Below are 72,089 nucleotides of genomic sequence, written 5' to 3'. Positions count from 1 at the left end.
CTTTGGAGTGTAGATTCCATTCTGAGCAAAAATCCATCGAAGTTCATCTGGGGCGTCTGAGAGTCTGACAGAAGAGTTAAGGAGGTCATTCCTGTACGAATCCCATTCCTCCAGCCATTCTTCATCCAGTTGAAGATCTATTCCTTGCATCCACCCTTGGTTCCAAATAGAAGTAGTCCGGGGGTCGGCCACCTGGTTTAATGTGAGGAGACCTTTCTCTTTTAACACCGCAACCAATCCCTGAGATAGGGTGAAACGCTCTGAACAGCCAATCCAAGGATCTCTTCCTAACCTTATTTGAGTGCCATCGCCCACGCTCCAAGCCAAACCCTTTTCAATGATGTTGACAGAGGAAGCCACAGCTTTCCAGACCACCGATGAGTGTTTGCTGGCCTTTGATGGCAATCTGATCCAGTCTGTCAAAGATAGGGGGTCGATATATTTTCTCTTTGTAACAGAAGTCCACAAATTGTCGAAAGAGATTAACCTCCAAGCAAGCTTCGTTGCTAGAGATTGAGAGAATCATTGCAGGTTTTTGATCCCCCATCCTCCCCACTCTTTGGGGTGAGCCACTTTATCCCAGGCGATCCAGGGAGTAACCTTTTCTGACTTGGAACCAGCCCAGAGAAACCTGCTGCAAACTTTATCGATTTGGGAAAGGACTCCTTTAGGAACCCATGTCAAACTAGCCCAGAAGACAGACACAGCCATGAGCACTGATTTTATTAGCACAAGCCTTCCCGCCCTGGAAAGCCATCTGAAGCTCCAGTGTTTTAGCTTTGATTCGATTTTGGCAAGAATCCAGGTCCAATCTTTGTTTCTGTAGTTGTCCGGTTTGAGGAGAAATCCCAAGTATTTAAAAGTGTTCTCTAGCGCTTTGACATCGAAAATTAATACCATCTTCACGCTGTGCACCATATCTTCGGACAAACCTGAACACGTTAGAGAGGATTTCTTCTCATTTATACAAAGTCCAGTCGCCTTCAGGAAAAGGTCCATGATCCTTTTGAGCGTCTTACAGTCCTCCAGACTGCCATTACAAAACAGAATTATGTCGTCCACGAATAAAAGGTGGGTAACCCAGAGATTTGCAGCTGCTTCAATGCCTTTGAGGGTTCCTTGTCTTTTAGCATCATGGATCATTAGGCTGATGCCCTCTGCAGCTAATAAGAACAAAAGTGGAGAGAGCGGACAGCCTTGACGCAATCCGCGTTCAGGGTTGAAAAAATTGGAAGCCGCTCCATTAATTAAAACAGCTATGGAAGAGGAAGAAACACAACTCATAATCCATTTCACAAAGTCATACCTGAATCCCAAGTGAGTTAGCAGAAGTCTGAGAAACAGCCAGCTTATTCTGTCAAAAGCCTTTGACAAATCTATTTTCACAACAACTCCTTTCTTTTTCCCGATTTTGAGACTATGGAGAGTTTCTTGAGCAACTCCAACCGCTTCATGGATCTGTCTTCCGTCGAGAAAGCCGAATTGCTCAGGGGATATGTTTAGGGAGAGGAAGGGTTTTAATCTGGAAGCAATGACTTTAGCTATGATTTTGTAAACACAGGTGCACAAGGATATGGGTCTGAAATCTGCAAAGGAGCCTGGGAGGTCAGATTTAGGAATAAGAGCGAGAAAAGTGGAATTGAAGGGATGGAAAATTGATCCCGTACACCTTGACTCTTCTACAACTGCCACAAGCTCATCCATCCAGCCATCCGGGCCAGGGCTTTTGTCCTTTTGCATGGAATTGAGAATGTGCTCAACCTCTTCCTTAGAAACAGGGGCCATGAGGGAATCATTTCCTTCTTCCTCTATGAACCTAGGGAAGAACTGAGCAACTCGAATGAATTCAGCGATAGTTGCTTCCTCTGGTTGTTTAAAGAGATTCTTAAAATAGGAGTTCCCTAGAGAAGCTAGCTCTTCGAAAGAGCGAGCCTTATCCCCATTGGCTTTTTTCATTTCCCATATGGTGTTGGAATTTTTCCTACCTTCTGCATAGTTTTGGAAAAACTTGGTGTTTTCGTCCCCCGCCTGCAACCAGATCGCTCTACTTTTTAAGCGCCAGCTTTCTTCCCTGCTCTGAAGAATCCGCTTCCTTTCCAATTCCAAATCTTTGAGTCTGGCCCGAGACTCTTCAGTTCTATAACCAATACCTCCTGAATCTTCAAGAAGGGCTATTTCCGCATTGACATTTTCCAGAGATTTTTCTTCATTTAGTTTCTTCTGGTGAGCCCAAGTCTTGGAGGCGGCCTTCATCCTTGTGAGATTTTCCATGAAAGCCTTGCCACGACCTTCATCTTCGCTGAGGTTATCCTTAATCCAGGTGCTGTGGAAGAGATTGATATAGGATGCATCCATAAGCCAGGAAGCATTAAATTTGAACGGAGTGCCCGGTTTTGGGAAGGCACCCTTCACCTCGAGGAAAACAGGGAGATGATCCGAGAGACCTCCGTCTCCAACCCAGTGTCTAAAAGCCTGAAGCTTTTCGGACAATGAATCACACATTAGGAATCTGTCGAGCTTCTTCCCAACCCAATCATCTTCTATTCTTCGGTTTCTCCACGAAGGACGCATCTTAAGTGGAGTGACATCCACCAAAGGAGAGGAGGCCAGCTTGTTTATGAAGAAATCCGTGAGAGGGTCAGCACGGGCTCTGACCCCCCAGGACTCTGTCGTCCCCAGAGAAAAGTTGAGGTCTCCACCGATTACAAGATTTGGGTGCGATATGAACGACTTAGCAAAAAAGGGGTTCCAAAATTTCTCCCGCTCTGCAACAGGACCATAGACATTGATTATGAGGAAAGGAATGCATAGCTCGCTTGAGAAGAGTTCCATAGCCAGAACATTTTCCCATCCCCACGAAGAGATCTCTCTAAGAACCTTCGAATTGAAACCCAATGCCACCCCTCCTGAGTGGCCATTAGCATCAATGACATTAAAACTCGAGTCAGGGAGAATCTTCTTGAGATAGCCTGTGACTTCTTCCCCTTTCCCCAAAGTTTCTTGAAGTAAAATAATGTCTGGTTTGTTGGACCTGACCATTTCCTTCAGAGCTAGCTTTTTGGGTTGGCTAGCTAGACCCCTACAGTTGTAAGATAAAATGATCATCGAAAACTTGTAGAGGGTGTCCGCTTTGCTCTAAGCACCCCTGGAATAGATAACTGCTTCCCATCTGCAATGTCTAAGACTGCCTTCAACTGAGCCTTCGACATATCGGTTTTTCTTCCTCTTTTGGTCCTCAGTCCAGAATTCTCCATATCCAGCTCCAATCCACTTATAGCAAGCCCTTTTCCTTTTCTATTAGCCAAAGGTCTGAGGTTGTATGGGGGGTCAGGACTTCGAATAGAAGGAGGGGCAGAGCAGACAGTCTCTAAGGGAGAAGAGGACGGCTGCATGGGGGAAGGGATGGTCATAATAATGCTGTCAGAGGAGATTGGCCCCTTCCTCAGGACCATCCATTCATTCGAAAGCTGTCTCATAGGACCAGCGACATCAGTACAAGGCATAGATGGAGCAAAAGAGAGACATACAGAGGAGGGAGGGGAAAGAATCAAACTCGCATGATCCTCACCTACCATTTCAGAGATTTGTGAGGGTCCCCAGGAGTACCTCTGGCAAGAGTTGTAGTCCTTTGTTGCTGACCCCGTATGATCCTGGAAATCTATCTTTCTTTCCTCCATGACCAATCCCAGAGAAGATGTCGGGGGCTCACTTTCCGTTGTCAGAGCCTCAGCTTCCTAAGGAATCGCCTTCTGATTTGTCTTCTGGGTGTTTCTGCTTCTCCTTTGTCCTCTGCGCCGACGGTATCCAAGCGGACATTCCCAGGCCAGATGACCATATTGATGACATCGGTGGCATCTGAAGGGGAGATTTTCATAGTCCAAGACCTGAACGAACTCCAGACCACGACACTTTAGATTCATAGCATCCGCCAGACCCCCCCTGGGGTTTAGACTAACTAGAATGCGGGCCACTCCCCATTCATGCGTTCGGAGGTATGATCTATCGATGTCGAGAAATTTCCCCAGAGTGTTGCCAATAGAGGTGAAGGTAGAATCGGTCCAGAATTGCATAGGGAGGCCTGGAAGTTTAACCTAGACTGGGGACTCCACCTCTTTTTCTTTCTGGGTGTCAAACAGGGGCGTCCATCTTTTGAAGAGGATAGGTCTCTTACCGAAACTCCAGCTTTTCCCCATAACCCAGTCAGCATGCTCCTTTTGTTCGAATCTAACACAAAACCAACCTCTATCCAAGTTTTTAATTTGTTCTGGTTGTCCCGGGCCTCTTTCCATTCCAACTGAGTCCATTCTTTTATGTAACCTACCGAGAACTTTCTTCCTCAGACTCTACCAACTAGTAAAGTTTCTGAGGCTTCCATAGCCTGGTCGATGAGGATGTCCACTCCAAACACACAGCTAGGACGTTCCTTCTTCATTTTGATGGGATTGATCTTTTTACTTTTTCCATCCCCACCGACCTTCCTGGCTTCTCCCGTTTCTGTCTCCTTACTGACAGGGTTGACTGCCTTGTCTGCCTCATTCAGCTCGGGATTATTTGCGACATTGTCTCTGTTTTCTTTTTCTTCCTCCTCAGCCGGCCTCTTTGTCCCAGCCCCTGGAATAAGAGGTGAACTTCTCCCTAAATCCTCTTTTCCGATATCTGACAGCTCCCTTCCCTTTTCTTTATTAGAGGTGTCTTTGGTCGTGATGTCAGCCGGGACTTCCAATGCAGGATTTATGGCAGAGACCTGTTCCTGACCTCCTGACTTCAACCTCCCTACTCCCATCGCCTTGTCAGGGGACCGATGGAGCTTTGTTTTATTCGGGAAGAAATGTGACAGGTTTTTCTCAGAGACTTCAAGACCCCAACAGGCAAGAAGGTCTTCTGGTGCTGGGTCTATATCGACGGTCTCAAACTCCAGGGCCATCTCGCGATGAGCACCGCTGCCTGGGTCCACCATTAATATCCAAAACTGAGAACTATCATAGATTTTTCAATATACGGTCCTACATGCTTACTTCAAAGACCAGCTTTCCGCCTCCCTGGGCGCGTTGCTTCCTTCTTGCAAACAGTGCTAACACTGCCAGAGGAAACTTTGTTTGTCTACATGCACAGACGCACAGCGTTGGGACTTTACTGAGCTAATCTATCTCCGCAGATAAAACCTGTCCTCGGCTTCCATGGCCGCATTTGAAATTCTCCCGCTGCTAGGGTTTAGTTGTAGAGTGCCCTCTTTTTCCTCGAGATTTGATGCTATGTTACAGTAGTGCTCCAGCCTCAATTTCTACGTTGTTCCTTCTCATAATTTCGTGCCCATAATTCTCAGAATTCGCGCAATTATCTCCTAAAAATTCGTGCAACCCTTAGCCTCAAAATTTATGCCTCTCTCTACCTCAATTTTCGTACTCCTCTATGGCTATCGTGCTCCTCGATTTTTGTGCTTGTGTAGATGCCTCATTTTCCTATAAATTCGAGCTCTCCTCCTCAAGATGCAAACTCTCCTTGAATTTATCCTCTCCTCTTCTCCTCTTCTTCTCTCAAGTGTGAAGTGAAGAAGGAAACTCCCTTTTCTCCTTTTGTTTTTTGGAAAAAAATTAATCCCTAACCCTAGGGTTCAATGGTTGAACTTTAATTCCCAAATCTCAAGATGTGTGGTTGAGATCACTTTTCCAAAATGACCCCCCTCATGCATTGGCCACATTACTTAAAATCCTCCTAGTACCTTTTTCAAGTTGTATACATTTTTTATTTTCTCATAAAGTGATTTTCTCAATTCACTTTAATATTAGAAAAGTGAACTATGTACTTTACACATAAAATCACTTTATAAAGTGCAAGTGACTTTAATATTAGAGAAAATACTTGGTAAACCACTTTTAAGTATCTCTTCCACCCATGACATTAATATAACTCATAAATGTCACCAAGTCAAAAGTCATTAATGTGTCTACTAGGCTAAAAGGGATAAATGCCTTGTAACACCTTTCCTTCGTATTATTTTCAACACTGACTTCTTCAAATATTCATGGGGTCAATAGAACTCATGGCCATGTGAACAAGCATAGTTGGAGTCGAGCATGGGTGGAGTTAATCTGATCAAGGGGCACTAATGTCTCCTCTAGGTTGAACCATGGCTGATGATGAGTCTTGGTATTACAAGAAGAATGTTGCAAATCCTAGAGATATTGGCTTTGATTTATCAATATGGAATTTGTACAAACTTAAGAGGTGAAAATGCTATATGCACAGTAAGGAAGATTCTACTTAAGCTGCTTTGAAACAATGAATTAAACTAAAATGTGCAGAGACCATTTTTCAAAATTCCAAAGAAGGGAAACTATTGAAATTAACTTTGCAAGCAAAGAGAAAATTGAAGCATTACTTGTCCTACTACATAAAAGAAACACTAGTTTATTTGCGTTTAAAGAAATTCTAGAAAATAAATCCTAAACTGTTTTTTAGAAGATAAATAATAGGAAAGTAAGTCTAAGCTAGTTGCATGAAAGTAGTGACTCTAATCTATCTTGCAATATATCAAATATATACTATTGCAATCAAGGTACACTCTACCTTATTTTCAAACACCATCAGATGCTCAAAAGTGATCAATGCAAAATATTTTATGCTACTTAACTCATAAACAAAACAGTGAACCCTAGTTGCAGAAGTAGAACTACAATGATGAAATGAAGATATACAAAGGGGGTTTGGTCTTCTCAAGTTTTTTTTCAAGGCTTAGAGGACGTTATGGAGTGATGAGAAGAATAAAATAAGCTTTATAGGGAAATTTAGGTGTGCTATGATGAATTATGTGAAATGCTACAAGATTGCTACATGATTGCTATAGGATGCCCTGTATTGCTAAACGATTTCATTCAAGAGCGATCTAAGGGTTCTAGAAGTGGTATGATGGTGGGAGATGGTTGTAGGAAGTTTTAAAAAAGTGTAAGGGACCTTTCCAAGTTTAGATATACTAAGTAGCCCATATTTCACGAGGGAAAAGGAAAACTAACAATCTCTTGTAGCTCTGTAATGTAATTTTTGTGTGTAGATACTTTGGAGAAACAAATGAAAATGGGAGGAAGAGCTTTGGAGGAGATAGTATTTATGCATGGAAAATGATGTTAATCTCCCCTATGAACCAATATATCTCTCATGCATACAAAATGATCATTTAACTAGCAATGACAACATGATTAAAGCACTGCTAAAATACTAATTGCAAAAAACAAAAATACATGGGAAAGGATGAGTTGAATTTGAACTAGAGTCTGTCTTATTTCATAAGAGAAAGACTATAACTTTTTTGTTCTTGTACAAATAGGGTATACAACCAAGATTCTCAATAAATCTTATTTATAAACCTGTAGTGACCTGAATATTAGGAGACAAGATCTGAGAACATGAAGAGAAGAAGAAAACATAGAGAACACACAAAGAAACCTTTTATTAAAATAAGGGAAAATGTGTTACAGCTACATTGTGTGGACCCCTATGTCCTTTTATAAAGTGAGGCCCAAATTTATAGCCTTTTGAGTTATAATACATGGATAATTACCATGGTTCGATACCATGGGTAAATACCATGGGAAACTATAATGGGTAACCACCATGGGAAAATAACATGGGTAACTACCATGGATAAATACCATGGGAAAATAACATGGGTAACTACCATGGATAAATACCATGGGAAAATAACATGGGTAACTACCATGGGTGGATGAGACTTTCCATTCATATCATTCCTCCCTCCTTAGGAAGTAATGGTCTCATTTGCATAGAGTCCCCTCCTGAGAAGCTTTTGTTGAAGAGAAGGTTTTGTGTGGTAAACCCATAACCACGGGTTTGTGGATGATGTCTAACCATGGGTTTGTCCATGACCCATAACCATGATGCACGAAGATCCAAAGATATAGATACCCTGTAATGTTGATGAGCCCACAGTGATACTGACACTGTGCAACCTAGAAAATGGACTTCAATGGCAAGGGTTTTGTGTGGTTGACCCATAATATTGGGTTTTTGGGTGACCCATAACCATGATGAACAAGGGTCTAAGGATAGAGGTACCCCGTAATGATTGTGGGCCAACTGTGAGACTAACAGTGAATGGCCTAGAAAATGAACCTTGAGATAGTTTGCTAGTGGAAATGAGGTGGATTATCTTTGTAAATTCTCACTATCCAATGAGGTGTTGTAAATACTTCCTTCATGTACTCAAGTTTCACATTTATGATTCCCATTGTTGTGATTTGATAATCCCACCATGACATTACGTTGGCATCAAGAGGGGTGTTTTGTCACAGCCAAAAGTACTCTCCAAGACAACTAGCAAAGATATCCAAATCACCATGGGCACCCATAGCACAACTAGAAATACAAAGCTCCAACATGCTTGCTTTGAGTTGTAAATAGAGAATGTATGAAGAAGTTTGATGCCGAAAGGATACCAAATTTTGTTGGTGAGCTTAAGGAGAATGATTCAAATGAACGTGCCATGCTAGTGACTTTTGAGCTTGACATCCCACAAGTACCATGTACTTCTTGTATATAATTTATGTTGTTTCCATTGTCATCATAAATATCCAAGCTGAAACAAAAAGAGAAAGTAAGACCATCATCAAGAAGACCAATCTATAAAAATGAGCACCAATTAAATGTTTCCACTTTATCATAATAGTGTTTGGGGGACACTTATGATTGTTGCATATTGATCTAAAGGATATATTCCAACTTAATGGACATATCTTGAAGATTAATATGATATTGATGGGTAAACATAACATATTCATTGAGGAGATTGTTGAAAAACTGCTATGTTTTCTCGAAGTGTGGTGCCATCTTGGGTAGATGTCATCAACCAATGGCTTTATGTGTTAGGTCCCTATACTACTAGTGTAACACATATTTTTATTAGTGCAACGCCCTTATTATATTGTTGTGCCCATGTAGTGCCCACATTGTTATTATTGTGCCCCATAGTAACCCACTATTGTTATTGTTGTGCCCTTACATTATTATTGTTATGTCGGCGCTGATTATATTATGACCCCTTAGACTCTTATATATAGAAAGGAAGTATTGTCATTTGTATCATCCAATAATTGTTCATTTGTGTAATGTAAAGGAGGTTTCCCTCTCGAAGAGGCTGATTTCTAAGTTGTTGATCTATATTTTCTATCTTTTTGTGAGTTGGTTTCATAACATTTGGTATCAGAGGATTGGATTCTAGGGTTTCACTGCTCCAAAACAGGCCATCATGAAATTTTCGCTATAACTTTTTTTTTCTGTGATGTTTCAGAAGCTAAATGGAAAACCCATTTGATCCGAAATCACGATGATCCTCGGATCTGAATTTCAAATCCTTTCTCACTATATTTTTGAATATATAATTTGAAGAAGTTAGGGTTTTTGCAAACTCCAGAATTCCATCTCAAACAGGTCATTGTGGCATGTTTGCTATAAGTGTTTTTCTACGAAGGTTCCGACACTAAAATTAAAACACATTTGAGTTGATATCTTAATTAAGCTTGGGCCCGAATGTCAGATCTTGTTTCGCGACATCTTTTGAAATATGGTCCACGACATTTAGGGTTTTTGTAGGCTCCCGAATTACATCCCAAACAGGTGATCTTGGGAAAATTGTCATAACTTTCTCTTTGAGTATCAGATTGAAATTTCGTAAGAATTTATAAAAAGAGGATGCACGGCAGTTTTCTGAACATTGTTTTCAGGTCCGAAGGTTGAAATAGTGACACGTGGAACTTCGTACAAGTTCACTCTACTAAAAAAAGTGTATAATCAGGTCATCTTGGGAGATTGGACATAACACTTTCTTGGAGAATCCAATTTCAATTAGATTAGTGGCGTTGGAAAGAGGACTTAGAGGGCTACCACAGTTCAAAATTTTAGACCTTGGAGATCTAAAAATGGAGAGATATATCAAATTCAATATCAAGCTCCTACAAAGTGAAAAGAAGGTGTGTAGTTTTTTTTTAATTTTGCATAAGTCTGGTTTGAAAAATTAGTTTGAAGGAATTCAAAGGGCATAGTGAAGAATAATTATCATTAATTGATGCCTCGAAGAAATAAAATGGAAACAAATAGTAAGAAACCTGAAATCTCTAGCATGATTCATGAAGAAGAGGAAGAAATGCAACATGATATATCAAAATTACAAGACCAAGTGCAACAAATTTCACTCTCACAAAAAGTAACAGAAGCTAAGATGGATGGTTAAAAGAAAGGCGTGGAAGATAAGATGGATGCTTTAAAGAAAGGCATGGAAGATAAGATGGATGGTTTAATGAAACACGTGGAAGCTAAGATAGATGGTATGAAAGACAACATTGAAGATTGGAAGAAGGACATGGAAGGTTGGAAGGAAGGTTTGACAAAGTTGCTACAAGAAAGGCTTCCTAATGGTGAAAAGGTAGTAGAGCAAACTCAGAATGAGAACAAAATAAATTTTAATCATGATTCAAAGAATGAAAACATTGAAGATTTGAAGAAATATGTGGAAGGTTTGACAAAGTTGCTACAAGAAAGGCTTCCTAATGGCGAAAAGGTAATAGAGAAAAATCATGATGAGAACAAAATAAATGTTAATCATGATTTCGTAGAATCTAACGGTGGATCAAAGACCCACCATGTTCCAAAGATCGATATGAGGAAGTTTGATGGAAAGGATCTCGTAACATGGATACAACGGATGGAGCAATATTTCGATCTCCATAATGTGAAAAACACGTATTGAAACTTTAAATTTGGAACCAAATCAGTTTGTATGGTATCAATGAATTTGCTCTCTTAAAAAAATTGTCACTTGGGCAATTTTTACGAAATAAATGATAGCACATTACGAGGATACAAAAAGCAACACTTTCTTCAGCCAATTGATAAATTTCAAACAAAAGGGTTCAATGGCAGAGCACATTAAGGACTTCCAAAAATTGAATATAATGGTAAAAGATATTCCAGAGAAGCAGGGGATTGATGTATTCATAGGGACTTTAAAGGATAATATTCACCATGAGGTTCGTCTTTGGGGACCTGATTCATTGGAGAATGCATTCAGCTTGGAAAGAAAAATGGAAAGCAAAATTATGGCAACAAGGAAGCCTACCACTCACAACTATAAAGATGGAAGTGTTGTTTCCTCTAGCCTTCCACAACCTACAAGGTTGACACCACAACAATTGCAAGAAAAGAGAGAAAAAGGGCTTTGTTACAGTTGTGATAGAAAATACACTAAAGGTCATAAGTGTGCTGAGAATAAATTATTTTACATATATTGTGAAGAGGAGGAAGAAAAGGAATAAGAAACATCAAAAGAAGAGGATATACACTATGAAAAAACCCTAGAGAAAGAAGAAATGAATCCAACCATATCTTGTAATGCATTGGCCATAATTACGACTCCTCAAACAATCAAGATAGAAGGACATATCAAGAAGAAAAAGGTAATAGTGTTTATTGACTCAGGCAGTACCCATAATTTTATTCATTGTAAGATAGCCAAGGAATTGAATTGCTTCCTATATCCAGTACTAGAGTGTCAAGTGATGGTTGCAAGTGGAGGAACCATAAATTTCTCTGGAAAGTGCCATAATATCAAGCTATCCATGGGAGAATATGTATTGAATAGCCCAATGCTTTCCATTCCAATGGGTGGTGTTGATGCTGTACTAAGAGTCCAATAGCAACAATTCTTGGGTACAATAGCTTTTAATTTTCAAGAACTTTTCATGAATTTTTTTTTTATTTTTTTTTTCAGAAGGAAAGGAAGTTGAATTAAGGGGTATCGCACAGAAACTGACAAAGATAATTAGCTCTAATGGAATGACAAAGCTTCTAAAGAAAGAACAACGAGGCGTAATTACACAATTATGTTCGCTAGAGGTTCCCACATCGAAATCATCTATTTCTTCAGATCTCAAAAAAGTCTTGGACAATCATTCCAAGGTATTTGAGACTCCCAAAGGCCTCCCACCTATTTGTGATCATGATCATGCTATTCATTTGATTCCAGGAAGTGTTCCTCCAAACATCAAACCTTACCTAATGGGAAGACACTTCAAGGTAAAAGTGGATCATGATAGTATTAAATACTTTTTAGAACAAATATTATCTTCAAAAGAACAAGAAAAATGGGTCACAAAGATGTTGGGCTATGACTTTGAAATCATCTACAAAAAAGGGAAGCAAAATGTTGTTGCAGATGCACTCTCAAGAATGGATGATAATGTGGAAGCATTGTTTTGTGCCATTTTATTATCCAACTAGATTGGATAAACAAAGCAAAGGATGAATGGAAAAATGATGAAGAAGTGTGGGAACTCATTCAAAAGTTGTAGAAGATCCCAGTTCAAACAATATTGCCAGAACTTGACGAAGAACGAAAAATAATATTAGAACCCGAAGCAATCATAGAAAAAAGAAATCGATAGCTAAAAAATAGATCAGTTTCAAAGTATCTCATCTAATGGAAGAACTTACCCGTTGAAGATTCCACATGGGAGGATGAGAATTTTATACAGAAGCATCCATAACTACTCAAGCGTTGAGGACAACACTTTTTGAAGGAGAGGGGCATGTTAGGTCCTTATACTACTAGTGTAACCCATTATTGTTTTTAGTGCAACCCATTTATTATATTGTTATGCCCATGCAGTCCCTATATTATTATTATTGTGACACATAGACGCCCACTATTTTTATTGTTGTGCCCTTGCATTATTATTGTTATGTCAGCTCTGATTATATTATGACCCCTTAGACTCCTATATATAGAAAGGAGGTATTGTCATTTGTATCATCCAAGAATGGTTCATTTTTGTAATGTAAAGGAGGTTTCCCCCTCGAAGAGGTTGATTTCTAAGTCGTTGACCTATATTTTCTATCTTTTTGTGAGCTGGTTTCATAACATTATGAGACTTAATTGTGCTCTATGTGCGTGTAAAGTAGCTTGTTTTTTTCCTACCCTTTGGAGAGTCTTGTCTGCATGATTTTGATTCCAAAAAAACACAAACTTTCATTCATCGCTTCCATATATACTTGGAAATGGAGGTACTCCCTCGCCCCTATAACCAACCTGAAATGCATGTTTACTTTTTGTTATCTCTTCGATATCTTAAAATGGGAAAATCACCTTCATTTTCTTTGAAAAAAACATTTGAGCGAAAAAAAATGTGTCATGTTGAAACATACATTCACCCATGATATAACAATGATATTTCTAATGTATATGAGTAGGTGTTCAACCACTTCAGCTGGTGGCAGATCAATTTTTTTTGCAGAGGCCCAGGTTTTTGGTGGGCTACAATGGTCCCTTTTTTATCCACAACCATCCTTCGTCATGCCACAACTCCTGCAAACCCATTGAGACTCATTAAACAACTGAAACCACTTTGTACTTGTCTGCAAGAAAACCTAGTATGATGAAGTTTATAGTGAGTGCCAAACTGCCATAGTTTTACTCTCATCTTCAATTGTGAGTGTCACTAAGCCAAGAAATGTACTTTTATAGATGATATCCTAATCATCGATTATTACATTAATCTGCATAAGAAGCTCTTCAACGTAAAATAAAATTCTTCTTCCCTTATTGGATTCCTTGAGCCAGGAACCATGGAACTAAAAAGATTTCCTGAGCCACAAGTAATGGTAGCATAAGGATTTGATGTGCTTGTTATTTTTGCACCAATTAGATTTTTTTTTTTTTCAATTCCAACAATTATAGTTTTATTACATACACAAATGAGTTGCACAATTACTCTTTGGTTGACACGATTTCATTGAAATAGAGGAGCAAAGATGATTTCGGATGAGAATATTTATTGCAGATTCTAGAAAACCTTGATGAGCTCCAATATAATGGTAGGTTGCAGACGCCCCATTGTCATAGGCTGGCCATAACCAGAAGGGCATTGAAATAGTGGTTGGCTAGGATCAGATCATGCAGCCCAACAATAACACTTTATGGTTCCAACATAATAGGGATTGACTTATCAGGAAAATCCCATGCTTAGTTGCAACTACAATGTTAACTATAACAAAATACTCTGCTTCTTCCTAGGTGACATCCATATTTTCTATATAAATCTACACCATTGGCATGTATGATTATATATATATATATATATATATATATAGAGAGAGAGAGAGAGAGAGAGAGAGAGAGAGAGAGAGAGAGAAACTTTCCATCTGCAAACATGGTAAAACAGGTTCTTAAGATCACTTTCTTCATCATTGTGTGGATCATTGTTGCTCTAACATTTCAGATGGTTGCAGAATGCGGTGATATTTTTGGGAGTATAAAGGATGATGATTCACTTTGTACATTGGTGGAGAGCTACACAGACTGCCCAATCTATAAAATATGATTCTATCATTACAAAGACAAAAATGTTTGCTACCTTGGCTAGGTAGTGATAATGTGGCAGGTGGTGATACCGTTGATCTCATTCAAGGAGCAGTGGAAGAAATCGTAGGTCAGGCGGTCAAGGGAAGTAATGCATAACCTTTTCTTGGTGATTTCTATGGCCTTAAGTGGGATGAGCCACCCACTCCCCGCCGTGAAGCTATGAATGAAAACCTTCATGCCCCTTTATTCCTGCAGAAATTCCTTGTGCACATCAAAAGTATTCTCGTGTTCATCTAGGGGGTGTTGTTACGTCCTATGCATAGAAATATGCACATCTACTAATAGAGTAGGGTTTGAATACTTTGGCTCAGCACAAGTCATTGTGCACCATAACCTAGAAACCCTTAACAATGTCGAGGTTATTAAACTGAACGTTGTTCACATCGAGAATCAATTTAACTGGCACCACCAGAGAAAAAAGGTGTAATTTTTCTTAGCAATGGCCTGTACTCAGATGGTCGTCATGAACCCAACCAGATTGGATACCGTTGATTTGAATCTTGGGAGCCAGGATCTAAGAACACGAAGAGAATAAGAAATAGTGGCTAGAAGTTATAGCATACCTCTCCCTCAACAATTCTCCTTTTCCCTTCATAGATTTATCCTCTTTTAAGAAGGCTTCAAGCAGTTTTGGTATTTTTTCTTTGTTAAGTTATGGTATGTTCTATGCTTATAACAGTTTACTTCTTTTCCTTTTTATATTTCAAAGATTAGCAATCACACGTACATAAAGTAAAGTGCAGATAGAACGTTAAACGATCGACAGAAAACAAGCCAAGACAAGAGACACAAGATGTGGCGGCTAGCCAGGGACAAACCCCACAATGTGTGGGGAAACCCTTTGATAAAATCTTCTTTTATCTTCAATAATTCAACAAAGGGAAATAGTACAATAAATCTAATTCATATCAGCAGTAGCAAACCCTAGATCAGCAGCATCAGCATTAGCGGCTTCATTATCAAACTAGGGCATACCATATCTCACAAACCGACCGTCGGATTGACTTCATTCCACCACCAAAAGTTGCGGCTTTAAGAGGAGGTTCAGATGAACCTACAGTGCAGTTCAGATGAGGAGATCTTCTAGGCCACGCAAGTCAATCTTTACTTCTGCAGTTGCAGCTTCAGTTTCAGCAGTTTCCAGCTTCAAACTAGGGCAGTTGATATCTTGCAAACCATTCATCGGATTGACTTCATTCCACCACCAAAAGTTGCGGCTTTCAGAGGAGGTTCAGATGAACCTACAACACAGTTCCAAAGAGGAGATCTTCTATGCCACGCAAGTCAATCTTTACTTCTGCAGTTGCAGCTTCAAATTCAACAACTTCTGGCTTCACATGTGTGAGAGAGAGACCCATTTCAGCGCAGTAGAGAAGAGTCATTTCTGCGCAGTAGAGAGAGAGAGAGATGTGATGAGATGAGTGAGTCCAAATGAGGAAAAGTCCTCTTATATTTATACACAACGTTGGTGGGTGAATAGATGCGACTGTTGGGCTTCTGAGCCTACATGAGTTGTAGGTCGGCTTGATAATAATTCCATAATCAAAATAAATTCATATCTCCATGAATGCTTATCAGAATCGGATGATCTTTATATCAATCCTACTCCTCTCGACGAGAGGAATCTAACAAAAATATTATCAGCCATGAATAAGATGACCCACATGAAGTTTTGCCTTGGTTGCCAATTTTAACATTCTTTAGTCTTAAAATGATTAGTTTCTTTAGTTTTTCTAATCAAAGTTGATTAGATAAATAAGAGGAGAAAATTTTAAAGGTTGTTAAAATAATTAAATTAAGACTAGACTCTAATAGGTGGGACCCTCTATAATCCATTCGATCAAGTTTCCTCTTTATTTTATCATAAATAGTCATTATGTGTCATTTATCTATTGAACTTTTTCATTTCAAATCAAATTGTTGGTTGTAACATATAACGCAAATAAGAATTAACCATCACAAATAAACAACCACTACATATAATGCATCATTAAAGTAGTCATCACTTAAACTAGAAAAAAAATGACTCCTTATACCTCCATGCTCCTTACTACTCCATAAAACTCATATCCATGCGGTACCACAAAATACAAAGCATAATATGCACATAAATATAACCATTCTCCTCAAATTAATAAGTTGTCAAAATGATAAGCATAGTATCTGGTGATCAGTTTAGACGGATAACCTCACCTCATAAACATATTAACACAACTGCAAGCTAAGTAAGGTAACTTGTACTGTACCATAACTAAAGTGCATAAAAAAGAACCCTGATCATTTCCTTTGCCCATGAGAAGGAGATGATTCTGCGTATTGCTCCTCTTGTTGTGGGTGTGAAGTGGCTGAGTGAGATGGTGTGTGAGAAGAACCATAGGATGAGGCTTATGTGTTTTGTTCTTGTTCACAAGTAACAAACATGGGAATGACTAGGCATTTTGATGGTTGAGCAATAGGACCAACCATTATTACAAGCTGCTTAGAATTCTGATGTGTAAAAGGAGTATGATGAGTAGTAGGGGTGTTGTAGGAGGAGTGTGAGCTATTCGTGAGGCATCATATTGTAAGTGTGATATGTGGGAGTGGTGAGGGGGATTAGGTGGTAAAACAGTGGGCCAACCATGTATAGATTGCACAGGTTGTGCAGAAATCGTTGGTCCCCAATCGTCATTATTAGGTTAACAACAAGGGAAGAAACATGTGGGGGAACAAGAACGCCTATAAAAGGTTGTTGTACCAAAGGAGGTTGTTTTGTTTGTGATTGTACCATAGACAGAGGTTCTATCTAGCCGAGCAAATTAATAACACCATTATTAAGCAATTGTCTTAGTTCTTGGGGATCTGCATCAAAGTGTATAGAGACCCTTGGTCTCCTATCCCTTCTTACACCAAAGTGTTGATCTCTATTTTTGGTCCTTCTTTGCCTGCCTCTCCCTCTGTTCATATTAAAAAAACTCATTCTACAGAAACGAATGACTAATTACACACATGCGACTAATGATTCAATGCCATTTGTTAGTTCAAGAATGAAACACTGAGCTTGAAGAAAAAATAGAGGGAAAAAGTAATCAAATAAGGATAGGGGAAAACTTTGTATGCAGAAAGACGAATCCAGCCAACAACATGAACCTTTAAACAAATTTGATGGTCAATTCGAAGTAGATGCATTTTCTCCTTTTTATTTTACAAAAAAACAAATGCCAACATATATATGGAATCATGAGTCTTCGTAATAAAAAATAAAAGTAAGAGAAACAACATGAAGGGTCCATACCTTTTTTATTTTACGATTCTTAGAACAAACCTATAATGGAGGACATGAAAACGAAGTGACACATCATAATCGAAAGATCCCAACAACAAAATTATACAATTTTCAACATAAGGTTGAATCAGGAACCCTAATGTAATGGTCCATTACGATTTGACAGTAAAACGCTTACGGGTTGCCTCATAGGTAATTGTAATATGACAGGGGCTAAAATAGACTCAAAGAATGTTTAACAAAACCATACCATAATGGCTCAAGAAACATATAAACCCTCAGAGTTGCGGGTTTGTTTATTCAGTTGGAATGTGCATTCAGATTTTTCAATGACCACACCAAATGAAAATCTGAGTAGTTCCCTGTGCATGGCCTTCACATGGGTTTTGTGCTCAGGACCCTGAGGCCCTAGAGTTCCTGCATGCAATTAATTAGAGTAAACAAAGAACAATACACTCGATGAGGAATAATAACAATAAACCCATTTTTAGCCATAAACACAAATCGTAACGACACAAAATATAGCGAGATGTGTTGACAGTTCTTAAGGAGGGAAAGTAATATCAGCTTTGTTCGAACTGGTATATTGTAAGTAGGGGTTAATCCCTACTTGTTAACTAAAAACTACACTCACATAAACTTCCATGACCATTATGGTAACACCTAAGTAAATGCCAAACCAATTATCCCAAGGCTCCAAGTCTCTAATGCACAGGGACTAAGCTTATGAAACCATGCAAATATTTTCTAACTGAATCCTAAGAGACACACAACCCAACAAATGAATTTTTTAATCGCCCAAGAAAGACCAACATGCATACATTGTTCGCAAACTGTCGAGGGAAAGAGGAAGAAAAATCTGTGTGCTTCACATGAAAACAATGGTGGTGTGTAGATACATCCCTGGTACAATGTGTAAAAAAGAAATTGTGTTTATACACTCAATTCCACATCGCGTTATTGAACCATTGAAGCAATGAACTTTTCTACCAACATCTCATGAAACCAACCTCGTGGGGTAACGAGATTTGCAGCATAATCAGTCAAGGCATTGGAGGGTTTTCAAAATTCCAACCATTGAGAAAAGAACTGAAGGGTGGCGGAGTAAGTGCCGGAGAAGAGCGAGGTAAGTATTGAGTTTCTGCACGCTGGATACTTCTGATTGTGTGAAAATTCTATGAAATTAAGACTGCTGACTTTACTTGTTTGAGCGGTTTCTGCATCTCATGGCGTTGTTGTTGTCATCACTCAGTGGACATTATGAATTGGTGCATCAAGTCAAGTCAGCTGTTACGTTTTTCTATAAACATGTAGAAAAAAAAGGTTAATTTCTCCTCTCGCGTAGATTTGTGAATCGAGTAAAGTCAGTCTTGTTCAGAGTATAAGCTGTTACGTTTTTCTCACGCGTAGATTTGTGAATCGAGTCAAGTTGCAGTCTTGTTCAGAGTATAAATTTGACCCTGTAAACTTTTTAGGATAAGTCTCTCTTTAAGATTGCCTTTTACATGAAATTTTATATTTATGTGAAAAAAGATTGCTTTTTACATGAAATTTTATATTTATTTGTCTTTCTTCACAGTTATCAAGTTCAAATTTGAATTCCCATTCGAATTCCGTAAGATACCATAAAAATTTAAATCAAATATTTTCAATTCTAAAAAAAATTCGATAATAAATATCTTAAAGAGTGATGTGTTTGTTAATTTTTTTCTTTATTTATTTTAAAACTTAAACAATTTTTATTAACTCTGAAAAACAATTTTTATTAACTCTGAAAAGTATAACAATTTTACAAGTAAAATTTATTTTAAAAATTTACTATTCATCTTTTCCCTCGTAAAATTTCTTTTTCTCAAATATAATAATTTTTTTAATTTAAAATTTAATTTAAAAAATTATTATATAATAAATGCACATTAATAAAATATATGTTCAAAATAAATTTATCTATAATTTCTTAAAATTATTTATAATTTTTCCATATATAAAAAACAATAACCAATAAAACAATCCTATCACTTTATGACATTCTTTCATTTCCTAGTTTCCAGGATGTTTTTAAGTTTCAGGGACTTGAAGAAAAACAGAATTTTCTAATTTCATAAACTGGTTTATCTATAATTTTTTGATATTATCTATAATTTTTCAAAAAAAAAATCACCAATAAAACAATCAAAATCAGTTTGAGACATTATTTCCTTTCCTCATTTCTAAATTTCCACTACTTTTCTAAGTTTCCAGGACTTTAAAAAACAGAGTTTTCTAATTTCATTTTTACCTTCTTTCTTTCTATACATGCCCTCTTTTATCTATTTATCTATTAAATTAACCGATTAATCTTGTATTAAGAAGGTGTGCTATGAACCAGCTAAACTAACCCCGTTATAGTGCGAATCGAATCGAATTTGGGCGAATTATTCACGACTTGGACAGAATTAGCTAATTTCCCCAGGCGAATTTGGTAACTATGTTTTTATTTAAATTATACAATTTTCTTTACAAAGCCATCTTTTTTATATAAATTTCTTGTTTTATCTTATCAATTCTATCTTGTTTTATCTTATCAATTCTATCTTGTTTTATCTTATCAATTCTCTCTTGATTATAAAGCAAAGTGAAACCAAGTAAATTTAATGTGCTAGAAAACAAACATATTGAATCGTGTTTATTTGGTAAAAATGTTTTTATTTAAATCATATAATTTTTTTTACAAAGCAATCTTTTTTACATAAATTTCTTGTTTTATTTTATCAATTCTATCTTGATTATAAAGCAAAGTGAAACCAAGTAAATTTAATGTGCTAGAAAACAAACATATTGAATTGTGTTTATTACTGTAAAACTAACTAATGATTTAAGGAAACTATGTAGAATCATTGTTTACATATTTAATCAATGATTTAGGAAATTATGTATAGTAGTTGTTTGTGTAATTCCAAAGCTTTTTAAGTCATGCTAAATTATTATGCAAAAGTTCTCAATTGCCACAGTCAAACCCACCAATTGTAATGTATTTTGAAGAGGAGCAATTGACATCAACTTTCAAAGTGATAAGTTGGATTGAAAAAGAAGTTTATAAATAATAAAACAAATTTGAACCCTTTTTTAAATTTAATTAGGGATTTGGAAGGATTCTAATATTTCATGCAATAATAATGCACAAGGTATGTATTTTGAATAAATTCATCATTATTTAACAAGTGAGATTGGCATCTCAAGATGCCCAAACCTTGTCATGTTCAAATTCAATTATGAATTTATGGAATGCATAGGAATCATGGTAACTACCCATTTGAGATTTCCATTTTTAACCACAAAATAGATTCATAGGTTAGTGTTTAATATAGCATACAAATGGCCCATGGATGAGAATATGAGTTTCAACCTCCGAGCCTTAGAGTTTAGGGTTCAAAGTGCATGGTGTGGGATTCCATGATGTGAGTTAGATGGAGACAAACTTTTTTTAGCATGCCCAAATATCCACAATTGGATTAATGAGTCTCATTTTTTTTTTATCGTTAAAACTATACCAATTCTATTATTTATAGAAACAGCAGCGAGCAATTACATCCAGGATTACATGTCGACAGAGGCCTGGGGTGGCTCTCTGGATGATGGAAATTCACTAAAACAACTACCCGCGCAGTGGCATTCTCCTTTTGACTGAACACCCGCACAGGGGCGATATCCTTGAAACCATGATTGAAACCAGAAGCCCACGCAGAGGCTGTAGAGCTTTGAAGACCGACAAAATAAAAAATGGCTATCCCACGCAGGGGCAAAAGAGAGAAAAGGACAATTTTCAGCAGAATCCCTTTTAGGGGAATGGACATGCACTGAACTACAAAATTTTCAAGCCAAACATAAGAGTTCACGACATACATTAAACATTGGTGAAAAGAGTAACAGTTCACAAAAAAACCTGAGCTCGGTCTGAGGACTGAAGCATGGTCGAGCCAGCATCTATTCATCCGAATCTTCCGGATAAATCCAGTACTCGCCTTCTGGTGGGGGTCCCCAGTCATACTTGGCTTTGCCTTTCGCGGGTGCTGGTTGTGATGCTGGTGGAGCGACCCCTGGCTCGGATTGCTCCCCTGCCTTTTCCTCAGCAGCACGGGAGCTCTCTGCAGGATGAGTTTGGGCACTGGGTTGCTCCCCAACTTCTTCTTTCGTTTCTTCCATGAATAAAACTGAGACATGAGCTTGAATGTTGGAATTGCCTTGGGCATTGCTGAAGGAAAAAATTGTTGTACCAAATGCAGGTAGCGGGGGAGCTCTTGAATCCTGCGTCCTGGCATCCATAAATTGCTGCGACTGGATGGGATTTGCTTCCTCCACCCGGTGGCACAGACAGCGGCAACAATTTGGAGACGGATTGGCAGCCTGGGGGCGTGAAGTTCCGCCTCGTCCTGTACCGCGTCTGCTGATAAGCCTCTGTCTCGGCGACATGATTTCTTTGAGGTTCGATGAGGGCGCAAGACTGCCTTCAATCCCTTTCGATGCCCTTTCACCAGTTCCTGAAGCCAGAGGGTGTGCTCGAGCTTGTGCTCTGAGCCTCGACGCCCAGAAACCCACCTCCACAATTCGGACTGGTTCCGACACAAAACATTCCCAATTCTCGCCAACCTTATGCTGCATTGGTTCGCCTCGGTTCTGGAGAGCCATAACTCGTCTCTGCCACAGTTAATGGAGCGCAGCTGCTGCCTTGAATGGCTGTCCTCTCGCTCCCTTGCTCTCACGCTCGCCACCCATGGCGGCGTAGAGCATTTAATGACTTGCTTGAGCTTGAACCCGCCCATGCTGACCATGTGGCACTCCTTCTGTCCTCTGCGTGGCACCCACATCCGGGTGGGCGTTATCATCTTGGATAAGCCTATCCAATTCCTGAGCTTGAGCATTGTCTGAGATTATGGTTGGGCCTCCTATGAGGAGTGTATGCTCATTTTCTGCCCCTATGTTGGCAAGAAGGTCAGCGACTTTGTTGCCTTCTCTTTTTGTATGAGCAAAAGAGATTGCCCTGTTGCTACGAAGGGCTTGTTCTATTGCTTCTAAACGGGCTGCCAGTCTCCAACTGTTTGTGATTTTTTTCGCTTGATAACCATTCTGCAATCTTTTGGCCATGTTTATAAGAATCTGGGAATCTCCTTCCACGATCAAGGGCTGCAGATGGAGGTTTTCAGCTAGGAGGAGCCCTTGCCATAGCCCTTCTATTTCCGCTGAGTTATTGGTATCCCATCCCAAGGATCCCAAAAATATCTTCAAGGGAGTGCCTTCATGATTTTTGAGGATGCCTCCAAAGCCTGCTTTTCCCGGGTTACCTTTGGAGGCTCCATCAAAATTGAGCTTGTAAGAATATTTAGGTGGGGCGCTCCAGGTATCTTTGATTGAGCCATTTCTAGTGGAGTTACTGTTCCCGTGTTGGGATTGAGGAATGTTCAGTTGCCAATTGCTTAGTATACCGTGCTCATTATCCAGAGAGGGAAAATCTTCCTTTGTCCAGGAGCGGAGGATCAGCGTTTCTTTCAGGTTCCCACAAAGTTTGATCCAGACCTCCTCGATCCTTGAGCTCTGATTTTTGAAGATCCGCTGATTCTTTTCTTTCCAAATACTCCAGGTTATGAGGCCAGGGAGAAGATTCCACAAGCAGTTGAGGAGTTCACTCTTATAAGGGTTCTGCGGCCAATGCTTGAGGGATTCAATTATGTCGTCTTTTGTTCTGCATCCTTTTTGACATCTGAAGCCCGCTTTTTCCCACAATTGATTAGCTAGAGGGCATGAATCCAAAAGGTGTTGAAGTGTTTCCTCATTTTGGCCACAATTGGGGCATCGCGAAGGTCCATGAAAATTCCTTCTTCTTAATTTATCCCAGGTAAGGATTCTTTTGTGACTGACTAGCCATAAGAAGTAGGAGATTTTGGGCCAAGAACCAAAGCTCCATATTTTGCTCCAAATAGGGTCATGGTGGATATTGTTGTTACAGAGTATCTTATAAGCTTCTGAAGTAGTGAAGTCACCTTTTGGGCGGTATCCCCATCTCAGGATGTCGGCTTCTTCATCATATCAGATTCTTCTTTTATCCAGCTCCTTCTCTAGAACCCCTGTATCCTGCAGATCTGTGGTAATGGCCCAGTGATTTCCTTGTTTCCATTTCCTGAATCCATGTTCCATTTCTGGCTCCCAGTAGATGTGGATTTTTTCTTGCTGCTTCTCCTGCCTAACTTGATCAAGAGGCAAGTGGAGTGTATGAATGAGCTTGGGCATCTGATTCCAAGCATCTGTCCAAAACCTTGCTGTTTGGCCATTCCTAACTTCCCAAAAGCTGTGTTGCTGTATTAAGAGGTAGTGCTGTTTGGCCGCATTCCATATAAGCGAGCCTTTCTCCCAAGGGATGAACCAGATGAGCTCCTCCTGGGGTCTGTTGTTGGCATATTTAGCTGTCCAGATTCTGGCCCAAGGCTTTTCCGGATTCGTAATCCAGTGCCACCAGATTTTTGCACTCATGATGGCGTTGCTGTGCTCCGGATCCCTCAACCCAATACCTCCTTTTTCTTGTGGCTGGCAAACTGTTGGCCATTTGAATAAGGCCCATTTCCTGTTAGTTGCCGTTCCTCCCCAGAGAAAGCTGCGTTGAAGCTGCCTAATTCTCTTCAGGACCCATTTGGGTGCTGCAAGTATTGAGAATAGGTACAGCGGCATAGCCTGAAGGACAGATTTAATGAGCACAACCCTACTAGCTAGGTTGAGAGATCTATGAGTCCAAGAGTTGAGGCGGGATTCCATTTTCTCTATGAGAGTGCGCCACGCGGAGTGCTTAAGAGTTGAGGCCGTGAGAGGGGCGCCAAGGTATTTTGAGGGGAGTGAAGCGCTAGGGAATCCAAGGATGCGGATAATGGCTGATTTGACAAGGGGAGGCGTATGAAAAAAGAAAATTTGCGATTTGGCACAATTAACATCCGTGCCTGAGGCTTCAGCAAAGTCAGTGAGCAAGGATTTGAGGCGAGCGGCTTCCTGGGCTGAAGGGTAGCCAAAAAGCATGGTATCATCAACAAATTGCTGATGTGAAGTGGCTGGGGAGTTGTGAACAGAAAGGCCCTTGAGCTGATGAGATTGAAGAGCTTGTTTGATATGGCGCCCTAGCCCTTCTGCCATAAGAACGAATAGGAAAGGAGATAGGGGGTCCCCTTGCCTGATTCCCCTTGATGGTTTGAAAGGCTTTGAAGGGATGCCATTTACAAGGATGGAGAACTGAGAGGAGCTTATCAGACTCATAACCCAACGAATCCACATGGAGCTGAAACCAAAAGCTTTTAACATTTGCTGCATGAAGATTAATGAGTCTCATTATGTGAGCGCAATTTGGATTTATCTCAGAGTTATAAGCACCATGCAATATGTGTTTATGTCATAGTTTAATCTTATGCCTAACTTCTTTTATTTTCTCCACTCTAATTGGAATTTCTTATATCTAAAATATATAGTTATAAATTATATGTAATACATATTTATCTCTCTATCATGAACATTATTGGTGATTATTTCCCTCAAACATGTATCGGAAAAAGATAAAATAATGCCTTGTTAGATGGAAACATGCAATAAGATGATTGTTAATATAAAAACCAAGTTATATCCATGATTTATAAGATAATAAAAACACAAAATTATACTCATATGAAGTAAATAGATAGATACCATCTTACAAATGAAACCCAAATGGAAATACAAGAAATAAGTCTAGTGCTGATAGAATCTATTGTAACTTCACCTCATTGTAATAAAGGTTGCTAGGGGAGCAACTCAATCTCTTCAGAGGGATGGGCCTTCTCTCTCTCTCCCCCCCTCTCTCTCTCTCTCCCAATCCTCCTCCTTTTGCATAAAAGTACAAGCATAACTTTTCTCGGAATTTCATCTCTTTTCCTTAGTCTAGCTCCTCTTTTTATAGGCCTGAGTGTATAAGCTTTGCTTGGAAAACCTTCCATAATCACTAACATGTCATTTTTGTGGAAAAATTTGAGCTAGGGTCAATGCTTCCTTGACCACGATGTAACAATCTCAGCATGTGAGATCGCACATTGTCAAATCCTCTGAGTCGATAGTCTTAAACGTGGAAATTTCCATTGTGTGACTATTTTGTTGGGATTCATGTGACCACACGAGTTTATTGAAGAACATATGCATGGTGTCATGGGAGAAGTCAGAATGTTATGTAGTGGTTGAAACTTCAACTTCTTCATATCCATCTTCATATCTCAGGAATTTCTTCCATTAAGTATTTTTTTTACTATCATTTAAACTTATCTCTGACATGGTATTGTCCTGATTTTGTTTATACAATAGGTGTACAAAATTTTGGGATAATAGTTACACATTGATTTGTGATGGGGGAGCATGGAAACATACACCCGAAGTACATGAGGAGTTTTTGTATTGCTCAACCGGGTATCACTAAAGTTGTCAATGAGAGAGAAATAGCAGGAGAGGGTAGGCGAGCCCAAGGGAGTAAGTGAGTTACAACCTACACAAACCAGTACACATGAGCGAAATATATTGATATTAAATTTCCCGATACAAACAAGGTGGGCATGTCCCATGCTTGATCCGGATTTAAGCAGGAACGCAATAGATTACATAGATAACCATAAATACAGAGATGCGATAACCATAAAAACAGAGATGCAACAGAAATAATAATATGCGATAACCATAAAAACAGAGATGCCGCGGAAATAATACTTCATTGCATTAATGGAGAATACTGAAATATGCTTACAAATAGAAATAACCCAACTAGGGCGATGGTAGCTTATCTCTGAGAAGAGATGTGTCTGCTACATGCCTCTGAACTGTTTTGAACTGTGTTACAATGAGGCTCGAGGGCCTATTTATTGTTGAGAAACAATGGAAAACCCCTCACATTCCAAAACCTAACCCTAGAAGATGAAACGCCAAATTGTGGGCCCCGTTTTCGGGTAAGTTGGTACATCAACTTCCCGGGATCGCGAATTGGTCATACTATTTCCGTTTGAAGTGCATGATAGCCCGTTGGAAAGATCTCTCCGAGGACTACGACAGAAAAGACGTTTTTTATCAGAAAAATCGTTGGCGGTGGATTTCCCAAAAAACATTGTTTAGGGCCTCAAAACGACTCCGGAAGTTTAGGACCCAAAAAACTGCTAAAAATAGTAAACTGTGCTATAATTAAGGAAACTGATAAAAACTGTAAGAAGCACTAGAGGGGATCCAAGTGGAATTAGCGGGTGGCCACCAATATCCACCTGGATCAATGCTCGTGGTAAATGTCAAAGTAATTATAAAATAAAATGATGGTAGTGCAAGGCCATGTACAATGATGGATATTTAAATTTTCTAAAATGGATGATGTTGTAACTGTTGATCTGACTAAGCCCACGGGGTGGGGTACCATGATCAAGCAATAATTTCATTGGTGGTGACAAAGCTCAATAGTCACAAGGGGAATCCCCATTGATGGGGGATATGAATGTAATTGGTGTACTGAATATAGAAAATTAATTATTTGCACCCCAACCCCATTTTAAAGTTTTGCAAGGTGTTTATTTGACCCAACCCACATGTTTTGTCATGCTGATATGATTTTCAATATGCATTCATTGTAAACATTTAATGAGTGCTTCTACTATTTTTCACATTTCCTATTAATTGTAATTAAATCAAAATTTATACAAGCATTTCAAGCATGAGAGACACTTAGTTTTGGTCAAGGTGACCCTAGGAAAACCCCATAGCCTTTTTGGGAAAACCAATCTTCAAAGGAGGATTTTATTGCTTGAGAAATTAGTCTAAGTACATAAAAATTACACACAATACTTATCTCCCTTCAACTAAAGCATTAAATGCAAATCTAGAAAATTGTGCCCACTGATATTTTTCAAATTTTCACAATTTTAAGTGCTCAAAATTTTCTCCACTTTTACACAACTCAGCTCCTCGATTTTTGTGCTCAGAAATTAGCCTCGAAATCCGTGTTGCAATAGCCTTGATTTTTGTGCCCAAAACAACCTTAAAATTTGTGCATAAACAACCTTTATTTATGTGTTGTTATGTCTCTATTTATGTGGCCTGATTTCCTTGAAATTCATGCTCTAGGTAGCCTCCAAAAATGCATTAAAGGTGCCTCAAAATTCGTGCATGTGGTTGACAAAAGTGCCTCGAAACATGCGTTGATTATGCCTCGATTTTTGCATTTTCCCTTCTCAAAACTTCATGTCCATCATTCTCGGAATTCGATCAACTATCTCCTCATAAATCATGCAGCCCTTAGCCTCAAAATTTGTGTCTCTCCCTGCCTCGATTTTCGTGCGCCTCTATGGTTGCCTTGCTCCTCAGTTTCTACGTTGGTGTGGGTGCCTCTGCCTAGAATTCAAGCTCTCCTCCTCAAGCTACAACCTCTCCTTGAATTTCTCCTCTCCTCTTCTCCTTTACTTCTCTCAAGTGTGAAGTGAAGAACGAACCTCCATTTTCTCCTTTTGTCCTTTGGAAAAGAATGAATCCCTGACCCTAAGATTCAATGGTTGAGATTTAATATCCAAATCTCAAGATGTGTGGTTGAGATCACTTTTCCCAAATGACCCCCCTCATACATTGACCCCATTACTTAAAAGCCTCCTAATACCTTTTTCAGTTTTATACATTTTTCTATGTTTTTCATAAAGTGATTTTCTCAACTCACTTTAATATTAGAAAAGTGAACTATGTACTTTACACATAAAATCACTTTACAAAGTACAAGTTACTTTAATATTAGAAAAGGTACATGGTACACCACTTTTAAGTATCTCTTCCACCCTTGACATTAATATAGCTCATAAATGTCACCAAGTCAAAAGTCATTAATGTCTCTACTAGGCTAAAAGGGATAAATGCCTAGTAACACCTTTCCATGGTTTTATTTTCAACACTCCCTCTTACCGAGGAAGGTATTGCTCACCACTCCCATCCTGTCTCTGAAAAAGGCATGCTTGCCTTTTGGCAAAGACTTGGTGAGAATGTCTACTACATGCTCATCAATAGATATATACTCAAGCTTCACAAACTCTTGCTGAACTCAGTCTCTGATGAAGTGGTATCTGATCTCTATATGCTTTGACCGATCGTGAAATACTAGATTCTCAGAGAGTTTAATACAACTCTGATTGTCACAGTAAATTGTAGTTGGTCTTAGCATTTGACCAAATATTCCATCAAGCATATTACGAAGCCATAATGCCTCACATCCTGCTTGACTAGTTGTCATGTACTCTGCCTCTATGCTGCTCAACGCCACTGACTTCTATTTCCTACTGAACCATGACACAATTGTCGAGCCTAATGAGAAGCAACATCTGGAAGTGCTCTTCCAGTCACTACACTACCATCCCAATCTGAGTTCGTGCAACCAATCAATCTAACCCCATCACATCTGACATAGTCCCACCCACAATCCATTGTACCCTACAAGTATCTCAACACATGTTTTGCAGCCACCCAATGTACTCTCTTAGTGTCCATGATATACTGACTCAATGTATTGACTACAAAACAAATATTCGGTCTAGTGTTGACCAGATACATCAATGAACGATTAGCTGACGATAGAAGGTGGGATCCACCAACTCAGAATCAACATCATGCAACTTTTTCCAATTGGTGATCATAAGAGTAGTCATAGGCCTACAAACATCTATATGAAATCTCCTTGATATATCTACTGCATACATGCCCTAGCCCACAAAGATGTTCCCATGCTCCCGCCAAACCTCCATCCCCAAGAAGTAATGCATCAGCCCCATATCAATCATATCAAACTCTGAATCAAGATATCTCTTGCAATGTTGGATGAGACTGTCCTCCCCTATAATAAACAAGTCATGCACATACAATACCAGAATGAGTGGATCATTACCTACCAAAATAAACTGTAGGTTCAGATCTGCATCACTCTTCTGGAAACCCAGTTTCTGCAAGTATGCATTTATCCTCTCGCACCATGCCCTCGGTACCTGCTTCAGTCCATACAAGGCTTTTTTCATCGTACATACATAAGAATGACTCCCATGCAACTCAAATCCCTTAGACTGCTCAATGTACAGCTCCTCCTGTATAACACCATTCAGAAAGGTGGTCTTCACATCCATCTGGTGAATCCTCTATCCCATCTCAGTTGCTATGGATGTAACTGCTCTAATGGAACTATAACAAGCAACTGGTGCAAAGGTCTCCTCATATTCAAATCCCTCTATCTATGAGAACCCCCACACCACAAACCAAGCTTTGAACTTCTCAACGTTGTCATATGCAGCATGCTTGATCTTGTAGAGCCACCTAGAAGTCACAACTAACTTCCATCAGGATGTGGCAGTACCTCTTGAATATCATTCTTCATGATATAATAATATTCCTCCATCATGGCATCCCTCCATATCTATTTTCTAGTAGCTTCCTCAAAACAATCTCTCTTTGTCTCTACAACGTCTGCCACGAAGCCACCCAACTTCTCTGGTAGTCTTCTCTCCCTCATTGATCACTTGGGTCTCCCCACTGCCTCCTGAGCCTCCTTCAAGGTCTCCCGAATCCATATTAGCTTCCTCTTCCCTACAGTAGTCTCCCGTGGAGGCATGGGAAAATCCTCATCATGTGTCGCTCCTCCTAGCGAGGAATGATTTGAGCTAACCAAAGGAGATCCCGAAATTTGAGATACGATTCCTGATGAATCTACACCACGTGATCCAGTATGAGGAATATCTATGCTATGTGAAGTTGTCACCCCTGAAGAAGGTGAACCTCCTAATCCTGGTGTACCACCTGATGCTCCTAAAACCTGTGGTGTGGCCTCTTGCTGAGGTGCCTTCTGCTCTACCTTATCAATCTCCCGAGACATCCTCAAAGCCCTCTCCTCCTCAAATCTCACATCTCGCCTCAAGACAATATTCCTCTGTGTACGAAGGAATATGTGGTAGGCCTTGATGGTCTCACTGTAACCCATTAGTATACCTCTCTCTGTTTTGGGTTCCAGCTTTGTCCTCTTTTCCCTAGGGACATGTAAATATGTAAGGTGCCCACAAATCTAGATGTGCGCAACCTCCAACTTCTTGCCGGTATATATCTCCTTAATAGTATTGCTCCCCAAGACTCCGTGTGGGCTCCAAAACTGCAAATAAACAACAATGTTAACCACCTCAGCTCATAAGAAGAAAGGTAAACTATGATCATGTAACATCGCTCTAGTTGCACCCACAATGTGTTGGAAATAATACTGAGAGGGGGGGTGAATCAGTATTATCTAGCAATTTACCAAATCTTCCTTATTTGATCTTTTGAATTATTCTTGCATATCAGTACCATAAAACAATGAGCATGAATAAAGAAAATAGACAGTCACACCAAAGAACACAAGATGTAAGGTGGAAAACCAATGCGGGAGAAAACCACCTGCTGCAATATGTCTCTATCTTCTTTCAAGAAATTCTTATTACAATGATTTTGTACTGGTGCAGTCCTTTACCAGCACGCAGGCTGCAACCTGCAGAGAGCTACAACTCTCTCTCGTTTTCCAGTCTCTCCTGGAAGGGAGCTACAACCCCCTACTTCTTTTCATGAAGAATCAAATGATCAACAAGTATACAACAGATACAGTTTACTACAGATATCAGATCAGTAATTACAGAAACAACCCAGAACACCTTATGAACAAAAATATACAGTCAACAGATCATCTTAAGACAGGGACGCATATTTTCTTTCTGTGGCCTGCGACTGGACGCAGTGTACCTTCTGCTGTTCTGCGTGCAGACGCACTGTTCTTCTTTTCTTTTCTGCGACCGACGCACCCAGAACCACTGACGCGCCGCGTCTTTCGCTTCAGAGACGCACCCAATAACACAGTCGCGCCGCGTCCTTTGCCTCAGAGACGCACCTGAGCCTTTACTGTCCTGCGTCCCGGCGCACTTTCTCTTCACTGAACCTGCGTCCCTTCAGATATAGAAGATAAGAGGACTTCAGATTCAACCCAACCACTCAGATCTACAGATCTGATCATGCGCCATATAGATCATAGTCCATTAGAAGATTCGCCTTTATAGATTTGGACTAGATCTCACCAAGAGATGTTCAACCAAGATGATGCTAAATCCAAATGAACTCCTTTGCTTTATATAGGCAAGCTTCTCCCCAAAACATGGAACAATACCACGAGCCGACACCATAGAAACACAAAACCGTCGGCTAGATACCACACAAGAAACCCCCACGTGCTTTTCTCTGCCTTAAAATGTGTGCACTGGGCGGACGCACCTCCTGAACGGCTGGCCTGCGTTCCTGGACGCGGGTTCTGCATGGTCTACCTGCGGGGACGCACTTGCTGAACATATTTCCTGCGTCCTTCTTGATTTATCACCTGAATGAGTTTTGCCATCAAGGACAACACCTGAATCATAATGCCAACAATCTCCCCCTTTGGACTTGATGGCAACCACATAATTTTCAGCTTCATCATTCATTCTCCCCCTTTGACATCAAGGGCAAAGGGTATGCTCCCCCTATGCTCATGCTTCTCCAGATCTGTTACCAGAAATCCATCATGAAGGAGATAGAGACATATTGCAGCTTTTTCCAAGATCTCCTTTTCCATAATGCCAACAATGCATTATGTGCTCCCCCTGAGCCTATACCATCAATAGGAAGATGATCAACAGTAAGATGATGCATCAACAACCCCCAGCTTTTGCCTGAGGTATTCAAAAGTGTCCCTAGGCAATGGTTTGGTGAAAATATCAGCAACTTGTTCCTTAGAAGGAACATACTCCAACTTGACCTTCTGTTCAAGTACTTGTTCCCGGAGAAAATGGTACTTGATTGGTATGTGCTTGGTTTTTGAATGCATAACTGGATTTTTTGAGATGCTGATTGCACTTGTGTTGTCACATAAGATAGGAATAGGAGGTGTACAAGTGATCTGATAATCCTGCAAAGTCTGCATCATCCAAAGAAGTTGAGTGCAACAAGATGCAGCAGCAACATATTCCGCTTCAGCTGTAGACAAGGCAATTGAACTCTGTTTCTTGCTGAACCAAGATACCAGTCTAGGACCCATAAAGAACGCACCACCACTTGTGCTTTTCCTGTCATCCACGCTTCCGGCCCAATCTGCATCTGTATAAGCATGAAGAGTGAGATCTGTATCTCTAGGATACCATAAGCCATAATTTTGAGTCCCTTGAAGATATTTGAAAATTCTCTTCACTGCTTGGAGATGAGTCTCCTTTGGATTTGCCTGAAATCTTCCAACTATTCCAACTGCATGCATGATGTCTGGTCGGGTACCTGTCAAATATAGTAAACTTCCAATCATAGATCTGTAGGTTGGTTGATGTACTGCTGCAGATTCATCATTTGCACTGAGACTACATCCTGTGACCATGGGTGTACATACTGGTTTTGCATCTTCCATGCCATATTTCTTCAAAATCTGCTTGAGATACTTGGTTTGAGATAAAAGGATTCCTCCTTTCTTTTGTTGGATTTGCAAACCAAGAAAGTATGTCAGTTCTCCTAGCAAGGACATCTCAAATTCTTTCTGCATGACCGAGGCAAAGCTTTGACTCATAGCTTCTTCATTGCTGCCAAAAATAATGTCATCTACATACACAACAAGTATTAGTAATTTGTCATTTTCAACTTTTATATAAAGATTGCTATCTGCTGAACCTTTTGAAAAACCTTGTTGATGAAGATATTTGTCCAACCGGTAGTACCAAGCCCTTGGAGCTTGTTTGAGACCATAGAGAGCCTTTTTCAATCGGCATACAAGATTTGGATCATTTCCAAGAATGAACCCATCTGGCTGTTCAATGTACACTTCTTCATCCAAGTCTCCATTCAGAAAGGCTGATTTCACATCCATTTGAAATACTTTGAAGTTCTGACAACTTGAGAGAGCAAGAAACATTCGGATGGCCTCAAGTCTTGCAACAGGAGCAAAAGTTTCTTCAAAGTCTATTCCTTCTTGCTGCGCATACCCTTTACAAACAAGTCTGGCTTTGTTTCTAATTACTTCTCCATTTTCATTCAATTTATTTTTGAAGACCCATTTTGTTCCGATAACATTCTTATCCTTTGGTCTAGGAACCAGCTCCCAAGTGTTGTTCTTTTCGATTTGCTCAAGTTCTTCATCCATTGCTTTCACCCAAAATTCATCTTTGCATGCCTCTTTCACATTTTGTGGTTCAGTAGAGGAGAGTAATGCCAAATAACTTGAAGCTTCTGCAACTGTTCTTCTAGTTTGTATACCTGCTTCTTTTTGTCCCATGATCTGAGATTCTGGATGGTTCTTTTGAACATATCTGGATGGAGTCTTGTCTTCTATTCTTGTTCTTTCTTCTGCTTCTTCGTGAGGCCCTTCTTGATATTGTTCTTGCGGTTCTTCTTCTTCATCATCCTGTCTTCGAGGGTAGTTTTCATCTTCTTCAATGTCTTCACGATGTATTTGCCTAGGAATGTATCCCTTCTCATCAACCACTACATCAATGCTGTCAACAATTCTGCCAAGTCTTTTATTGTAGCATTTGTATGCTTTGCTATGTGGAGAGTAGCCAAGAAGAATTCCTTCATCTGCTCTAGGATCAAGTTTGCCAAGCTGCTCCTCAGTATTCTTGATATAGCATTTGCTCCCAAAGATTTTGAAGTGCTTTACCGAAGGAGTTTTACCACTCCAGAGCTCATGAGGGGTTTGAGTGCTGTTCACTCGGACATTTTTCTTGTTGAGAATAATAACTGCCGCATGTGCAGCTTCACCCCAGAAGGTTGCAGGAGTTCCTGATTCATCAAGCATAGCACGAGCCATTTGCTGGATTGTTCTGTTCATTCTTTCAACTACTCCATTTTGCTGAGGAGTTCTAGCTGTAGAAAATTCTCTCCTTATCCCATGTTCATCACAGAAATCGAAAAATTCATTTGAAGTAAATTCCCCACCTCTGTCGGATCTGAGGCACTTAATTTTGTGACCTGATTCATTTTCAGCCAAAGCTTTGAAGGATTTGAATTTTTCGAAAGCTTCATCTTTGTGCTTCATAAGTCCTAACCAAACAAACCTGGAGAAATCGTCAATAAATAATATCAAGTATTCCTCTCCTCTAGGTGTTCTTTTTCTGAATGGTCCACATACATCTGTATGTACTAGCTCAAGAGGCATGCTGGCTGATCCTTCTTTCTCTGGAAAGTTAGTTCTGGTTTGTTTTCCAAACTGACATGATCTGCATATGGTGTTGTCAGGAATTTTGATATCTGGAAGATCGCGAACTGCCTGATATTTGCAAGCTTTCCTTATTTGAGAGAAGCTTAGATGTCCCAACCTTCGATGCCATAACCAGTGCTCTTCATCCTTGCTTAGATAGCATTGTTTTTGTCCTTCATCAAATATGTATAGATTATTTGGAGTTCTTTTTCCTTTGAGAACTGTTTTACCTGTATCAAGATCACGAACAACACATCCATTTGATCTGAATATAACCTCGGTTCTTTGATCACACATCTGGCTTACACTTAATAGATTATGCTTTAGTCCATCAACAAACAAAACATTTCCAGCCTTAACATCTTCTTTTAAAGGAGCAATACCTTTTCCTTTTATAGTTGCAGGAGTATCATTTCCAAAAGAGACTTTCTTTCCCTTTTCTAAATTAGAATAAGATTCAAGTTTTTCTTTATCACCTGTCATATGCTTCGAACATCCACTGTCAATGTACCATAGATTTTCTTGTCCTTCTGCATAGAATGCTATCCCACATCTTTCTGTTTGAGGTTCCTTTATTTTCCATGTTTTGGTGCCTGAGGCTTGTTCCTTTTTCTGTTCTTGTACCTTTCTTTCCGGAAACCTGCTTCTGCATTCAAAGTCTTCATGTCCAAAATTATTGCAAATAGAGCATTCAACTTCATTTTCAAGAGCTGAAAAGTTGTTATAGGTCCTTTTTGTAATCCCTGTCATACTTCTTTGTTTTTGAGCTTCCCTTGTCATGATTGTTTTATACGCAACACATTGAGCTGCTTTGTGACCAAAGTTATGGCAAGAAAAGCATTGTCCATTGAAGAAGCTTCTGCGATTATTGAATCTACCAGCCAACTGATTGTAATTTCTATTTTCATCTATTCTTGAACCAAATTGGGAAGATTTTACCTGTGGCTGGTTGTGGCTTTTGTTCACCCTTAAGCTGGATTGCCCCTGATAGTTTCTGTTTGACGTTTGTCCCTGCTTTACCTGATGATCTTCCTTGTGCTCTTGCTCATTTCTTCTTGCTGCATCAAGATAAATTTTTGAAGTGGATGCTTGAGAAGTTTCTCCATTATAGCCCAGACCTGTCTTATTTAGAGGAGACCGCTGCACACTGATAATCTCATTCAAAGTTTCAGATCCTTTGACAAACTTGAGATTAATAGTTTTTGTTTTCTCAATTTCTTTTCTGAGACCAACAATTTCACCTTCTAATTTTTCAAGATGTTTTTCCTTTTCATCAATTTGAAATTGTAGAGTATCAATAATCATGTTCTTTTCTTCTATACATCTCTTGAGTCTAGTAATTTCATCATAAAGGTTATCCACATCTACAGCATCCTCATAATCATCATCTTCAAATGCCATTAACAATCTATATTTGTTACCTTGTTCATCTTCATCACTGTTTGATAAGCCATCACTATCTTCATGGGTGTAGTAGCTTTTCTTATTTGCACTCTGTTTCTTGTTCCATCTAACTGGTTCCTTTCCTTTATCCTTATAAGAGCATTTTGCAGCATAATGACCTACTCTTCCACAAGCAAAGCATTTGAAAGGTAGCTTACCTCTGAACCTTCCAGAACCCCTTTGAAGATTTCTGACGAAATTTGATTCTTCTTCCTCTTCTTCTGGAACATGGCTTGCTTCATAGTGATCTTCTTTGCCTGATGCTTTAAAAGCAGCTTCCCTTCTGTCTGATGGACCTCCCTTTCTCATTTCATAAGCAGTTAGAATTCCATGCAGCTGAGACATAGTGAGAATACGGAGATTTTCCTTTTCTTCTACTGCAGATACTTTAGATTCAAACTTGGGGGATAAAGATCTTAGAATCTTTTGAACTACTATAGTCTCTTTTATTTCTTCACCCAAATTTTTCATACAATTAACAATCTCATCTACCCGAAGAAAATAATTAGCCACACTTTCATCATTATACATCTTGAGAGTCTCATATTGAATCCTGAGAGTTTGAAGTTTAGCTTCTTTTACCTGTTCATCTCCTTCATAGCTAGTGATCATTTTGTCCCATATCTCTTTTGCTGATTTGAAGTGCATGACCTTCATGAACTCTGTTTGGGATATACTTCCTAATAGAGTACTCACTGCTTTTGCATTTGTTTCATACTGCTTTTTCTCAGCTGGATCTGTAGGAGTAACTGAAGGAAAGGCATAGCCTGATTCTACAATGTTCCAAACTTCTGTACCAAGAGATTGAAGATATGCAGTAACTCTTACCTTCCAATAATTGAAGTTTGTCCCATCGAAGACGGGTGGCCTGATTGATGCTTCTCTCTCGTAGTTGCTCATGATGAACGATCTACCTTCAAGCGATCAAGCTTTTCTGAAGGACCTGCTCTGATACCAATTGTTGGAAATAATACTGAGAGGGGGGGTGAATCAGTATTATCTAGCAATTTACCAAATCTTCCTTATTTGATCTTTTGAATTATTCTTGCATATCAGTACCATAAAACAATGAGCATGAATAAAGAAAATAGACAGTCACACCAAAGAACACAAGATGTAAGGTGGAAACCCAATGCGGGAGAAAACCACCTGCTGCAATATGTCTCTATCTTCTTTCAAGAAATTCTTATTACAATGATTTTGTACTGGTGCAGTCCTTTACCAGCACGCAGGATGCAACCTGCAGAGAGCTACAACTCTCTCTCGTTTTCCAGTCTCTCCTGGAAGGGAGCTACAACCCCCTACTTCTTTTCATGAAGAATCAAATGATCAACAAGTATACAACAGATACAGTTTACTACAGATATCAGATCAGTAATTACAGAAACAACCCAGAACACCTTATGAACAAAAATATACAGTCAACAGATCATCTTAAGACAGGGACGCATATTTTCTTTCTGTGGCCTGCGACTGGACGCAGTGTACCTTCTGCTGTTCTGCATGCAGATGCACTGTTCTTCTTTTCTTTTCTGCGACCGACGCACCCAGAACCACTGACGCGCCGCGTCTTTCGCTTCAGAGACGCACCCAATAACACAGTCGCGCCGCGTCCTTTGCCTCAGAGACGCACCTGAGCCTTTACTGTCCTGCGTCCCGGCGCACTTTCTCTTCACTGAACCTGCGTCCCTTCAGATATAGAAGATAAGAGGACTTCAGATTCAACCCAACCACTCAGATCTACAGATCTGATCATGCGCCATATAGATCATAGTCCATTAGAAGATTCGCCTTTATAGATCTGGACTAGATCTCACCAAGAGATGTTCAACCAAGATGATGCTAAATCCAAATGAACTCCTTTGCTTTATATAGGCAAGCTTCTCCCCAAAACATGGAACAATACCACGAGCCGACACCATAGAAACACAAAACCGTCGGCTAGATACCACACAAGAAACCCCCACGTGCTTTTCTCTGCCTTGAAATGTGTGCACTGGGCGGACGCACCTCCTGAACGGCTGGCCTGCGTTCCTGGACGCGGGTTCTGCATGGTCTACCTGCGGGGATGCACTTGCTGAACATATTTCCTGCGTCCTTCTTGATTTATCACCTGAATGAGTTTTGCCATCAAGGACAACACCTGAATCATAATGCCAACACAATGGTCTTGTTCTTCCTCTCTGCCACCCCATTCTGCTGAGGTTTATAAGGAACAATGAGCTCCCTTTTTATGTCAACACTCCCACAAAATTCTCTCATCTCTACTGAAGTGTACTCACCCCCATTGTATGATCTCAACACCTTGATCTTCCTCCCTGTCTCGTTCTCCACAAGAGCCTTAAACTCTTAGAATCATCGGAAGGCCTCATCCTTGGTCTTCAGAAAGAAAATCCATGTCCTCCTCGAGTGGTCATCAATGAAAGTCACATAGTACTCATATCCGCTCAATGAGACATGAGGCATGGGACCACATACATCAGAATGAATCAAATCAAGGACACCTGCAACTTTGTTGTCACTTCTCTTCAAATGTCTTGGTGTATTTTCCTAAAGAACACCGAATGCACAGATCATGATGATCAGTGTTGAAGTATGACAACCTGGTAACCATCTCCCTCAATATCCTGAAAGCTCCAAGGTGCTAGTGGGCCTTCCTCCTATGCCACAACTCACATAACCCCTTCTACTATTCTAAGCCACCTAAGCTTGAAGAGGTTGAAACATGGGTTTGTATAGTCCCCTACTGTGAGCTCCAATCACATGAGAAAATGTGATACTAGATCCTATAGGATACAATATCACTTGTCACTTTTGGATAAACACTTCATAACCCCTATCCTCCAAGCCAGAAAATGATATCAAACTCTTCTTCAACCCTGGAACATAAAAAACATTTGTCACCTTCAGAGGAGGTAATCACTCCCTTTGAAATGATACTGTCCCCATACCTATCGCCTTGAATTTGGAGTTGTCCCCAAGCACAACCTCCAAGTCAATGTCATCTTCCAAAAGGCTCGTGATGTGATCTCTAACTCCTGTCATATGGCAGGATGATCCACTATCTATTAACCATGCACGTGAAGATGTGACATGAGTGGCTAAACTCACCACCAAAGCACACTCTGATTCAAACATAGTTGCAAACTCATCCACATCTACTATAGCTACAACTCCTTATTTCTTCTTACCCTTCTTGTTGGGACACTGTACGACATAGTGACCCATATTCCCATAAGAAAATCATTTCACTTTTCTCATGTCCTTCTCAACTATAATTAAATCAAAATTTATGCAAGCATTTTAAGAATGAGCGACACTTATTTTTGGTCAAGCTAACGTCGGAAAAACCCCATAACCTTTTGGGGAAAACTGACCTTCAAAGGAGGATTTTATTGCTTGAGAAATTAGTCTAAGTACATAAAAATTAAACATAGTACTTATCTCTCTTCAGCTGAAGCATTAAATGCAAATATGGAAAATTGTGCCTACTGATATTTTTCAGATTTTCACAATTTTAAGTGCCCAAAATTTTCTTTGCTTTTACACAACTCATCTCCTCAATTTCTATGCTCATAAATCAGCCTTGAAATCTGTGTTGCAACAACCTCGATTTTTGTGTTATTCTGTCTCAATTTCTGTGCCCTGGTGGCCTCAAAATTTCTGTTGTAGGCAACCTCGAAAACTGCCTTGAAGATGCCTTGAAATTCATGCCTAAAGGTGACAGCAGTGCCTCAAAATTTATGCTGACTATGCCTCAATTTCTACATTGTTACTTCTCATAATTTCGTTCCCATAATTCTCAGAATTTTCGTAGCTATCTCCTCAAAAATCGTGCAACCCTTAGGCTCAAAATTTATGCCTCTCTCTACCTCAATTTTCCTGTTCCTCTATGGCTATCTTGCTCCTCGATTTCTGTGCTTGTGTAGATGCCTCTTTTTCCTATAAATTCGAGCTCTCCTCCTCAAGATGCAAAGTCTCCTTGAATTTATCCTCTCCTCTTCTCCTCTCCTTCTCTCAAGTGTGAAGTGAAGAATGAACCTCCCTTTTCTCCTTTTGTCTTTTGGAAAAAATTTAATCCCTAACCCTAGGGTTCAATGGTTGAGCTTTAATTTCCAAATCTCAAGATGTGTGGTTGAGATCTCTTTTCCAAAATGACCCCCCTCATACATTGGCCACGTTACTTAAAATCCTCCTAGTACCTTTTTCAAGTTGTATACATCTTTTTAATTTTCTCATAAAGTGATTTTCTCAATTCACTTTAATATTAGAAAAGTGAACTATGTACTTTACACATAAAATCACTTTATAAAGTGCAAGTGACTTTAATATTAGAAAAAATACATGGTAAACCACTTTTAAGTATCTCTTCCACCCATGAAATTAATATAACTCATAAATGTCACCAAGTCAAAAGTCATTAATGTGTCTACTAGGCTAAAATGGATAAATGCCTTGTAACACCTTTCCTTCGTATTATTTTCAACACTGACTTCTTCAAATATTCATGGGGTCAATACAACTCGTGGCCATGTGAACAAGCATAGTTGGAGTCGAGCATGGGAGGAGCTAATCTGATCAAGGGGCACTAATGAATCCTCTAGGTTGACCCATGGCTGATGATGAGTCTTGGTATTACAACAAGAATGTTGCAAATCCTAGGGATACCGGCTTTAATTTATCAATGTGGAATTTGTACAAAATTAGGAGGTGAAAATGCTATATGCACAGTAAGGAAGATTCTACTTAAGCTGCTCTAAAATAATGAATTAAACTAAAATGTGGAGAGACCGTTTTTGCAAAATTCCAAAGAAGGGAAACTATTGAAATTAACTTTGCAAGCAAAGAGAAAATTGAAGCATTACTTGTCCTACTACATAAAAGAAACACTAATTTATTTGCATTTAAAGAAAGTCTAGAAAATATATCCTAAACTGTTTTTCAGAAGATAAATAATAGCAAAGTAAGCCTAAGCTAGTTGCATGAAAGTACTGACTCTAATCTATCTTGCAATATATCAAATCTATACTATTGCAATCAAGGTACACTCCAACTTATTTTCAAACACCATCAAATGCTCAAAAGTGATTAATGCAAACTATTTTATGCTACTTAACTCATAAACAAAAAAGTGAACCCTAGTTGCAAAAGTAGAACTACAATGATGAAATGAAGATATACAAAGGGGGTTTGGTCTTCTCAAGTTTTTTTCAAAGCTTAGAGGACGTTGTGGAGTGATGAGAAAAAAAAAAAAAGATTTATAGGGAAATTTGGGTGTGTTATGATGAATTATGTGAAATGCTACAAGATTGCTACATGATTACTATAGGATGCCCTGTATTGCTACATGATTTCATTCAAGAGCGATCTAAGGGTTCTAGAAGTGGTATGATGGTGGGATAGGGTCATAGGAAGTTTTAAAAAAGTGTAAGGGACCTTTCCAAGTTTAGATATACTAAGTAGCCCATCTTTCACGAGGGAAAAGGAAAACTAACAATCTCTTGTAGCTTTGTAATGTAATTTTTGTGTGTAGATACTTGGAGAAACAAATGAAAATGGGAGGAAGAGTGTTGGAGGAGATAGTGTTTATGCATGGAAAATGATGTTAATCTCCCCTATGAACCAATATATCTTTCATGCATACAAAATGATCATTTAACTAGCAATGACAACATGATTAAAGCACTGCTAAAATACTAATTACAGAAAACAAAAATGCATGGGAAAGGATGAGTTGAATTTGAACTAGAATATGTCTTATTGCATAAAAGAAAGACTATAACTTTTTTGTGCTTGTACAAATAGGGTATACAACCAAGATTCTCAATAAATCTTATTTATAAACTTGTAGTGACCTGAATATTGGGAGACAAGATCTGAGAGCACGAAGAGAAGAAGAAAACATAGAGAACACACAAAGAAACCTTTTATTAAAATAAGGGAAAATGTGTTACAGCTATATTGTGTGGACCCCTATGTCCTTTTATAAAGTGAGGCCCAAATTTATAGCCTTTTGAGTTATAATACATGGGTAATTACCATGGTTCGATACCATGGGTAAATACCATGGGAAACTATAATGGGTAACTACCATGGGAAAATAACATGGGTAACTACCATGGGTAAATACCATGGGAAATTAACATGGGAACTACCATGGGTGGATGAGACTTTCCATTCATATCATTCCTCACTCCTTAGGAAGTAATTGTCTTATTTGCATAGAGTTCCCTCTTGAGAAGCTTTTGTTGAAGAGAAGGTTTTGTGCGGTAAACCCATAACCACGGGTTTGTGGATGACATCTAACCATGGGTTTGTCGATGACCCATAACCATGATGCACAAAGATCCGAGGACAGAGATACCCTGTAATGTTGATGAACCCACAGTGATACTGACATTGTGAAACCTAGAAAATGGACTTCGATGGCAAGGGTTTTGTGTGGTTGACCCATAATATTGGGTTTTTGGGTGACCCATAAACATGATGAACAAGGGTCTAATGATAGAGATACCCCATAATGATTGTGGGCCAACTGTGAGACTAACAGTGAATGGCCTAGAAAATGAACCTCGAGATAGTTTGCTAGTAGAAATGAGGTGGATTATCTTTGTAAATTCTCACTATCCAATGAGGTGATGTAAATACTTCCTTCATGTCCTCAAGTTTCACATTTATGATTCCCATTGTTGTGATTTGATAGTCCCACCATGACATTACGTTGGCATCAAGAGGGGTGTTTTGTCACAGCCAAAAGTACTCTTCAAGACAACTAGCAAAGATATCCAAATCACCATGGGCACCCATACCATAACTAGAAATAAAAAGCTCCAACATGCCTGCTTTGAGTTGCAAATAGAGAATGTATGAAGAAGTTTGATGTCGAAAGGATACCAAATTTTGTTGGCGAGCTTAAGGAGAATGATTCAGATGAATGTGCCATGCTAGTGACTTTTGAGCTTGACATCCCACAAGTACCATGTACTTCTTGTGTATAATTTATGTTGTTTCCATTGTCATCATAAACATCTAAGCTGAAACAAAAAGAGAAAGTAAGACCATGATCAAGAAGACCGATCTATAGAAATGAGCACCAACTAAATGTTTCCACTTTATCATAATAGTGTTTGGGGGACACTTATGATTGTTGCATATTGATCTAAAGGATATATTCCAAATTAATGGACATATCCTAAAGCTTAATATGATATTGATGGGTAAACATAAAATCTTCATTGAGGAGATTGCTGAAAAAATGTTATGTTTTCTCGAAGTGTGGTGCCATCTTCGGTAGATGTCATCAACCAATGGATTTATGTGTTAGGTCCCTATACTACTAGTGTAACACATATTGTTATTAGTGCAACGCCCTCATTATATTGTTGTGCCCATGTAGTGCCCATATTGTTATTATTGTGCCCCATAGAAACCCACTATTGTTATTGTTGTGCCCTTACATTATTATTGTTATGTCGGCTCTGATTATATTATGACTCCTTATACTCCTATATAGAAAGGAGGTATTGTCATTTGTATCATCCAAGAATTTTTCATTTATGTAATGTAAAGGAGGTTTCCCCCTCAAAGAGGCTGATTTCTAAGTTGTTGATCCATCTTTACTATATTTTTGTGAGCTGGTTTCATAACATTTGGTATCAGAGGATTGGATTCTAGGGTTTCACTGCTCCAAAACAGGCCATTGTGAAATTTTCGCTATAACTTTTTTTTTTTTTTTTTTTGTGATGTTTCAGAAGCTAAACGGAAAACCCATTTGAGCTGAAATCGCGATGATCTTCGAATCTGAATTTCAGATCCTTTCTCGCTATTTTTTTGGATATATGATTTGAAGAAGTTAGGGTTTTTGCAAACTCCAGAATTCCATCTCAAACGGGTCATCGTGGCATGTTTGCTATAAGTGTTTTTCTACGAAGGTTCCGACACTAAAATTAAAACAAATTTGAGATGATATCTTAATTAAGCTCGGGCCCGAATGTCAAATCTTATTTCGCTACATTTTTTGAAATATGGTTCACGACATTTAGGGTTTTTGTAGGCTCCCGAATTACATCCCAAACAGGTGATCTTGGGAATATTGTTATAACTTTCTCTTTGAGTATCAGATTGAAATTCCGTAAGAATTTACAAAAAGAGGATGCACGATAGTATTCTGAACATTGTTTTCAGTTTCGAAGGTTGAAATAGTGACACGTGGAACTTCGTACAAGTTCACTCTACTAAAAAAGTGTATAATCAGGTCATCTTGGGAGATTCGACATAACACTTTCTTGGAGAATCCAATTTCAATCAGACTGGTGGTGTTGGAAAGAGGACTCAGAGGGCTACCATAGTTCACAATTTCAGACCTTGGAGATTCGAAAATGGAGAGATGTATCAGATTCAATATCAAGCTCCTACAAAGTGAAAAAAAGGTGTGTAGTTTTTTTTTAAATTTTGCTTAAGTCTAGTTTGAAAAATTAGTTTGAAGGAATTCAAAGGGCATAGTGAAGCATAATTATCATTAATTGATGCATTGAAGAAATAAAATGGAAACAAATAGTAAGAAACCTGAAATCTCTAGCATGATTCATGAAGAAGAGGAAGAAATGCAACATGACATATCAAAATTACGAGACCAAGTGCAACAAATTTCACTCTCACAAAAAGTAACAGAAGCTAAGATGGATGGTTAAAAGAAAGGCGGAAAGATAATATGGAAGCTTTAAAGAAAGGCATGGAAGATAAGATGGATGGTTTAAAGAAACACATGGAAGCTAATATAGATGGTATGAAAGACAACATTGAAGATTGGAAGAAGGACATGGAAGGTTGGAAGGAAGGCTTGAAAAAGTTGCTACAAGAAAGGCTTCCTAATGGTGAAAAGGTAGTAGAGCAAACTCAGAATGAGAACAAAATAAATTTTAATCGTGATTCAAAGAATGACAATATTGAAGATTTGAAGAAGGATGTGGAAGGTTTGAAGGAAGGTTTGACAAAGTTGCTACAAGAAAGGCTTCCTAATGACGAAAAGGTAATAGAGAAAAATCATGATGAGAACAAAATAAATGTTAATCATGATTTCATAGAATCTAACGGTGGATCGAAGACCCACCATCTTCCAAAGATCGATATGAGGAAGTTTGATGGAAAGGATCTTGTAACATGGATACTACAGATGGAGCAATATTTCGATCTCCATAATGTGAAAAACACACAAAAGGTACGTATTGCAACTATATTTGGAACCAAATCAGTTTGTATGGTATCAATGAATTTGCTCTCTTAAAAAAATTGTCACTTGGGCAATTTTTACAGAATAAATGATAACGCATTATGAGGATACAAAAAGCAACACTTTCTTTAGCCAATTGATAAATCTCAAACAAAAGAGTTCAACGACAGAGCTCATTGCGAACTTCCAAAAATTGAATATAAGGGTAAAAGATATTCCAGAGAAGCAGAGGATTGATGTATTCATAGGGACTTTAAAGGATAACATTCACCATGAGGTTCGTCTTTGGGGACCTGATTCATTGGAGAAGGCATTCAGGTTGGCAAGAAAAATGGAAAGAAAAATTATGGCAACAAGGAAGCCTACCACTCACAACTATAAAGATGGAAGTGTTGTTTCCTTTAGCCTTCCACAACCTACAAGGTTGACACCACAGCAATTGCAAGAAAAAAAGAAAAAGGGCTTTGTTACAGTTGTGATAGAAAATACACTAAAGGTCATAAGTGTGCTGAGAATAAATTATTTTACATAGATTGTGAAGAGGAGGAAGAAAAGGAACAAGAAACGTCAAAAGAAGAGGATATACACCATGAAAAAACCCTAGAGAAAGAATAAATGAATCCGACCATATCTTGTAATGCATTAGCCATAATTACCACTCCTCAAACAATTAAGATAGAAGGACATATCAAGAAGAAAAAGGTAATAATGTTTATTGACTTGGGCAGTACCCATAATTTTATTCATTGTAAGATAGCCAAGGAATTGAATTGCTTCCTATATCCAGCACCAGAGTGTCAAGTGATGGTTGCAAGTGGAGGAACCATAAATTGCTCTGGAAAGTGCCATAATATTAAGCTATCCATGGGAGAATATGTATTGAATAGCCCAATGCTTTCCATTCCAATGGGTGGTGTTGATGTTGTACTAGGAGTCCAATGGCTACAATCCTTAGGTACAATAGCTTTTAATTTTCAAGAATTTTTCATGAAATTTTTTTCAGAAGGAAAGGAAGTTGAATTAAGGGGTATCGCACAGAAACTGACAAGGATAATCAGCTCTAACGGAATGACAAAGCTTCTAAAGAAAGAACAACGAGGTGTAATTGCACAATTATGTTCGCTAGAGTTTCCCACATCGAAATAATCTATTTCTTCAGATATCAAAAAAGCCTTGGACAATCATTCCAAGGTATTTGAGACTCCCAAAGGCCTCCCACCTATTTGTGATCATGACCATGCTATTCATTTGATTCCAGGAAGTGTTCCTCCAAACATCAAACCTTACCTAATGGGAAGACACTTCAAGATAAAAACGGATCATGATAGTATTAAATACTTTTTAGAACAAGTATTATCTTAAAAAGAACAAGAAAAATGGGTCACAAAGATGTTGGGTTATGACTTTGAAATCATCTACAAAAAAGGGAAGAAAAATGTTGTTGCAGATGCACTCTCAAGAACGGATGATAATGTGGAAGCATTATTTTGTGCCATTTTATTATCCAACTAGATTGGATAAACAAAGCAAAGGATGAATGGAAAAATGACGAAGAAGTGTGGGCACTCATTCAAAAGTTCGAGAAGATCCCAGTTCAAACAATATTTCCAAAACTTGACGAAGAAGGAAAAATCATATTAGAACCCGAAGCAGTCACAGAAACAAGAAATCGATAGCTACAAAATACATCAATTTCAAAGTATCTCATCAAGTGGAAGAACTTACCCATTGAATATTCCACATGGGAGGACGAGAATTTCATACAGAAGCATCCATAACTACTCAAGCGTTGAGGACAACACTTTTTGAAGGAGAGGGATATGTTAGGTCCCTATACTACTAGTGTAACCCATTATTTTTATTAGTGCAACCCCTTTATTATATTGTTGTGCCCATGTAGTCCCTATATTATTATTATTGTGACACATAGAAGCCCACTATTTTTATTGTTGTGCCCTTACATTATTATTGTTATGTCAGCTCTGATTATATTATGACCCCTTAGACTCCTATATTTAGAAAGGAGGTATTGTCATTTGTATCATCCAATAATGGTTCATTTGTGTAACGTAAAGGAGGTTTCCCCCTCGAAGAGGCTGATTTCTAAGTCGTTGATCTATATTTTATATATTTTTGTGAGCTGGTTTCATAACATTATGAGAATTAATTGTGCTCTATGTGCATGTAAAGTAGCTTTCTTTTCCTGCCTTTTGGAGAGTCTTGTCTGCATGATTTTGATTCCAAAAAAACACAAACTTCCATTTATCCCTTCCATATATACTTGGAAATGGAGGTACTCCCTAGCCCCTAGAACCAACCTGAAATGCATGTTTACTTTTCGTTATCTCTTCGATATCTTCAAATGGGAAAATCACCTTCATTTTCTTTGAAAAAAAACATTTGAGAAAAAAAAATGTGTCATGTTGAAACATACATTCACCCATGATATAACAATGATATTTCTAATGAATATGAGTAGTTGTGTTCAACCACCTCAGCTGGTGATAGATCAATTTTTTTTGCAGAGGCCCAGGTTTTTGGTGGGCTACAATGGGCCCTTTTTATCCACAACCATCCTTCATTGTGCCACAACTCCTGAAAACCCATTGAGACTCATTAAACAACTGAAACCACTTGGTACTTGTCTGCAAGAAAACCTAGTTTGATGAAGTTTATAGTGAGTGCCAAATAGCCATAGTTTTACTCTCATCTTCAATTGTGAGTGTCACTAAGCCAAGAAATATACTTTTATAGATGATATCCTAATCACCGATTATTACATTAATTTGCACAAGAAGCTCTTCAACATAAAATCAAATTCTTCTTCCCTTATTGGATTCCTTGAGCCAGGAACCATGGAACTAAAAACATTTCCTGATCCACAAGTAATGGTAGCATAAGGATTTGATGTGCCTATTATGTTTGCACCAATTAGGTTTTTTCTTTTCAATTCCAACAACTCTATTTTTATCACATACACAAATGAGTTGCACAATTACTCTTTGGTTGACACGATTTCATTGAAATAGAGGAGCAAAGATGATATCGGGTGAGAATATTTATTTCAGATTCTGGACAGCCTTGATGAGCTCCAATATAGTGGTAGGTCGCAAATGCTCCATTGTCATAGGTTGGCCACAACTAGAAGGGCATTGAAATAGTGGTTGGCTAGGATCAGATCATGTAGCCTAGCAATAACACTTTATGGTTCCAACAAAATAGGGATTGACTTATCAGGAAAATCCCATAGGGAGAGAGAGAGAGAGAGAGAGGGAGAGAGAGAGAGAGAGAGAGAGAGAGAGAGAGAGAGAGAGAGAGAGAGAGAGAGAGAGAGAGAGAGAGAGAGAGAGAGAGAGAGAGAGAGAGAGAGAGAGAGAGAGAGAGAGAGAGAGAGAGAGAGAGAGAGAGAGAGAGAGAGAGAGAGAGAGAGAGAGAGAGAGAGAGAGAGAGAGAGAGAGAGAGAGAGAGAGAGAGAGAGAGAGAGAGAGAGAGAGAGAGAGAGAGAGAGAGAGAGAGAGAGAGAGAGAGAGAGAGAGAGAGAGAGAGAGAGAGAGAGAGAGAGAGAGAGAGAGAGAGAGAGAGAGAGAGAGACACTTTATGGTTCCAACAAAATAGGGATTGACTTATCAGGAAAATCCATAGGGAGAGAGAGAGAGAGAGAGAGAGAGAGAGAGAGAGAGAGAGAGAGAGAGAGAGAGAGAGAGAGAGAGAGAGAGAGAGAGAGAGAGAGAGAGAGAGAGACACTTTATGGTTCCAACAAAATAGGGATTGACTTATCAGGAAAATCCCATAGGGAGAGGGAGAGAGAGAGAGAGAGAGAGAGAGAGAGAGAGAGAGTGTTAACTATAACAAAATACTCTGCTTCTTCCTAGGTGACAAGAGAGAGAGAGAGAGAGAGAGTGTGTGTTAACTATAACAAAATACTCTGCTTCTTCCTAGGTGACAAGAGAGAGAGAGAGAGAGAGAGAGAGAGAGAGAGAGAGTGTTAACTATAAAAAAATACTCTGCTTCTTCCTAGGTGACAAGAGAGAGAGAGAGAGAGAGAGAGAGAGAGAGAGAGAGTGTTAACTATAACAAAATACTCTGCTTCTTCCTAGGTGACAAGAGAGAGAGAGAGAGAGAGAGAGAGTGTGTTAACTATAACAAAATACTCTGCTTCTTCCTAGGTGACAAGAGAGAGAGAGAGAGAGTGTGTTAACTATAACAAAATACTCTGCTTCTTCCTAGGTGACAAGAGAGAGAGAGAGAGAGAGAGAGAGTGTGTGTTAACTATAACAAAATACTCTGCTTCTTCCTAGGTGACAAGAGAGAGAGAGAGAGAGAGAGAGAGAGAGAGAGAGAGAGAGAGAGAGAGAGAGAGAGAGAGAGAGAGAGAGAGAGAGAGAGAGAGAGAGAGAGAGAGAGAGAGAGAGAGAGAGAGAGAGAGAGAGAGAGAGAGAGAGAGAGAGACTTTCCATCTGTAAACATGGTAAAACAGGTTCTTAAGATCACTTTCTTCATCATTGTGTGGATCATTGTTGCTCTAAAATTTCAGATGGTTGCAAAATGTGGTGATATTTTTGGGAGTATAAAGGATGATGATACACTTTGTACATTGGTGGAGAGCTACATAGACTGCCCAATCTATAAAATAGGATTCTATCATTACAAAGACAAAAATGTCCTTGGCTAGGTAGTGATAATGTGGCAGGTGGTGATACCGTTGATCTCATTCAAGGAGCAATGGAAGAAATCATAGGTCAGGCGGTCAAGGGAGTTAATGCATAACCTTTTCTTGGTGATTTCTATGGCCTTCAGTTGGATGAGCCACCCACTCCCCTCCGTGAAGCTATGACTGAAAACCATTATGCCCCTTTATTCCTGCGAGAATTCCTTGTGCACATCAAAAGTATTGTTGTGTTCAGCTAGGTGGTGTTGTTACCTCCTATGCATAGAAATATGCACATCTGCTAATAGAGTAGGGTTTGAATCCTTTGGCTCAGCACAAGTCATTGTGCACCATAACCCAGAAACCCTTAGCAATGTCGAAGTTATTAAACTGAACCTTGTTCACATCGAGAATCAATTTAACTGCCACCACTAGATAGAAAAGGTGTAATTTTTCTTAGCAATGGCCTGTACTCAGATGGTCGTCATGAACCCAACCTGATTGGATACCATTGATCTGAATCTTGGGAGCCAGGATATAAGAACATGAAGAGAATATGAAAACAAATAAAACAGACAAAGAAACATTTTATTAAAATAAGGAAAAACTTGTTACAATTACTTTGTGTGGACCCCTATGTCCATTTACAAAGGGAGGCCCAAATTTATAGCCTTTTGAGTTACAATACCATGGTTAATTGCCATGGGAAAATACCATGGGTAATACCATGGGAAAATACCATGGGAAAATACCATGGGAAAATACCATGGGTAACTACCATAGGTGGATGAGACTTTCCATTTATATCATGCAAAGACAATTTTTGTTCTCATAAATAGATTTGTAGAAAGAAACACAACTAGATTAAATGTAGAGAAAGAGATACATAATATAAATATACAAAATAGGGGCTTGAGTGCTTGGGTTGGGCCATATTGCAAGGAAACTCGTCTCCCTTTAAAAAAACTTATATTGGAGGTAAAATAATGCTTTTCATTAATCTCATAAATTGTTCAAATACATAACATGACAATGGAAATAAAAAGTATCATGCTCTTTCTCTAATAGTCACTATCTTACTATGAAAGTTGAATCCTATTGAGCTACTAAATTCCTTTATTTATACAAAAATGAGTGAGGGGAATCCTCCTTGAATGGAGGGTTGATTCCCTCGAAAACTCCTATAAAAGTGGTTTTGGTCTCCTGGGGTTCTCGCAGTCACTGAGGGGTAGTAACTGCCCATAAGTCAGTAGAGTTTTTGATGGTATGATGCAAGGAATGAGCCGCATAAATATTCTATTGTTGGTCTCCAACATGTTTTGACAATAGATGATCTTTTTCCTACAAATTCAATGCATTATGCTATAGGATATAACAAGTATTCCCTAACCTTCCTAGGAAACACATTATAGCTCAAAATTATATCATCAAATGCAAAAAGAGAGGTTAAAATGTGATGAAGGATGGTTAGTTGAGCCTTGAATTGTACCTATTTGGGAGGACCATCATACCCCTCTACTAAAAGTGTTGCTCACCTTCTAAGAAACATAGTCACTTAAGCATACCTCATTCATTTCCCTAGTGGCCTTCTTGACATCCCAAGCTACCTCAGAACGAATGACTTCTTCAGGATGGAAACATGTTAGGGTCTAATCCTAACCCATTTATTAATGTAATAGTCCTAAGGGGCCTTATAAGGATCATGATTAGTTAGTTTAATAAATAAAGTTTGTAAGCATTATACGTGGTTGACCTGAATTATAAAAACGGGACCACAATTAGTTATAATGAGCCATAACTAATAAATAAATTGGTTAACATATATTATGCAAGGGAACATGAGTAGTTCGGGTTTTGGGTCTTATGAAACTATATATTATCGAAGATAGTAAGAGAATCCTTATTTTGTGTTGTGTAATTGAGCTATGCTCCACTAGAGGTTTCCCCCTCGAAGAGGAAAGTGAACAATATTGTTGCAAATCTTAATAAAATACTTCCATTTTTATTATCTCATTGGGTTATTTTATGTGGTATATATGGCATATTTTTCACTTTTGATGTTTTCTACATGTCAAGCATACTACAAGTGGTATTTGAGCACTTTCCCGGGCGATCCACACCACCAATTTTAGAAAAAAAAAAAAAAGGCTAGAGACATGTTTTGTTGTCTTTAAACTACAAAGATCTGTCACTGTGCACATTAACTTATGGTTGGAGAAGCATACATATAGGAAATACAATAGGTATTCATGTCTGTTGGAGTCCCTTGTAGCCCCTGTTGGTACCCCTTTGAGTAGTAGCACATTAGACAACACTTGTATATAAATTTCACTTCCATGCACTTCTAGTATATCGGAAGCCCCACAAGGTTACCCTAAAGCGAACCTTAGATAAGTTTGCGGTCGTCTTGTTGTTACAGTACACCAAGAATAACACTTGGGGAGATTACTTGTACGTACCTAGGTTAGTCGGTTAGTACGACTAAGGGAATGGTCGATCCTCCTTAGTTAGCACTACAAAATATTGGGACAAGTACTATTTTTGGATCCCTGGCATATATCACAATCTATAGCACTTGACACTCCTTTATTTCTATAGTTCCCTCACATTTTGCTAATTTGTCATGACACTTTGTAGTACCCAAAAGTTGGGGCTTTTACCACTACAATATTAATCAGTGGGGACAACCAAATTCCTACACATTTTGTAGTACCCAACAGTTGGGGTTTCTTCCGCGACAATATTGATTAGTTGGGACCGCCAAATTCCTACACATTTTTCAGTATTGAGATTTTGGGATTTCGGTCATCGTAGTATTGATCAGCTAGTAGTAATACTCCACTTAGAGTAACCAAAAAAATTCGGTTGGTCCCAAAATTCTACTTGCAAGAGACCTAACCCACAGGATTCAGGATGACAAGCTGATCACAGTGATACCATCTACCAGTAAGCGTCCATTTTTTCGTACGATCCCAATTTTTTCTGGAGTGCTTTCAAGTGACCTACATCAAAATATTCCTTGTCCCACACCAATTATAACCATACTACTATTAATTAAGCCAACATTTTGACTTTGGAAATTGTATGGTAGGTACGTGGGCTCAAAATATGGAAAACCCTGGGAAAAGAGTGAAAACCCTAGAGGATACACTCACATCCACAATTGAAAACCACAGTGTCTTCACCCAATGAACCTCTGACATATCACATGTGTTTGTGGCATACTAAAAAATACCCTTAATTTGATTACATATTGGAAAATACCTCTAAAAATCACATTATTTAACCCCTACCAGTATGAACCCAATACGCCTTCCCAATTTAAAAAACCCCCTACTTTCACTAGATATTGTAGGTATTGATTTTTCCATTAACATTTGTTATTCCCCTTTATATATTTTCATTAACTTTGAGCTCCATTTTCTATACCTTTCAATATAAAACCCTTTACCTCCTACTATAAGCTCAATATATTATGTCCTGTTTTCCTGAATATATATCCCCCAATATGAATGAACGTGGTATGGTATTGCTCCCCCAGTGAAGCCCCTGTGTTGAAAAGACAGTGGCAAAGGCCATGGAATCCTAGCACCTCAAGGATAAACACCCCATGGGGAAGGGGAACAATGTAGATGCCCACCTGGAAGGAAAATCCAACCACCATCAATATGGATGGTATCATCATTTCCAAGGAGGTCGCCAATATTCTAGCAGTACGACACCCAAAATTGACATGCAGAAATTTGATGGTTCTAACTCGGTAGTGTGGGTGGCACAAATGGATACATATTTTAAACTCAATAATATATGGGATGATGAAACCAAACTACACGTGGGAGATCTTTACTTGGACCAAAAACATTGGAAGTGGTGGAAATGACATTAGAAATTCTATGCAGGAAATCCAACTTGGAATGTGTTCTCTAAAGCCATTTGTGCTCGTTTTGACAGGGACTCTCACTTTCTGGGTCACCTCATGAAGCTCAAACAAACTACTACAATACGAGACTAAATCATGGCATTTGAACAATTGGTCATCCAGATTGAGTTCCTAGGGGGCATCTTCTATATGGAATGTTTCATCAGTGGCCTCAAGGAAGCCATCCAGGCACATGTTAGAATGCATCAACTAACTACTTGGTTGGAAGCTTTCCACATATATTTAAATGAAAAAAATTCTATTAATGCCCAATACACTTGTCCTTCATTCACATCAAAGGAACTTCCCACCCCTGCTAGTGGCCCCATCCAAACCCTTAAGGTGAAAAAAGTGTCGCCAACGGAAATGGATGAAAGGAAAATACAAGGACCATGTTGTTATTGTGATAAAAAATATTCACCGAGACACAAATGAAAGGAACCAAATTTATTTTAGATTGATGCAATTGAAAATAGGTTATATGATGAGGCCCAGCTTGCTAAAGTGTCTGGGGAGGATGTAGTGGAACCCCAAGATACTATAGTAGATAATACACCAACACCTGATGAGACGATTGCCTCACTTCGTGCATTAGCAAGTATTTCTTCTCCACAAACACTCAAAATTAGAGGCCTTATTAAGCATTGATCAGTGGTGGTGTTGATTAATAGTGACAACATGCATAATTTTATCTGTAAACGAGTTTTTTAGGTTGTGCATTTTTTGTGAGGGTAGTATGCAATTTTCAAGTCCTTATAGTTGATGGGGAGACCATGAAATTTGAAGGACATTATGAGAATATAAAGATACAGATGAGGAACTATCACCTAAAAAAACACATGTTTGTCATTGAAATGGGAGGTTATGACATCACCCTCAGAGCATAATGGCTTCAAACACTAGGGCCCATTACCATGGACTTCCAAGAGCTATATATGAGCTTCAAAAAAAATACATAGAATCATATGCTCCGAGGGCTCTAGGTAGGTGCTCTTACTATCATCAACTCACATAGAATGGAGAAGACTTTTAAAAAGGGACACCATGGGGTAGTTTCTCAGTTCTCAATGCAATCTAGGCCATGGAATAAGGCCCTACCAACATTCATACATATCTACAAAAGGTGTTGAGTCACCACTAATATGTGTTTGAAAAACCCAAGGAGCTACCCGCTTCTCAGGGTGAGCATGATCATAACATCCCCTTGATTTTAGGTATCCAATTACCAAATATATACCTCTATAGGTATCCATTTGCACAAAAGAATGAGATTGCAAGTATTATTAGGGAGCTACTAGAAGCAGATGTTATTCATCCTAGCACCAACCCTCATTCATCTTGATCCTAACTCAAACAAGAACACAACAAATTACAGATATAACCATAAATATAGAGATGCAACAAAAATAACACTTCATTTCATTAATATCAAATACTGAAATATGCTTACAAACTGAATGAAACAAGACTAGCTTGGGCAATGGTAGCTTATCTTTGAGAAGAGATGTGGTGGCTACATGCCTCTAAACTATGTTACAATGAGGCTTAAGGGCCTATTTATTATTAAAAAAGATGATAAAACCCTAAACCCAGGAGATGTAACACCAAGGTTTGTGGCCCCGTTGGGGTTAGTTGGGTGGCCAACTTCCCTGGCTCATAACTTGGTCATATTATCTTCATTTGGCACATACAATACCTTTTTGGAAAGGTCTCTACGAGTACTACAGGATGTTCTGCAGGCCTTTTCCCTTGGCCATGGGCTTGCAATGAACCTCAAAATAAGTCGTTTAGGGGGTTAAAACTGCTCTGGAAGTTCACGGCCCGAAAAACTACGGAAAATAGTAAATACTAAAATAACAAGGAAAAAATATATCTAGAGTTAAGATGAATACAAGTTGGTTAATGTAAATTGTTCAGATAAATGATGTATATTTCAAAATAAAAATTATTCAAAACAAATAAAAAACTCTTTAAAAAAACAACACTCTAGATATAAAATAATTAAGAAAAACAAAATAATAAAAAGACACCAATTAGAAAAAACACACACAACCATAAAATTTTAAAAATAAAAAATCACACACACACACACACACACACACACACACACACACACACACACACACACACACACACACACACACACACACACACACACACACACACACACACACACACACACACACACACACACACACACATATATAATTAGAAATCACACCATCCCTAGGTTTTTAAAGATTTTCATGATTATGATTCCTTTAATCTTTTAACACTTACATGGAGAAACTCTATCCATTCAATTTAATCACTAAAATTGTACTAAACAATCAAGTATCTACTATATTAGATGTAAAAAAAATTACCACTTTAAGTTTACATATTTTAGATGTAAAAAAATTACCACTTTAAGTAACCTTTATTCTACCTCTTTTCAAAGGCATTTGGATTTAGAATTAAAAGCCAATCCTGCCATCAACCTTCAAAGACTATCTATTCTATTTTAGTGTAGGGTCAACACACATTTCACTGGAGCGAGTCATTTGATCTAAAGGGACACATTAAAGTAACAACTATAGATGTACATGCCATGGATCAACACTAAATTTATAGTGACAAATATGCTCCACCACATCATAAAATTCCAAAAATGAGTTTGATCATCTATTGCAAAAGCTAGGTGTTCTCAAGACACTAGCAACTAGGGTTTTAAGGGTTTCTGATGAAGACCATCTTGTAGATGAGAAAACCCATTTCCTCAGTGTTTTTAAGAAGAATGGTTAAATTAGGTTCAAAGGTATCAGGCCTTTTTAAAAAGCTAGCCAAGGTCCTCAGACTAAGAAAGAGTCTGTTGAAGTGGTCTCTAGTGTCCAACTTCCATTTATACAAGGGGCTACTGACAAGATTTCAAGGGTTATTAGTAGGCATAAGGTCGTTTCCACCTTTAGACACTTAAAAACCATTCATGGCTCTTTAAGATTGGTTAAAGACCCTGTGGATCCTAAAAACATGAAGGGTGTTGATTTGATTCCATGTTCCTGTGGAACCCCCTACATTGGAGAGACGAGTTGTTCCATATGTCAGAGGATTCAAGAGCATTCGGTGGACCTTAGACATTGTAGGACTCACTCCTCTTATTTAGTGGAACATGCTAAAAAGACTAAACACCATATCTATTTAGAGGATTCCATTTCCATCATAGTAAATTAAGAGAAGCCATAGAAATTGAGAAGAGAATTAATAATCTTAACAAGGATAATGGATGGAATATTAGCGGTTCTTGGGTCCTTTCCCTTTGTTCCCAATCCCATTTTGTTTTTTCCCCTCCTTGTTTTCCTTCTCTTGTCTTAGTTATTCTTTTTCTAGTAATTTATTTTTCAATGTTCTCCATGTTAGTATCTAATTTGATTAAAGAAATAAATTTATTTTATTTGATTTGATTTTTATTTTTTTATTTTATCATTTGATTATCTATATATATATATATATATATATATATATATATATATATATATATATATATATATATATATATATATATATATATATATATTCATCTCTTATTTGTTGTATTTATTAGTTAATTTTGATTATTGTTGAATTTTCTTATTATATTAAAATTTGAGTTATGAATAGGTATTATTTTTATTAAATAATAATAGTAATTAATATTAGATATTAAAAAATAGAAATAATTTAATAAATAAGATTAGGAATAGTTAGAAATTAGATTATTAATTTATTAAATTATAAATTGTTTATTTTAATTAATTCTAGAATCCTATAACATTCCATTTTTTAATATTAAAATATTTGACTTAGTGACATTTAATTTTTTTTTACCGTTGCATCTCTACTATAAATATTTGATGTGTTGGATCTTGCTCTCCATCTTTGTCGTGATGATGAACCTCAGTGGAGTTTGGAAATGCATCAACCCTCAGTTGTCAATGTGATTTTTTCGGAACATTTTTTTTAAATCATGAATCACATAAGCCTCCAATCTAAGAGTTTTAACTATTTAATTAATATTATTATTATTTTTGATAATTTAGTTTTTTTTGGTCAAGTAAGAGTGGAGCCTTCAATTAACCGAAAAAAAGATTACATATGGTACACGTATTTACAAGTGTAAAGACCAACAAGATAGACCCGTTGATGATAAACAAACACCAAGGTCAAAAAAACCCAAAATCTTACGCACAAAAACAAAATTAGACCCTTGGTCATTATTCCTAAGTGTTTAGACTGTTGATCTTTCCCCAAATTTTATTGCTCAATATCCCCAGTTCTTATCGCTCAATCTCCACCGTCGATCTTACCTTCAATCAGATGGTTGATAATCTCTCTTATCAATAGAGTTGCACGGTGAACCTACATCGTAGATCAAAACTCGTTTGATCCGACGGTCCTCAATGATATCGCATCGAAAACTTGTGCGGCACTTACACGCTCCACGGAGCTGATATAGATTATAAACCTTGGTCTATAAAACTTTGGGTCTGCTCTTAGACTTAACCTTCAACCATTTTAAAACCCGATAATCCTTCGATAATGAAGGCCATCAAATCCTATGGCATGCGGCCCTTCAACTAGCATGATATTTACCAAATGATCAATCCTTGTAGTTAGCTATGATGTAAGAATTGACTGTGGGATCGACGGTTAGGATTTACTGTGGCACTTCAACCAGGCTCAAGGACTTCTCCTCTCTCCTAATCCCGCTAGTCTTCCTCCTGCTCATTATTCATGGTTTGGAAGTACTCCATGTATTTGGCTACCTGTCATTGACAATCATCACGCAGTTTACCAGAGGGCATAGAATCCCTGTCGTACCGAATATAGCTTTCCTTACATAGCACTCCTTCATTTGCTAGACGATCAACTAACATATTGTCTTTTCTTCGCACATGAACGAAGCTGATGGTTCTCAAGGTTCGCAAGTGGGAATGAATATGCTGAAAGACCTACGAGAGCCTCCAATGTTTTGACACTTTTCCAGGTGTCATTCCATTACACATTTTCTTGGCCGCATTAATGACCAATTCAGAGTCAGCTTCAATGATGGCGTTGTGTAAATTTGACTCCATCAGGATTTCCAGGCCCTACTCTAAGGCCATGAGCTCTGCCATGTTATTAGTGGCAGTCCCCAAATGACTGTGAAAGATATCCTTTATGCACCCCTACTCATCTCTTATGACACCGCCAAATCCATCCATCCCTGGGTTGCCCATAGAGGCCCCTTCTATATTGATTGTCTAAAAACCATGAGGAGGAGGCTGCCAGATACCTTTACCAGCAATTTTTTTTCTCACAACCTTGACAGCGCCTCGGGGAACCAGAGAATGGAGACCCAACTATAGTAGTATGCGAGCATCCTAGGGCGAAGGAGGGTCCTTAGGAATTTTCCACATAAGGGCTCCTATTGTATCTTTAAGCTGTCGTAAAATTTGGACAATGATGTTTTGGGTCAAGCTTGTTTTGTTCTTCAAAATCTTGCCATTGCATTATTTCCAGACATCCCAGATAATAAAGATTGGAACTAGAGTCTAGGCATTGTTAATGATTTCATTATCTGAGAAGTCTTTCCTCCAATTCCTCAAAGTTTTGGTGATGCTGAGTCTGTCCCTGTCAGTTTTCCTGAAGACTCAGGCCACCCAATCCCACAAGGTAGAGGTGAAGGGGCAGAGGTTTAGTAAATGTTCCATCGTCTCCTCCTGTAAGCCACATAGATGGCATTTGGATGGGCCAACAAAGCCCATTTTAGAAGATTCTCCCATGTGAGAATTTTATTTGGTGAACCAACCACATAAACAACTTGATTTTCATCCATTGCGAGTTTTGCCAAAGGTCATTCCAAGCCTGATCAGGGTTTGGATAATCTAAACCTAGGGCCATGCGTTTAGCTTCTTTGAGGTTGAAGGTGCCTTCGGTGTTTTGACCCCATCTCAGTTGGTCATACGAGGATGACACCAAAGTCTTCCTCCACTCCAAGTCAAGAGCAAAAGAATTCGCCTGGGCCTTCAAAGGATTCTCTTCACTATAACCAAGATCCTTCCACATTCTCCATTTACCATTGTTCCTTACCTGATCTCAGAAGTCACTTACCATAAGTAAACCTTTGTAGTCAGTGTCATTTTTGAGAGCGGTTAGTTCTTCCCTAAACAAATTTGGTTCCTGCTGCCAATTATCCTCCCAAAACCATGCAAGATTCCCATCTCGTATCTCCCACAAACTATGCTTCTAAACAATGGTTCTATTCTCCCAAGAAAGGTTCCAAATGTGGGAACCCTTGATGAGCCCTAACATTTGGATATGATCCCTCTCCTGCCAATTATTTGCATATTTCTACTTCCAAAGCTTGGCCCAAGGGGTGGCCAATTTTTTGACCCACCTCCACAAAAGTTTGGCTCCTGAAACTCTATTGAGGATTTCAAGGTCATGAAGCCCCAAACCACCATGGGCCTTAGGTTTGCAGAGCTTGTCCCAAGCTACCAAATCCCACTTATTTTTCTCTTCCCCTTTGCCCCAAAGAAAATCTCATTGAATACTCCTGATTTGTTACATAACTCCTTTAGGAGCAGGAAAAGCTGAAAACATGAAAATGGGTATAGCCTGCAGGACAACGTTAGTTAGCACAAGAAGCCCTGCCAAATTCAAAGACCCGCAGGTCCATTTCCCGACTTTGTCCTGAAGTTTATTAGTGACCTTCTCCCACACTCCCTTGCTCAGAGGTTTGTCAGTAAGAGGCATTCCAAGGTACTTGGAAGGTAACTGATCCCTTTGAAACCCAAGAATTCTGATGAGGTTCCTCTGAATAGCAATGTCTGTGTTAAAAAAGAACACCTTTGATTTTTCAAGGCTTACCTCTGTACCAGCGGCCAATGCAAAGTCGTTCAGGATTTCTTTGAAAGCTCTGGCTTCCTTGACCGTAGGAATTCCCTGTAGCATTTTGTCATCAACAAATTGTTGATGAGTAGAAGCAACACCATCCTGAGTAAGTTGCAGACCCTAGATTCTTCCTTCAAAATTTTCCATTTTGATCGCTCTGCCTAGCCCTTCCATCATGAGAACAAAGAGGAAGGAGGAGAGCAGATCCCCCTGTCTAAGACCCCTAGAAGGCATAAAGGTTCTAGAGGGAGAGTAGTTAAGAAGAATGGTGAAGCTGGCCATGGACACAAGGGCCATGACCCATCTTATCCAGTTTTGGTCGAAGCCATAAGCTCTTAGCACTGTTCTGATGTAAGACCAGCTTAGCTTATCATATGCTTTCACTAGGTCAATCTGCATGATCATACCAGCTTGCTTATTTCTCTTAAGAGAGTGTACCACCTCGTGAGCTTGTATGATGTTGAGAATCTGTCTTCCTTCCACATATCCAGTTTGCTCCTCTGAGACGAGAGCAGGAAGAAGAGGCTTGAGTCTGTTAGCGATCACTTTGGAAATAATTTTTTACACCACGTTACATAAGGCTATGGTTCTGAATCTGTTCGGTGTCATAGCTTTTTCCTGCTTTGGAATCAAAGCTATGAAAGAGACATTAAGAGATTTCAAAATAGTTTTGGATCTTCTAGAGTCTTCCACAACATCAAGGATATCTTGTTTGATTGTTTTCCAGCAAGCTTTGAAGAAGTCCACATTGAAGCCATCAGGGCCAAGAGCTTTCCCATTTTGCATCTCATTGATAAATTCACTAACCTCCTCTTCAAACACCGGTATGTTAAGATTGTGGTTGTCTTCCCTGGTTACAAGCTTAGGAATGAACTTCGTGAATTTGTTAATGAACTGAGATTTGTCGACAAGAGGCTCCTCTGTTATGCTAAGGAAGTGTTGAACTAGGAGAGATTCCATTTCTTTGTGAGAGACAAGCTCTTTCTCTTGAGAGTCTTTAAGTTTTGAAATTCTGTTATGAGATCTGTGATCCAAGGTTTATCTATGAAAAAAATTCATGTTTCTCTCTCCTTCTCTAATCCACTACACCCTTGATTTCTGTCTCCAAAAAATTTCCTCTTGCATGCATCGATCACCCCATTCATTCTGAAGAGAGTCAGCCATAATTTTCCGTTCCTCAGTAAAACCTTATGAGATGATGATCTGATTAATATCCTGGAGTTTCTGCTCAACTTCTCTTTTGGCTTTAAAAATATTACCAAACTCTTTTTTGTTCCAATCTTTAAGCCTATATTTGATGTGTTTAAGTCTCTATTGCAACATGAACATTTTAGTGCCTTGAACGGGCATATCTTCCGCCCACCATTTGTCAATATTGTTGGTGAAGTCAGGGTGAGAGATCCAGACATTTTCAAACCTAAAAGGTCTGTTCCTCGGTGTACCCATGAAAGTAGCTTCAAGCTAGACAGGCCATTGGTCTTAGCCTCCGAAGGGAAGGATTGAAGCTGACATATCAAGGCCTTTGAGAAAGAGGTCCTATGAGATTATGAATCTATCTAGTTTGGAGGCGACTTGAGGAGCCCCTCCCCTCTTATTATTCCAAGTAAAAGTGCCATTTACTGTTTCTGTCAGGCCTGGGTAACTCCAGCTATTGATGAACGCAAGACAACTTGATATTTCACATTAGATAACAATTATTTATATACAAAAGAAACGGATCAGTTCATCTTCTAGATGACTGTCCGTCTTCACCTCATCCGTTTCGGATTAGGTGTCAACATTCCCCCCCTTAATCTGAAGGGATGTTGGTGAGTCCAAGCATCGTTCTGAATCTTTCAAGCTTTTCTCTTCCAAGCGCTTTGGTGAAGATGTCTGCAATTTGTTCGTTTGTGGAACAATGACGGAGACGGATTGTTTTGGCCTCAACATGATGTCGGATCAGATGATATTTAGTATTGATGTGCTTAGTACGATCATGGAACTTTGGATTTTTGGCCAACTTTATTGCAGATGTGTTATCAATCATGAGTGGAGTAGATTGTATTTGTTTTACTTGCAAATCTTCAAGAATTTTCCTGAGCCACAAAATTTCTTTCGTTGCTTCAGCTGCTGCCACGTATTCTGCTTCTGTTGTGGAATCCGCTGGTACTGATTGTTTGTGTGATCTCCAGGAGACAGCTCCTGATCCAAGACTCATAGCATATCCTGAAGTAGATACCCCAGTTTCTTTGTCTCCATCGAAGTCTGAATCAGAGTATCCAATCAAGTTGAAGTCGTCCACCTGTGTATACTTGATTCCAAGGTCTTGAGTTCCCTTCAAGTACCTTAGAACTCTTTTTGCAACAGACCAATGTCCCTCACAAGGCTTTTGCATAAACCTGGAGAGGATTCCAACAGCAAATGAAATGTCTGGTCTGGTAGTAGTGAGGTAGATGAGACTTCCTACAAGCTGTCTATACCTTGTTGCATCCTCAAATTCCTTTCCTTCAGTAGATGTGAGCTTCAAGTTTTGTTCCATTGGAGTAGAGAGGGGATTGCACTCTGTCATGCCAAATCTGTATAACAAATCTCCAATGTATTTCTTTTGAGAAAGAAATATGGACTTTGGATGTTGGGTTACTTCAATGCCAAGATAGTAATGAACATAGCCCAAATCAGTCATTTCAAAGATTTTTCCTAATTCTTTCTTTATGGATGCAATATAGCTTTCATTGTTCCCTGTCATTAAAAGATCATCTACATATACCACAAGATATACAACTGTTTTGCCAACTTTCTTGACAAATAAAGTTGCATCATCAAGATCAAAATGTTTGAAGTTGAGTTTCAGAAGATGCTCAGTTAGTTTTTCATACCAGGCTCGTGGTGCTTGTTTGAGGCCATACAAGGATTTCACAAGTTTGCATACTTTGTGTTCATGTCCTTTCACAGCAAATCCTTCAGGCTGGGACATAAAAACATTCTCTTTTAGATCTCCATTCAAGAATGCAGTTTTTACATCCATTTGATGGACTTTCCAACCGTTCTGAGCAGCGAGTGCAAAGAGTGTCCGGATGGTGGCCCATTTTGCTGTGGGAGAAAAAGTTTCCTCATAATCGACCCCTTCCTTCTGTGCAAAACCTTTTTCCACAAGCCTGGCTTTGTGCTTGTCAAGTGAGCCATCAGCTTTGTACTTGTTCTTGTAGACCCACTTGCAGCCAATTGGTTTGGTTCCAAATGGAGGATCAACCAGCTTCCAAGTGCCATTCTTTATGAGGGCATCATACTCCTTCCGCATTGCTTCTTTCCATTCATCATGAGAAGCAGCTTCTTTGAAGGAAGTTGGTTCAAAATATGTAGACAAGTTCAATTCACAATCATAAGTAACATCCATATCAACAGGTGAATTAGAGTTATCTACATCACCTCCATCTTGTCGATTTGAATTTCGGGTTCCTGTTTTTCCAATTTCATCAGGATGAACACTTTCAAGTGTCTTTGTCAGCCACTTTGGGGGACCTTTCTGAGATGGTCCAGGCTGCTCTGTTGATTGAGTTGGGTCTGAATCAAGATTGAGTCTCCCAATTCTATCAATTACATCACTTAAAGCATCATCCGTTGTTGGAGTGTCATGCAGGGGAGATTGTTCTTCAGAAGAAGATTCCACATGTTGATCTAGTATAGGAATCCCCCCTTCAAGATGTGGAATCTGATTATCAAACTCTTGAAATGATTTCTGCTTTGTGAATCTATCCAAGCGATCAAGTTGCCGTTCAACAACATTGTCAGATTTGGATGATTCAAGAAAAATGACATCTCTAGATAAAACAAACTTTTTATTTACTTCATCATAAAGGCGGTATGCTTTAGATGTGTTTGAATACCCCAGGAAGATACACTTACGACTTCTTGCACCAAGTTTGTTTCTATGTACCTTTGGTATTAAAGCATAACAGGTGGAACCAAATATCCTGAGATGTTTTACCGAAGGAACATGTCCATACCACAATTCATAAGGAGTCTTGTTTCTTATAGCACTAGATGGACATCTATTCTTTATATATGCAGCACATAGAACAGCATCAGCCCAAAACATTGTCTTTACATTCTTGAAGAAAAGCATAGATCGTACCATATTCAAAATTGTTCTGTTCATTCTTTCAGCTACACCATCCTGTTGAGGATTATAAGGCACAGTTGTTTGATGTTTAATCCCATGTTGGCGAAGATAGTGTTCAAATTCATTTGATGTATATTCTTTTCCATTATCAGTGCGAATAGACCCAATATGAGATTGTGCATCATTTTCAATCCACCTATGAAAATTCTTAAATGTTTGAAAAGCATCAGATTTGTTCTTCAATAAGTAAACCCAACACATTCTGGTGTAATCATCAATAAATGTCATGATATATTTATTTCCATTTGCAGAAGGAACAGGCATTGGACCACATAAATCTGAATGAATAAGTTCAAGCTTCCTATGTGCTCTTGAATGTGAATCATGAAAAGATTGTTTGCTATGCTTTCCTAGAATGCAAGCATCACATTGTTTATGTTTTCTAGGAATTGTAGGCAAACCAGCAACACCATTTTTCTTCAACAAGCGGAGACTATCATAGTTTAAATGCCAAAATCTAGCATGCCATAATAAACTTGATGGAAGTGTACATTCTTCATGATGAGAAATATATGAGAAATGCTGTGCATGAGCAGAGGTTCCTTGCAGTTTAAGGAGTCTTTCTTCTTCTATACCCCTCATGACAAGTGAGTGGTCAGATGCCTTCCTTACCTCAAGCTTGCCATCAAACATGTGAATGGAGTGACCTTGCTGGCGGATGTGGACCAGGGACAGCAAGTTTCTCTTCAGCTGTGGGAGATATAGAACATGACCCAGAAGAAAGTCTGGAAGACCAGGCAGTTTAAGCCTGATTGTGCCAAGCCCTGATGGCTTGATTTTTGACTGATCTGCAAAGTATACTGCTCCATCAACATTGTTAGTGAAATCTTCAAAGAAATCTCTTCTATGAGTAATATGACAGGTTGCTCCTGAATCAAGCAACCAGTCATTTTTCGAAGAAGCAAGTGAAGCATTAAACAAATCTTCATTTACTCCAATATTACATTGTGCCTCAATATAGTGTGCAGATTCGGGTGCTTTACCTTTGTCTGAGTCATCAGTTTTACCTTTCTGCTGATTTCTTCTCTGCTCAACTTTGTCCCATGGTAGCTTGCATGTAGAAGCATCATGTGATCCATTTCGTTTGCAGCGAATGCAATGCAGATCTTCCTTTTCTGCTTGAGAATGTCTGCCCCCCCTGCCTCTGAAGTATCTTCCTCTTCCTCTTCGTCCACCTCTTCCTCTTGCAGAATCTTGAGCAGGATGCTTTTCTTTGTGAGCAAGGCAAACAATCTCTTCAGAAGATACAGGGACTGTTTTCTTTCCAAAGGCTTTCTCTCTTTCAACAAACTTTTTCACAAGAGAGTCAAAGGTTATATCTTTAAGGTTTCCATTTGCTTGTAAAGACTCAAGATAATTGGAGTAGGTAGGATAGAGTGCTTTGAGAAAGGCAATAAGAGAGATATCCAGCTCAACCTTAGTGGATTTTATATCATGCATTATAGACTTTATTTCAGATGCAAGAGCAAGAGGATCATTATTTTTCAGTTCAAGAGTGAAGAGTTTAATCATGAGCTGAACAACTTCAAGTGCAGAATGTGTATCATAGAGTTCTTTCAGCTTTTGTATAGCTTCAAAAGCAGTGGAATAGCAGGAAATATGACGACTTACTTCCTCATTGACAGATGCTGCAATCAATGCAAAGGCTTTGCTGTTCTTGTTTTCCCAAATGGCGAGTTCTTTGTCTGATGTGGCCTGCACAGGGTCTCTGTCTTCTTCTCCGACACACACTCCTTTCCACAGCTCATTGTAGATGAGGGTGTGTTTCACCATCCGAGACCATTCAGAATAGTTCTCCTTGCCAGTGAGAACTATTCCGACCATTGAAATGATTGAATGCATTCTGTGAAGAAGAGAAAAAAAAAAATCTCTGCCAAAAAACACTTCTGTTTGAGAGAAAAAAAATCCTTATATGATTGCCTTATGCAACAGTATATATATAACAAGGGTGCTCAATACACTGTTCACTGCTCAAAGACTGCTCACATATATGACTGTATTACTGTTTAACAAAAAAAAATAAGGGCCCTCACTGCTTTTCCATATATCAATATCTGAGAAAAAAAAATTAGCGCTCATATATATGACTGCTTACATATATCACTCCTGAACAAAAGATGGCGCATATATATATATCACTGCTTAGACACTCATATGAAAATCACTGTAAAAAAGGAGGGCGCTCATATACATATTACTTTTCACACATATTTCAATGTATATCACTGTTCTAGCAATAAAAAGGGCGCTCACATATATATATATATATATATGAAAACGCTTTGGTATATCATTCTCGGCCTTGTCATTTACACAGGTGTCGGCCTTGTCTTCACACAAACACAGTTCTCGGCCTTGTCTTCACGCCAACACAGTCTCCATTAAACTTAAGGATGCAGCCACTGTCAAAAAATGCGCATACAATAGCTCGGGCCACCAAAAAATCTTTACAAAGGACGCAGTCCACGGCTTCAAAAATATAAAATGCAGTCACAGTCAATTAACAAGCAAGCACCGCGAGCTCTTCAAAGTTCCATCACAGATTTGGCCCAAAGAGGAATCGAACCCTCGCAGGTCATATAATGCAATGCCACTGAATCAGTTAGATGCAACAGTAAGTTCCTCGACATTCACGGTTGTATGTAGAGAACCGGCCACCGAGACTAGCCAAGATCAACATGAAGCAATTTTTCTTCTGACAGAAAGGATTCTTGCAAACCATATTAACTTATTATGTAGAAACACGCCAATGACAGATTACAAGACCAGTGTGGATGGCAACTTAGGCAGCGTGGATGGAAGCATTGTATTGTGCAATGGCGCGGGTATATAATAGAGTTGCAATGGCGCAGTTGACAGAGTGTTAAGTATGACTGTAGGATGCTGCGAGATAACTGTGGAATGGGAGCATACTATGGAAACTAGTGAGCCGAGAGAAGGAGTCGACTGGGTATGGAGGTCATGAGGAAGCCAAGTGAGAGGTTGTGTGGTGTATACAACATTCAGAAAAACGTAGAGAACGCTTTTCGAAAATCGCCCTCTGCAATGGAACGCTGCTACCAGGTGAGGGGTGTCAGTTTGCAATTTTATGAAAACGATGCCAGGTCGAGAGATTGACACTCTCAAAACAAATCGCTCACATACAGCATCGTATTCCATGCTCACCGCACAGAGGCGCAGAGGTATGTCAGAGGCAGAGGTATGTCAGAGGCAGACGGCAGACTATTCAGGTCAGAGAGCGCAGAGGCAGAGGCAGAGGCAGGAGTTACAGCTAATTTAGGGGACCTGGGCTCTGATACCATGTCAGGCCTGGGTAACTCCAGCTATTGATGAACGCAAGACAACTTGATATTTCACATTAGATAACAATTATTTATATACAAAAGAAACGGATCAGTTCATCTTCTAGATGACTGTCCGGCTTCACCTCATCCATTTCGGATTAGGTGTCAACAGTTTCGGTGTCCACTAGCCCCATGTTGTTCATGAAATTATGGAAAGCAATGGAATCTCTGTCTAGTTTTCTGGTACCGCCTTTTTTCTCTGTAAGAGATCTGATCATATTGAAATCCCTAGCCAGAATCCATGGCATATCAGGATATCTCTCTCACCTTCTCAAGGGAGGTGAGAAGCTTAAGTTTGTCTTCTAGTTTTTGAGGACCGTAGACATTAGTGATCATGTAGATCACCATGTCACCCAAAGGTTGAATCACTAGCGATATATAGTTCCTAGAAGCTTCAACATCCAGGATTCCAAGTTTTTGAGGATCCCATAGAGTAAGAATCCAACCGGCTGAGTTATCTTCTTTAACCTCGAGATACTCATACTTGATTAACCATTTGTTGTGTATCTCTCTGATCTTGTCCATCGAACATTTTGTTTCCTGAATAAAAACCATATTTGATTTTCCTACTTTCATTCTACTGCTAAGAGTTCTTTGTTTCCTTTTACTTCCTAGACCCCTAATGTTCCAGGTTGTAAGCTTCATTAAGAAAGGTTTGTAGAGTAACTGGTAAGATCCCTCATCTTACCTGAGTTAATCATAAGTTTCCCACATTCGATCAACATCTCATTCTGTGTTTTTCTTCCTCTTTTCCTACCCCAGTTCTTGGAAGAATGCATCGGTGTATCCTCCATCGTTTTCACTCCCATATTCTCTTAGCTATCCTGGTTTCTTTTGACTCTAGAATACTTCGTTTGTGATCGCCAGAGGAAGAGTTGTTTAACCCTGGAAAACTCCTATTTTGGAAGAGAATCTACCCCTTTGGTGATTCCGTGTTCCAGAAACTTTTCTAGATCTAAATTCTCCCTCTCTAGAATCTCCTGCAGTTCATGGTCTTCCGTTCCAGCCTCACTTGGGGTCACCTTGTGGTCCCTACTGAGATCCAAAATGATCGACATATCATCCTTTTGTTTTTTGTTTTCTGGTATATCCTCCATATTAGTATCACTTTCCTTCTCAGTGGGAATATTCTCCGATTCTTGGTTTGGCCCGTTGTTTTCGACTTCTTCTTCTAAGATCTTGAAACTATTGTGACTAGGTTATCCATCTTCATTAATATTATTTTGGTACTTCTTGCCTCCTTTTCCTTTACCCCCATCCTTAGTAAAACCTTCAGGATCCTTGCCTGTAGTGGCTTTCATATTTCTCTCCAGCTTGTTCAATGGGCAGTCCCTGTATAGGTGCCCGTGATCATGGCACTTATGGCACCTAAATGGGACATGTTCATAGTCCACCACCTGCACCCATTCCTCTTCATACACTTCTAAAATGATTACATCTGGAAGTGCCCCATATAAGTCCATTTCCACACATATCCGGGTGAAGGAAGTGTATTTTCCTCTTAGAGTAGCATCCGAGATCTTGATAAAATACCCTAGCTTGTTGCCGATAGACTCTAGAGACTCCAATAGCCAATAATCTAAAGGAAGGGAATAGAGTCTTATCCATACCAACACCGAGGTGAAAGTTTCTTGTTCTGGGACAAAGTTCATTACCCATGGTCTCATATAAAGGCCTGTAGAGGCGTAAAAATAGGGTCCTCCCTCGAACACTTTGTATTTATCCTCCAATCTTGTGAACATCATTGTGAAGAAGCCCTTGGACCCAAGGTGAAGTTCAATTTCTCCCTTTGGTTTCTAGTGGTTCCTTATCCATGCTTGCAATGCCTTCTTTGTCGGCCAAATCCCCATAAATTTACAGATAATAGCATACTTTGACATGTGGTCTTTGTGTACCTACAGCATCGGGTCACTTAAAACGACTCAAGGAATAGTGGTTGACTTGGGTTTACAAACCCCTGATGTACTCATAGGAGCAACTTTCGGATTGCCAACCTCTGTCCTCTTCTCCTTACTAGCTTCCTCGTGAATATCTTCCTGTCCTCGAGGTTTGATCGTTTCTGATTTTTCTGTATTCTTAGCCTCTGTTACCACCTCCGTTGGTTTCTTGAAGTGATGAGATCCAAGTCCCTTGCTTCTGTCCACAACCACTTGATTGTAGGAGGGACCTGATCCCCCTCCTTTGCGCCCCGCCATGGTGACCAGCAAAAAAACCCTACGTTCACCTTTTAGGGTTCGGCTCAAAACCCTCCTCCAGATACCCCTGTTCTTAAGTCATTTTTGATAATTTAGTTATTTTTTAAGTGAGATTATAATTTTTTCATTAAAACTTTATTTTAATATATAAATGTATTAATATTTTGAAAACTTTATAAGGTATTTAAATTATATAAGATTAATAATTATAATTTATAATTTCTATAATTTTTAGTTAATCAATGTAGATCCATCTTAACCCCAGATCTATCAAGGGCCAACATCTATTAGAGTGAAATTGTAACATCCCCTAGTAACCTCATATGAAAATGCATGGAGTTAGAATTTTTTTACATAATTTACCCACAGGTAACTACCCAGTTTACTATTCCAGATTCCTCATTGGCCATTAGATAAAATCTTCACCATTACTTAGAGTGTAAGGAAATAGTAAGTTACATAACCATTAACAAGCTCTGTTATAGCATATTGACATAAACATTTTGATGTAACCTTGCATCATTTTCACGTTTCCATTAACTAGATTAGTTAAACACATACTTGATATTATAAACATCACATCATGCAAGGAATCAACATCATCAAATTGACATAATAAGAAATCACATCATTGAACAGAAATATACCCTGGAAACCCCATAGGGTGAAAACCAACAAACGTTTAATTTTATTATTAAACACTTGTGAGGGTGTACACCCCTCACTCAATGGCTTATAAGGGAGTCCATCCCTTAACCATTTTCATAAAATATTTCAAGGAAATGTCATTTAAATACAAAATATCTAGCTAAAATTACAATCACCATGATATCATTTATCCACAAATCTTCAATCTCTATATCTTTGTAGCCTGGTTGTTCCTTCCGTGGGCCATCTTGTAGCTCGCACTCATCTGCATGGACCATTAATTCCTTACCTACCACCATGTTAAACATAATATATCCTTTGCACAAGTTGCCATCCTTTCCTACCATTGTTTTCGTCAGCATACATTGATATCATGATTACATGAAGTATTAATCAACCAATTCATAAATCTATACTAGTGATGCTACACTATCTATTCACGTACATTCATGAAATGCAAACAAAATATCGTAACAATTTTCCTTTAATAACACTACATATGCACTAGTTATAATCATGTAACCATCAAATCATGCGTATAAAATAAATACCACATTAACTAATATTTCCTTTCACATAAGCACACATTATTGCAAGACAAATCACTACAACTTTCCAGACATTCCTTTAAAGGAATCTAACACATCATGCATGTCAATTAGATAAGATTTATCAACA

The sequence above is a fragment of the Pinus tabuliformis genome, chromosome 7, assembly GCF_031772625.1.
Source record: "Pinus tabuliformis cultivar Carrire ecotype Pingquan chromosome 7, CPIR1, whole genome shotgun sequence".
Taxonomy (NCBI): domain Eukaryota; kingdom Viridiplantae; phylum Streptophyta; class Pinopsida; order Pinales; family Pinaceae; genus Pinus; species Pinus tabuliformis.
This window is presented reverse-complemented; position numbering follows the sequence as displayed.